This window comes from Cyprinodon tularosa, unplaced genomic scaffold (assembly GCF_016077235.1).
Source record: "Cyprinodon tularosa strain WSP-4 unplaced genomic scaffold, ASM1607723v1 ctg332, whole genome shotgun sequence".
Taxonomy (NCBI): Eukaryota; Metazoa; Chordata; class Actinopteri; order Cyprinodontiformes; family Cyprinodontidae; genus Cyprinodon; species Cyprinodon tularosa.
In genome coordinates this window covers 920,082-981,029 of record NW_024039044.1, presented here as the reverse complement: position 1 = coordinate 981,029, position 60,948 = coordinate 920,082, and the positions used below count along the sequence as shown (strand labels likewise).

Below are 60,948 nucleotides of genomic sequence, written 5' to 3'. Positions count from 1 at the left end.
GCCGTCAGACAAAAATCTAACAAGATGTTGTACATAAACTTTGAACTAAACAAACCTAGTTATTCGTAAAGAAATAGATGTTTTTGCAGCTTTGAAATATATGAAACATGATAAAAACTGTGTTCACATCTGACTAAAGCTCATTGAAGTGACAATACCAGAACAAGACATTTGGACTTATCACAATTCTTAAAGATGTCTCATCGAAAAAGCCTCTTCAGTTATGAGGACATCGGGCTGCCTCCTCCTTACATATACAAAACTAACCATTATGTTCATGTTTTGGTTGTGCTTTGAATGAGCGATGTTGGTTGCATCTTAAAGTGCACTCTGTCACATATTGCGGCACTGCATGCAGTTTGCGGCAGCTACAATCAGCAAGCTTCGGGAGAACAGGAGAGGCCAGGCGGGGCTTGAGCTGCTTGAAAACACAAAGACATGGAAGCTTGGTGAAATTTGCTTAGTGAAGTCGGGGTTAAACACAGAGCTGTAACACAACGCCACGCAAGACTCTGCATCTGCATCAACAAAGGAACAGCTTAAACAAGCTTCAAGGACTGTGCAAACCTGAAGAGCAAGAAATTCAATATTCCGCATCACTCAGGAGATTCCTGACAGTAAAATTTAAATCAGGAATTCCTTTCTGAAATTCTTGAAAGAATGAGGAACTGAATTAGGTTTCAAGACAGAAGATAATGTTTTTTTTTTTTTTTTTACTTTGCCGGTATTTTTCATGTGTATATTTATATATCTCAACCATTCTTAAATTTAAAGCCAAAGTATGGCTGCTCCAGTTACAGAAGATATGGCCTCCTGGGAGCAAGTCTATCAGAGTGAAAGATGCCAGCATAGAGACCCAACTCCAGTCGCTGAAGAATGACTTAAGTCGGGTAGAGGTAAAAAAGAAAAGCAAGAAGACATTCATTTGGCCTTAAACACACAGAACAAGGCACGGACATCAAGAAATTAAAAAAAAAAACAAAATGAAGAGTTCAGGAAAGAGCAGTGAAAAGCAAGGAGCTTAAACATCAACAAGGGGGGAGAAGTTACAAGAGCATTAAACAAGACATAGAGCAGCAGCAGCAGAAAGAAAGAAAGCAGGCAAGCTACAGCTAATGTTTCAGAATCAAGAAAAACTAAGAAACTAAACCCAACAGGATGAACCAAGTATGGCAAGACCTCAATGCCAATAATAACAATATAATAAAGCAAGACCTTATTAAGAATAATAACCAGGAAATGTTGTGGGGCTGACATTATTAAACTCTCAGATTGGACAGGACTGATATGAGTCATGGACCAGATGAAGCCATAAGTTACAGATCAGTGACCAAGTCCACTGACTGGTGCGATGAAGAACCGGTCAAAGACCCGCAGTAAAGAGCTTTCAGGCAGTTGACCTTTTGCCATAACCCCTCAGCTTCAATAAATTAACTGCAAGTGTCACTAATCCATGCAAAGAAGAGAGCTACAGTTTAATTAAGCTCAGAGGGGATCATCAGCAGAGAAGACCAACCGTCTCGACCCAAAGAGACCATCCGAGGAGAGAAACTGTTCGTAGAAATACCCACCACACTTCTTTTTTTAAAATTCCTTTTAAAAAGTGATGATTTTCTGTCTTTTTCATTACTTTTCTCCAGTTTTTACCTTTTCATAATTTAAAGCCAGTAAGGTGGAAGGCCAGAAGTCTATGGCGTTAATGTGACAGAAAGTGTCCCATCTGTAGATGGAGTGCTTATCTAGTGGGTTTTATCAGACACCTCTCTGTCAGCTTGTGTTCTCAGTGGACACCACTCTATAAACTCACTAAACAGATGCTCATTTGAACTGGGAGAACGAAGCTGCCTTCAGTTCGTTAGTCTAACACAATGGTGCCTCTATGCCAACTCTGCGTAGCGCTGGCACACAGGCACTCCATGGAGAAACTCATTCACTCCCATATCCCCCCTCCGTCTCCCCTATTTCACATAGAAGTATCTACAAAGAGACTCGAGACGCCTCCTTCTGCTTTACTCACAGGGACAAAGTGTTATGTTGAGCCCCTCAATTAAACTTCACAACAACTATTGTAAAGTTGTCACTACATCACAACCAACACAACACACATGATGTCATCATTCTATGGTTGGGCCAAGGGAACAGAAACACAAGCTCAACAATACATCTATTGCAAAAAGAAAATGTTTTCATTGGTGGTAACATGCAAAAACACCTCTGTGATGACGCAACTGTGGGATTGGTAAGAGTTTGAATGTCTTATATCTGTATATAAACCTTTAACTAAATATAGAAAAAAAAAAGAATAAACTATCTCTGAGGTTTTTTTGTTAAACAGTATTTCAGCTGGATTACAGAAAAATTAAAGAGATAAGATTAAAAGCATCACAGTTTCAGATGAGAGGCCAAAATTTGAACAGTATTGGTGCAGAAATAAATCACTATAAATCTTTATTTGACATGAATGTGTTCTGAATGTGTTTTCTGCATCTTTTATGGTGCAGTTGGCACTCAATATTTGCAATCCGGCAATGAGGGTGTTGGGATTCAAACCATGGAACGTGCAACCCAGGATGCAGACTTATGCTGGCCGAGTGGTAGAAAAAAATTTAAGAAGTCCGGCAAATACAAAAATGAAACTAGCCAACACAAAAATTAGAGTACACAAAACACATGCAAAGGAAAACTGTTGCAAATGAGAAATGCGGCAATCACAGGAAATACAGAGCAGCTAAGTGGAAACGCCCTGCAAAGCCAAAACCTGCTGGAAAACCATAAATGATGCTGACCAACATATTAAGAGGGAAGAAAGTAGAGGAATGCTGTGAATAAAAAATATCTCTCTCCACCTCCCATTCATATCCTTAAAGGTCTCATAGGTCTCATATAAGTGGGTGATCATCAAAAACACAATAAACATTGTTTATTGAGGTGCAGTGTCTCTGATTTGGAGGTGTTACCCAACCACTGTGTGGTATTAAGGAGCTTTGCTGCACTTATGGGAGTGAGCACCATGGCCCTCAGCTTGAGTTACTCCACCAGCAAAAAGGCAGAACTACAGAGGAATGCACAAAGCAACAATTGTTAGTCTCAGAGTAGTTTGATGGACAGAGAAGGAGATTTGGTTAAAGAACAACAAACGAAGTATTTCTCCCCATGAAAACAAACACAGACTTTGATATGGGGGGCTTAGTTCAAGACAATTCTTGGTGTTCTCCCTCTCTCTCTCTCTTTAAACACATGATTTGCTGTGGGCTTGGAGAACATGCTACAGTGAGGAGGAGGTCTAAGGAATGCAGGAAGGATCTGAGTGGTCCAGCCCTGCAGGGTCTGATCTGACAGCCCTTGTTTAGACTCCCACGAGTTCTGCATGCCAAGATCCTCCTTTTCTCCACATCTAGGGTTGAGTTTCAAACAGACCAGAATAAATATGCCTGCTGTCACCTTTTACAGCCCTGTCCTATGGTGTTAAAACCCACAGGATGCATGAGGAGAATTCAGTGGTTCCACAGGATTTTGGTGGGAATATTAGCCGGCAGACTTCAGGACATTTTTGATTCTCCATATCTATACTCCTCATTTGTTCAGCGGTTCGTATTTTGGAGCAGAATTCTTCATTCTACAGTCCAGGCTAAAGAATGTCAGAACATCTGCAAGAAAGTTTCTTGATATCAAATCACATATAAACTCATTAATTAAAGACTTCAATTAGCTTTTTTCACTCAGAGATGCTTTTGACAACAGATAAACATAAATATAAAGATTTCTATAAGATTGTTTTATTATGGCAATATAAAAAGAGAGAAGAAGACACATGGTCGGGTGAGCTCAGATCCCTAAATTAACTTTTAAAAACAGAACGGTTTACTGTGTGGCAAACTAAGGTTCCAACATGAAGGGAAAATAACTAATTTGAGAACATTAATGAACATCTACAGAAGCCAAGCTCTGGTTGATATATCTGACAGTCTATAAGAAAAACTATTTTGTCTGGATCGAGTCGGTCCTTCAAAGAGCCCACAGCATAACAAACAAAGGTGATTAAATAGGAACAATGATAGAGAACCTTTTCAATAAAGACAAAAACTATTAAAATGACTGAGAAACACACATGAGTAACAAACACCTGGCAAGAAATTAAGTAAACAGAACTTATATGTAGAATCCCAAATGACATTAGAAAACACAGTCAAATAGTTTGTTACTTCTTTAAATAGTCATGTTTGACCAATGTCTGACCAAATTAAGTAAATTATCCACTGTGAGATCAATAAAGTCAATCAATCATTCAATCAATCCATCCTATTCAACTGTCAGAAAGGTGTGCAAAAAGCAGATAATAACGTGTAAGAAAGTTATTTTGGAAACGCGAAAATCCAGCTATAAAGTCTTATTACACATATAGAGACAAGCATCATTCCCCTGATGAAATGAAATTCCTGTAATAAGGAAATGTCTTGTTTCTTTAGCTCCTTTGGGAGTCCTTGTCTTTTAACAATCCCTCTAAAGTCTGGTTTGAACAGTTTTTATGTCTTATGAAATATCTATGTTAAGATCATTGTTGTCACAGACTGGACTTAAGTTAATTCTACCTACTTTTATTTCCTCCTCTTTAGACTATTTTAATAATCTTTTTACTTAACTTAACAAAGCTAACCTAACTCAAGTTGTGACCTGGTTTTAACATTGAGGGCAATCTATGGCCAGACGTCTCAATACACTCTGGTCCTTTTGGGTCCCGTTGCTCCCTTTAGGACTCTGAGGTCGTCATTTCAAATATTTCTATTGGTACCAAAACCCTGCAGAGATCATACTTACCACAGGGTTGCTCCAATGCTGTGGAACGCTCCCCAAGTCTCCCTACACTCCACAGATTCATTTGACTCTTTTACAGTAAGAAAAAGCTAAATACATTATTATTCAGAAAGGTTTTGCATTAAAGAAGTGAATTATCTTATTCCCTTTGAAGCCAAGGTTTCAAAACGACCATAAAGGCTCCTTAAAATGTCTAAGAACTACATTAAGGTCACTACCCCAAGGTAGAAGAGTGAACAATGGCACAAAAGAACCACTCCGGACAGTTGGTGCTCCCACTTTTCAGAGCCTTGATGTGCCTGCTCTAAGCAGCCATCTTATCAAAGCCAAACATCAGAGTCTATTGAATAAGACAGGCTCTAACATCAGCCTCAAGACTCTTAACATCAGTTTTATGACACCATGATGGGACAGTCCCAGTGGGACTCATAGACAAACACCAAACCAGGACAGATGTCATCCACTACGTCAGAATCTGGTTCATCATGTTATTCTTTGCAGTCTCAACAAATGTTTTTTTTTTTATCATCATACATGGGGTGGGCCACACTGTCCACCACAGGCACTGTATCCAAGGGGACAAAGCACAGAGCTGTCCATTCCAATGACCTTATCCAATTGCTTTCTCTCCGTTGTTCCTTTTGGTGTGCCTATGCTGCAAACCAGTATGTCAGGTTGAGGCAGACGGTGGTCCACTCCTGACTGCTACTGCTTTCTTTCTGAAGTCCCAGTTGGAATGCATTGAAAGCAGTGAAGAAATAACAGAAGATATCCTGAAGATTACTTTAGGGCTTCTCAGCTTTCTGTCTTGCAAATGTTGATACTCTTGTCTCCTACAGCCTTGGTCAAAGGATGACCAAATATGCAAATTGAGTGCTGACGTCATCTAGCTACTCCTAGGACTACATCATAGTAACTTTCCTTGCTGAATAGTTGGCAAAAGTGGTTCAGGGCAGAAAATCCTTCAGTCGTTTAAGATAAGGGGGCTGTAGCATTTGAGACTGGGTTGGGGCAGGGGCGATGGGCTGGTCAAACCTGAAGACATACTGATTGAAATTATTCACCCAACAGGTTCAACAGGGTCTGTTTGGAATTAGGCTTTCAAAAAAATACTGCTGCAGTCTACACTTTCCTTCATCTTCTTCCAGCAGCTGTTTATCTTTTCCAACTCTGATCTTTTTTTCCCAGTTATTTCTGCACATTTTTCAGGCATTTCTTGTTAACTAAATTGAAAGCCCTTTTCTTTACCTAAAGTAAACCTTTTTTTTTCTCAAGGTTTATCCAAAGCTTGTTGAAGAAACTCAATATTTTCATATTTCCCTTCTGGTTTGCAATGTACAGGGGTTTTATACACAAGCTGTAGTTGAACCAGGTTATGATCTTAGCCCCCAAGGGAGGGAGGGGCAACCAACTGCATTGCCTATTGCATTTCACATTCAGTATGTCTAGTGATTTGTTGTCTCTTGTGTTGCAGCAGGTAACACAGTGAGTGAAGGTGGGGAGGGTGGAGCACAGAGAGGAAGGACTAAAGTCCCCCGAGTTTAGAAAAAAAGGCCTGGGGGTGTTGTATCTGTAGTTCACTGGCAACAATATGGATGATGTTACAGTTAGTAAAGAACATTACCAAATATTATGATTTACCTCACCAAGCTGAAGATATTTCCAATTTACACATAGCAAAGTAATAAATGTGTATCTCCTATAAAAAAATAAAATAAATCACAGGTTAGGTCATGTAAAATTGCAAAGAGCATGTATCGATTTAAAAAAGAACAATATCCACAGAAATTAAAGCAACACTGCATAACTTTTAACCCAAGTATTACCTTATTTTGAGATTTCTGAATTTTTTTTCAGGCCAATATACTTGGCATATTTAGATGTTCAGTGCAGGCTTCTCTTCTCAAAAACTGGGCTATGTAAGCTGAGAGGAACGGATCCTTCACTGAATTAGTCATGTGACCCAGAGCAGCAGGCTGTGCGACTGAGTTTAAACACAAGAGCTAACTAAGATTGTTGGGCAACAAAACAGATATGATCCCTTCTAGAATAAAAGTGAATAATATAAAATCAAATAAATATATTGAAATTTTTTTTTTTTAATTTATAAAAAAAACGTGGGTTTTTTAAAGTGGATTGCATGCAGTTCCTGTCAACTTTAAACGGATGACTTTTGAGTTCCCTCTCAAAGTTGGAAAGTCGGTTCAGGTGTGGAATGACGAGGCAGGTGAGTTCCAGAGAGAAAGGCGGCAAAGCAGAAGGTTCTGTAAATTGGATTATGAGGTAGGACTGAAACCATCACAGAGGTTGTTCAGGCTGGACTTGAGACAGGATGGGAGGATGGAGTGACTGATGGAGTGAAGCTCCAGGGAGGTCCAGGAAGAGGAGGATACTGAGCTTATTAAAGTTGGAGGAAAGAAGATAAATTAGAGAAGAGCTGTTTTGTTGCTGTGTTTTGAAGAAAAGTGACTCAATAGTCAAAATGTATTACAAGAGTGAAGATATCTTTTATTCTATTTGTAAATTTTTTCACTTTTTATTTACGATCACTCAATATTTCTTCTGTTATTTATTTATCCCCAATTAAATTAGAGGTGAATATTTAACCTGTCTAGCTGCTGAATCTATTTAGCAATCCAGATGGAGATGATAGTTTATCTTAAATCCAGATTCACAAAAAGTCCACCTAACTGAAAATTAATTCACTTTAGGAGCTCTCTGAAGACCTGAAATGCTTAAAGAACAACTTATTGAGGTAAAATTATAATCATTAATCATAATCATTAATCATTATAATCATTAATCATAAAATCTTTAAATCTCAGGAATTCTACATATTTTCTTATTTTTAAGTGAGGATCTACCTTTGTAAGTACGTGCTCTGAGGTGTTTCAGTTATTTTCTATCTGCTGAACCTCCTGTAGCAACTGAAGGTCAGGTTAATATAAAGTGAATATTGACTGAAGGTACTTTACCCTCTTGTAACATGTAAACATTACCTACTGTAAGGATTGTTTCCTAAGTTTTAAGTTGGAAAACAAACATATCTGGAAAAATATTACTCAACAGTATTTTAGTATTTTTTATGAGACTAGAAACTATTTGTTTTTATTAAATCCCTTGTTAGAGTACTAAATCAGGTTTAAATCAGTAACTAAGCACTTGAGTGAAAATATGTTGAAGTAATGCCACTCTTACCTGGGTACTATATTTGAAATGTCTCCTCGCCTCTGGCTCATTGTAAAATTTGCTGTTTTTCTTAACTCTTCACACAGATCAATCACAATCAGTTCAGCTGATTCCTGCTCTCCTGATTATGTTGTAAAACACACATCTCATACATTTCACACAATTTTTATGAGGAAAATCTGCTTTCACAAGGAAAATCTGTTTTCACTGTCATTCCAAATTCTAAAAGCAATTTATCCAACTTTGCACATGAATCCTCACATAGGCAAACACCTGCCGCACGGTTTTATAGTCAGCAATCAGAGCAGGACCATAAAAAAGGGCCACAGGTGGGACCTTCTGTTTTGGTTCGGTGGGGGTCAGCATTGGAATGCATGGAAGGATACAGCATTGTTTGTTTGTATTTTGCTGTTACCACATGTGCAGTAAATTTAGTGGGTTTTTACCATGTGGGAAACCATGTAAAACCGTGTGTTTTTGAGATGTAATTTTATTTCTGTGGGAAAAATTAAATATACTGTACAGTATATCCTATAAGGTAATGCTGTTTTTTTTGTGTTATATAGTTGTGTGCATAAAAAAATTATGCAAATGTAGCACTGAAGATAAGTCATGATTGGTGATTTCCTTTTATCAAAGGATAATTTGTGAAGAAAATCGCATTCTGAGAGAAACTTATTTAGTTTTTGAAGTAGTTTGGTTTTGCAGAATTGGGGGATACTGGAAGATTATGTGCATGATTTCTTTTATAATTGCGTATAGAGGTCTGAGAATATAAGGCATGTTTTTAGAGAACGTGCAAACGTTTAAAAAAAAAAACTGCTATGATGAATAGGGAAACCACTCTGATACTGCAGCTTCCATTAAAGCATATCTCCTTTAGGTTAAAAAATGTTTTTAATGAATCTTAGATTATCTGTCACCATGGGAACCGACAGGTGTTTGGTGTGAATGTTATATTGAGGCGTGCTTAAGCCTTGTTGTTCATCAGGTAAACTGAAAGCGTCCCAAAGCTTCATAGGATGTTTGAATCTGGCATCAAAAGTGAGGGAAAAACACAACTAATAGAAGAGCTTTAAAGGAGGTTTTCTTTCTTCTTTTCACAACACACAATTTCACACTCAGAGACACAAAAGAGAAGCGAAGCAGGACTTGGAAAAAGAAAACGTCAAGTTTTATTTTGGAATGTCTCATCTCGTGTCCATTCTGTTTTCTTGATTTTTGTATTTTGCATGATTTTCTGGAAAACATTTCCACCAATGTTAAAGATAGAAAAAATCAAATCAACAGTAAAACTCTTTGCAGAAAATAAAAAGGACAAGAAAATGATTTATTTTTAGGGGGAAGGGAGGGTTGACACTAAATAATAGGAGATACTACAACCGAGAAGTGGCTGCTCATTAGATCTGATGGATGGCTCTGGACCCACGTCCCGCCTCTCCAGGAGGACCGCAGCCAATCACAGTGCAGTGTCCACAAGCTCCCATGATGGGAGACTAAGGCAGCCAAACACAGTGGGACACAGTACGCATGAAGGTAAGTGAGACGTTGCACCAGAAGAACAGATCTCCATCATTAAAAAGTTATGTTACAGCCTCAGAATCAGCTGTTGGTCTCTATGCCAACGGATCCAAACCCTCATCATTTGTCTTTGAAGAGAGCTAAGAGAGGATCGTTGACCCAAACACAGCCGTCTGGAGGCTGATGAAGAGGAGGCTCAGCAGGATGACTCAGACTTACTGTAAACAGCCCTGGAAATGGAGATCTGTTCCTCAGAGCAGCATAGTTTGCTTTAAACACATACCAGGGTGCCACATCTACAGGATTCTTCAGTTTTTACCGTGGAACCCTTTAATAAGCCTGTAGCAACGGGTTATTCTTTAAAAACTGCAGCAGGCTTCAAGACAACAGATGTTTTACTCCACTGTGGTCGAGCTGAGGTGATGATGAAGGTGAGATGATAGATCTAAGCACGGTAGGAACCGACCGTGAGCAAACGGTGGGAGCAGCGGATGTTTTTTTGAGTGCCTATAAAATCTGCTTTTAACTGCTTGGGAAGCATAAATAAATCTGCACACTCCTTAAACATCTTTATGCGTCTACATTCAATTAACATGCAGTCCATCCAACTGTTGAACAGTTTCAGATTTGATAAGAAATGGGATTCTGCAGAGGGATTATGAACACCAAATATCTTACTAAACATGGAAGCAGGGGCTCGAAAAAAATAGTTTCTAAAACTAAACATTTTTACATAAGTTTTGGAATCATGTGCAGCCGCCATGTTTGCCATAGATCGTCACATTTACGATTTCAGGAAAAAAAACTTTTCTCAATCTGAAGACACCTGTTTTATTTGATGCAACCTAGAATGTGGCAGAGGTGCTTTTAAAATATTTTTTGTGCAGTTTGCATCAAGATAACTACCTGAAGCTCCAGCTTGCTTCCCCCTAACTTCCAGTTTTTTTTGTGCAAAAACAAGCTCAGCGGTTTTAACTCCTAAAGATGAGAAAATAATCCTGCTAATCTGAGTTCTTCCTGCAAAGGATTAAAAACTCTTCATTAAGCAGTTGGTTCTTTGTTTAAGGAGCATCAAGGATGCTTTCTTCTCATGCACGCCACAGAAACCAATGTTTAGAAAGATGAAAGAACTTTTCTATTATTTGGGATTGTGAAGAAGTTTCACTTCGTATTTAATAAATCAGAAAAGCTGTTTGCTTCTGTTCGACATTTCCAGTTTGAGATAATGACAAGTTCCTTTTACAAACACTTTAAAAGTGAGGATATAATTACCCGCCAGACAACACAAAGCAAACATTTTCTCTAAGATGTCACGAGTTTACATTAATTGGTAAAAATCTATTTAGTGGTCATCTGTGCTCTCTCCATTCCTCCTCTTCCTCCTCCATCCCTTCCTGAGAGGTAGCAGCCCCGTCCCAACACTCCCCACCCCCTTTAAGACCACCCAGTCCAACCGCGCCTAGTTCCCCCCCCGACCCCAACCCAGGCGTTTCCATTGGACCGTGGCCGTGGCACTCTACTCGGCCTGAGCATCATAGTTGGCTCCGCCGGCCTTCTTCAGCTCTGTGCAGAGGTAATCTTCGTCCAGTTCCCGGCGGTCACTGATCATGAACTCCTTGGCGAAGTTCTGCAGAGAAAGGAAGTCTGATTTAGATCAAGAAAAACTGAAAAGGGAAATTCCAAAGACCAAGGGGTATTTAGCGTTAGCTGAGTCTACGTGGATGTCTCTGACCTGCACAACGTCTTTGACGAGTGTCTTGTCGGTGCTAATCTTGGCGCGCTGCAACCCGCTGACGTTTTCTCCAATCCAGGTGATGAGGATGAACTTGGCCCGCTTGCTCATGGCGTCTCCAGTCGTAAATCGGACGAAACCAAACAGACGTCCATCATCTGAGAAAAATACGAGGAGTGAATTTACCTTCTTCGTGCTGATTGGTTAAAACAGAATCAATAAAAGAAAATGGCTGCTGTTTTTAGTGAAGCCATATCTGTCCTTAAGTGATTTAACTTTATCAACAATTTGAACAAATATAACTGAACAGAGTTCGTCTGTTTGGGTTATTAGGCTTTCAGAGTAAATCTGAGAGTTTAAAGTAGTGAAATAATAATAGGAAACATTTTTATTACTATTATTCTAAAGATAAGAGAAGAAATAATCTGACATTTAAAAAACAAAGATATAAAGCAGCCAAGTTGGCAGACAGTTTAGATTTGATCTGATTAGCTGTATAAACATGCCCTGCACCACTCCTTATAGGAGCAGGAAGACTTTATATTTACATCAATGGCAGTTTTGGATTAATGAGTATCAAAAAAAAAAATCATTAATTTTTAATAAATAACATTAAATGTTCTGACTGTACTGTGTTTTACTAAAAAACACAGTAACTGAACTTGTAAAATGATTTTACAAACACTTCCTATCGTTAAATTTGTGTAGTTTATGACAGTAAAATTCAAAACATGACCTCAATTGACTTTACAGTCAGTTCAATCAAATCACTTCAGGTTAGGTTGGTTTAAGGTTTTCTATCTAAGGAAATCCAGCAGATTTGACTGAGTTGCTGGCTTGCAGACTTTTTTTTTTAAACTTCAAATCTGCATACATGTCATTTGAATTTCCAAACAAAAGAAGCAACTTCAGTGTTAATAATAAAGCAGGTGCGTCTCAGGGAGGCACAATGTGTACCAACTTTAATATTCCAAAAGATAATTTGGATGGCAGTGATTATGAAGCATTGGAAGCAGCTGTGCTCTCAGCGTTAGAAACGCTCTCAGCAGCAGGAACCACAGATAGCGGAACCAGGACAAACAGAAACCCTCAGCCTGACCTGATGCTCCCCACTGGCCCGCATTTCCTCCCTCCGCCAGACGCGTCCTGTTTCATCTTCCCTCCAAATTCCTGCTGACTCCACAAAGATAGGTGTCCTTCTAATCGAAGGCATCCAAACCAAAACCTTCCTTCATTTTCTGTCCACATCTAAATCAGCCAGCTGCTGAGTACTATAAATAAACAATTTAAACCTCAAAGAAAACTTATCAATAGTGTATGCAGAGGTGTTTATGGAGCATCTTTATCCTCCCTGTGGAGCACATCTGAGCCATCAGGAGGATCCAGGCCTGAGAATCAGCAGAAAGCTGAAGAACCAGGGAGGAAATGACCCAGGTCAGGTCACCACACCTTATTTCTGTGCCCTTAGACATTCTTTGTTAGCAACTGATATGATAAATAGTTTAAAGATATATTTATATTTCTGTATTGAAAAAGGCTTTTAAAATAAAAATTACGTTGGTTCCGATTATGAGTAATAAAACCTAAAAGAATGAAGGAACTTCCTTTAGTCAGTCGCCCTGATTACGCAACTTGCTGTTGGCACATTCTGCTACCAGGAAGTGGGCTTAAAATTCCCAAAGTGCTTATGAGAAGGAAAGAGGATTTGGTAGAAAATGCAGACATGCTCTGTCCTCTTATCACTTCCTGCTTCTGCAGAAGTCAGAGGTGGATCAATGATCTTCAGCTGTCAGTAGCAGGATCATCTCAGCTCCTCCTATGCTCAGACGCATTTTCTGCAGGGCAAAAGCTTCACTGCTAAATAAGGAAGACAGCTTCACAGATCCGTGTGTCATCTCTGAACCGGAACTGAAGGCAACGCCGGCAGCTGGGCTGATGTTGCACGAAGCAGTGAGAAAGACTTGTTTCAGCACTGGAAAAGGGATTCACTGACAAATCAGGAAAAGTTGGAGAGCAGCCCGAGGCAGCGCATTTAGAGGAGCTGAGAAAAGCTTGCAGAATCAGAGCAGATGTTTCACTCCGACAAGTAGGAAGGCTCTGATAACAGCACAGAGAAGGCAACTCAGACAGAAATTAATTCACGCAGAGCAGCACACTTAATAGTTGACAGAGAACAGTCTAATAGGAGAGCTAGCCAGGTAACACAGGTATACCAATAAAATGACCAAGCCAACTTCTGCTTACCTGTGCACAGATTCTTAAATTCCTCGTAGTCGGCCCCTGTTCCTCCAGGGAGAATCGTGGAGCCCTCATATTTGAATGCAGCCCTGCAGAAGGAGGAGCGCATTATTGTTGCACATTACATCAATACTTTAAGCTATAACTGAGTTTAATTCCTGAACAACAGTCTTAGAAAACATCTGAGAGATGCATCAGTAGAGATGAGTTTAAGTCAATGACAGGTTGATGGGTTCTGATAGGTGGTGGCTCATTCTGCTGCATCACTAAGAACTCCAGTTATTTTCTGTCACATGTTAACCAACAGGGTGAAGTTTATTAAAACTGCATAATAGATTAGGCTTTAATAAGAATCGACTGCAGAGTATATTATGATCTCTATAAAAAGGTGGGGTCCACTTCATAGAAAACCGGAAATTGGCACCAGCCAAGAAAGGCGCGATCAGTGCATCTCTCCTCAGACTGCTGGGACCACCACCTCCCCCTCAGCAGCAGACACAGATCAGCCATGTTTCTGTGACATCACAATAGCATCCAGCTCTATGAATACAGGACAAAGTAAATTACTTCTGCCCCACTGGGCCTCAGAATCAGCCAAAATGTAGAGCTGCAAAATGTCTGAGGCAGGAGGAGAAGGAGAGCTGCAGGTTCTTAACGTTCCTCCTTTTAAGTTATTAAAAAAAAAAAAAAATTTAAGTGCGACACAGAACATGCCTGACTCCTTATAATCTTTATTTGCTCCTTCAGCCTCTGCAACCAAGCTGCTCGTGTTTAAACCGCAGCATTAATCTCTCCCAATTAAAATTGAAATGTCATCCTCTGATTAATCTAATTAAAAAACATAATTAAGAGCATTTTCAGAAGCCGAAGAGCGTAACAGTTGACGATGAATCCGATTCCGTCGCACTTTATATCTGGGACCAGTGTCTGTTTCTTTTTTAGTGAGAAAATAAATAAAATGATGCGATTTTTGAATGGACTTACCAGCTGGTTTCCGTGTTATCATCTCTAACATCGTTATACGCTTCTCTGCAAGCTTCCTTATCGATCTGAGTTGCCATCGTTGATGAAGATAGTAGTCGGTGGGGAAATAAGCCTTAAATCGGAGCGAACCGTGTTTGGGTCAAACGGCAGAAACAAGTGTTTAATTGAAGCGGTGGATGCTGCGCATCGGAGAGGCTGTGCGCCGAGAGGAGGACGGGAGTCTGCGGGAGCTGGTGCGGGGCCTGGCTGAGTTAACGGACCGCGGCTCCTCTGATAGAAACTGGGCTCATTTCCTGGATGGTTCCGCTTTATGGGCGGTGTTGATGTTAGTCAATCAGGCTGCGGCACACTCGGTTCCAGACAGGAGACACTGTGAGCTCTCCTCCTCCTTCTGGCCGCTGGCAGATCGCAGTAAATTACAACAAACACACAGCAGTGGCTTCCGGAAAAGACCCTTCAAAATAAAGTACACATTTGTATAGCTGTGACGCAGACATAGGCTAATATACCAATAATATTTGACCTATTATTATTGTATTGAAAATGTCTGTATTTAATTACTTTGACCTTGAAAATGTGCATGTTACTGCCAAGGCAAAAAATAAAAAATAAAAAAAAATACTATTATTACATCTTTGATTTTGTGGTTTTTCTTAGATGGTTTTCCTTTAAACTGAAAAAGTCCTTAAATTATTTTCTAATATAACCTCCCAAAGAAGATCCATTACTGGTTTACAGGGGGTTAACTAGTGTTTTTTCTATGGAATGTGCCCTATAGCTTCCTAGTTGGTCCAAGGTTCAAAATGAAGAGGCTTTATTTCATTGGGAAACTTAGGAAACAATCCACCTTGGTTTCTAGAATGTTACATTACAAAACCTTACTCAATGTTTTCTAGTATCTTTTAAAATGTTTATTCCCTTTATACTGAACCTGCACGGCAGGAAATGTGATCTTAATGTTCTTATGAGGTCACAGGACAATTTTAAGTCATAATATCTAAGGTTGACCTCTAGGGAACTAGAACAGATTATTTCCTGAAGAGTTTGCTTAGGTCATAACATCTTTCACCTCCATGTTCAGGTAACATTCTCTGATGCTTACATACTGTCCACCAGTCAGGAGCCTTTAGAGAATGCTTTTTGAAGGTTTTTTTTTTTTTTTTTTTGATTTGGTAGGTCCAATTCTGACTTAGGAAAAAAACAGACTTTGTCTAGAATAATATAAATTATGGGTTGTATGCAAAACTCCAATGCTTCCTGAACTTCAGCTCTTTTGTTTCCTGTCTTTCATCACTGGATGGACTGATTAATCCAGATGTGCGTTGCCATGGTTACTGAGACAATGCACACCTGGATTAATCAGTTCATTTGTATAAAAAGACAGGAAACAAAAGAGCTGCCTTAGGTTCAGGAAGTAGTGGGGATGTGCATAGAGCCCATTGGATTTTCAATTATGTAATAAGCCATTTAACAATTGTGCAATTTAAATAATGACATTGTAGTATAATTAATATTTGAATGATGTATTGCATAAATAAATAAATGCATTTTAAAATAACCTGTAATTATTTTCTTAAAGAAATATTTGAATCATTTAATTGGGTATTTTTTAAATTCAATTCAATTCAATTCAGTTTATTTATATAGCGCCAAATTCACAACACATGTCATCTCAAGGCACTTTACAGTTCAACCAGATCATCCAGTCAAAATTGTACATTCTATAATTTCATTATGTGATATTTAATGATGTGTTAGATATATAACAAATATTTTTCAAATAACATTTAATCATTCAATTTATGATTTAAAAATTGATTAGTAACCATTATGCACACTTATATTCAATTGTGTGTTTCATAATTTCATGATATAAATCTAATACTCAAATAATATGTTAGTTAAATACATAAAAATACATCTAATTATTTTAAATTTTGAATCTTTTAAATAGTTTGAAGGGGTATTTATTTAATAGTGCATTTCTTAATTCTATGGTATATCTAAGTTTTGAACCATTTTTCGATACGTAAATGTTCCCATGATTTATTTCAGGGGAAACTTACCATTATATAGTTCAAGATATATTTTGGCTTTCCATATAGGCCATAGGCTGAAGCTCAAAATGAGGCTAGAAATAGGATTTCGCTCCACTAACCTGGGGACTACTTTTCAATAGCAGTTTTCCAATCTTAAATATGTACTCGAGCTGGGAAAAAAAGTTCTCCATGGGATACCTGCCAGTATTTGAGAAAATGGGTGCCAAAGGTGGCAGTTTACCCAAAAAAGTGACAAATTTGGGTCTTCTACCATTTTCAAACCCTTGTAACTTTTTTATTATTAAGGCTATCAGACTCAGAATTTAGATTCCCACAGAGATTCATACTTACTCAGAGCTTATATAGCGGCAATGTCCTGCGTGCTTTAAGTAAGGAGTTATTCTAAATGAAAAAATACACTTTTTAACAATTTCACAATCTCCCAAAATATATCTTTATTGCACATGAAAACTGCAATTCTTTGAATTTTCAATTGAAAAACTCTAATAGCAAGATATCCTTTTGTGTCTGGTTAACTAATTATTATGAAAAGTGGTGTGAATTTTATCACCTAGCAGACCAGTTACAATATTGGACGCAAAATTTTAGGAAATCACTGAAACACAGCTAAAATTTGAACAATGAAAACTAGGCACAAAGACATTTCTGTTTTTAAACAATCACTTTTATTAAAATTAACATTAACCTTGTTAGATAATGTCAACTCATCACTTACACCTATGCACCAAGCAAGTGAATTATACAATTCAATTGGCACAATCTTTCTAGCTGAGGAAATATTTAGATCCTCAGATGTAGGAGGCCAATTGGCACTGATGTTAGGGGCACTCTTAACTGCTTGTTTAAGAGTTATACCTGCACTATAAATGGTTCTGGTACAGCCTCATTGTGCTGCATATGTACCACTTTCCTGAACTGTCTCTCCACCACTCGACAAAGTCTCTTGCGATCCTGATGACTCAGTTTCAGTTGATGAACCCTTGTTGAGAAGTCCTGTAGCTTGTGTAAATACCATTTCACTCAGGTTTTTCCTCGGAGGCTTGTAGAAATTTAGTTGGGAAAAGTCTTGCCTCAGTCTTTTCTTCAGAAGATCTGATCTGTGAAAAATTGACAAGGAATAATAAATATATGCTGATGTGAATAATCCATCCATCCCACTTTATCCTTCATGGGGTCGCGGGGGTTTCTGGTGCCTATCTCCAGCGTTCACTGGGCGAGAGGCGGGGTACACTAGCCTGACGTAGTCCTACTCAATTCTAGTCAGAATGAGTCTGATGCTGCTCCATAGAGCTGTGATTATGGGGCGTGTTTCGAACGAACCAGGAAAAAAAATGCCTCTGCACTCAATTGGATAGACCTACAACCAATAAGAGCAACGGAGTGCGTGACGTATCTTAAGCGAGGCATAGTTGTTGTCCACAAAAATCAAAGTGTGCAGTTGCATGCCTAGAATAAGAAGATGAGACTTGATCGCGTTTCTCTGTTCCTCTTTTAAAATTAATTTGCTGTCGATATCTTCTAGAACAGACCTAATAGCAGAATCTACTCACCTCAACTCTCCAGCGGCAGCCATTGTTGTTGTCACCCAAGCCCGCTTTGGTCACGTGGTTGATACTGTTGATCATCTGTCCATCATCGTATAAAGCCCGCCCTGACAATTTGATTGGATCGCCTGACAGTGGGCGATAATACTCGCGCTACTATGGAGCAGAGCCAGACCGAACTTCCCCGACCTCAAACTTTGTGGGCGGGACTAAGTTCGGAATGGCACCCAGGCTAGGGGTACACCCTGACAGGTCGCCAGTCTGTCGCAGTGCAGCACAGAGGCATACAGGACAAACAACCATTCACACCTAAGGACAATTTAGAGAAGCCAATTAGCCTTACAGTCATGTTTTTGGACTGTGGGAGGAAACTGGAGTACCCGGAGAGAACCCCCACATGCTCAGGGAGAACATGCAAACTCCATGCAGAAAGACCCAGGGTTGGATTTGAACACAGGACCTTCTTGCTGCACCATTGTGCAGCCCTGATGTGAATAATATCAAAATCTATTAATGAATCATAATTACCTGTCACTTCCTTGACCATGGTGTTCTCGTATCATTTTCTGGAACAGGGAGGAGAGCTTTTTCATCCTGAAGATTTCTTGTTTTTTAATCAACTGTGCCCAAATTCACAAAATTCATTCTGTGTACACAGTGGCATACTCCCAGGCTTCTGGCATCCTGTGTGAAACAATGCAAAATACAGATGAGTTAAAATGCTTACTCAATCTTAAAATTAACAATGATAGAATATCTCATTTCATACAAATTTATGGTTAAAATGTTTTATTTAAAACTGCATCCAAATGTGTATTCTACATTTTTTACTACAATATAATTTCTCTATAAACTGGGCTTCATTTGTAAGAATAATCAACTTTCAAAAATGTTTAAGCCCAGAATGTAACCCTACCATCAATATATGGTTCACTCTCAAGTATTTGTATTTCACAAATATTCTACTTGAATTATCTGAAATTTACCTTTCATCACTTGTTGTAGCCCCCAGAAATCTTGTATATTCTTTGTAGCATCTTTTCCACTTACAACCTTGAGGATGGATTCATCCGTTTGCAGTTCAGTTGCTTTAACCAAACTCCCTAGCAAAGAGAGAGTTAAAAAAGTTCAATCATAAACCAGCTGCCAACAAATAATATCAAATACTTTTTCTCTGTTTTACGAGACTGAACTGGTAGTTGGATGACAAATTTAAAATCTAACCATTATTTGACAAATGAATTAATTGCCTATCATCACTTCACGTTCATAATAATGCCTTTTATTATTTTTGAGGCCCTACACATAGCCTTCATACGCTTACTTCACAATGAAAAGAGCAGGCTTGGGCTGGCACCAATTACACATGCATTTTTTTAAATCAACATATGTATAACTTTTGCTTTTGGTTATAAGCCACAAACAAAGATGCAATCTGCAAATGATCTACTCACCAGCATTTATAGTTTCTGCTTGGACCATTTTATCTTTCTTTGTCTTGTGTCCTTCCTTCACAAAGCGGTCAGCCCTCTTGCAAATTATACAGACAGCAGGTAGTACATTGCCAGACCTCAATGATTTAGTCGTGGATCTCAACTGTTTTGACAATGGTGGCCGGCTTGTCGTGGACATGGTTGTGGAAGACTCGTGATCAGAATCAGAACCATTGTTGTCACCACCATATGCTCCCCGTTTTTCTGCTAGTTTTTCAGCACTGGCAATTCGTTTCTTATCAATGAAACGCCTATAACAAGTTGGATGAAAACCAAGTTTTTTCCCCCCAAGAAGCCAGAAAGAGTCTTCTGAACAAGCCAGGGTTGACGTGGAATCGTCATTGTTATTTCTGGCGGACTCATCGTGTACACATACAGCCTCTGCCAACGCGCGGTCGATTCCGTCAATTTCTAGCCACTTACGGGCACATACAACCAGCTTCTTCCAACGAACAACTGTGTCCGTTCTTTGTCCATCGATGATATGTGTGTGATGCATATATAATCCACATTTTTCTTGCGTTTTCTGTCTGATCCAACGGGAACGCTCTGCTCCATGGGGGCCGCCATGTTTGTTGTTGTACTCCTCTTTCCGCTTCTGAAGTGGAAGAGCGTACCTGAAGGACGCGCTCTGATTGGCTAACGGCTAGGCGGATTGATTCGAGCATAGATTAACGGTGTGATCAGGCTACCGATATAGTTACACTTTTAAGTAATTACTGTAAAAAATACTGGCGCAAAGTGATTGGAGAACTTTTGGTTATGGGCTCAAAATGCACTTAGGATTTTATTGTAGTTGTCATTTAGTAGTCCCTAAATAGGTGGAGCGAACCTGAACGATACAGGCTTCAGCCTATGGCCTAATATACCTCAGGGATGACATCACAATGATAGTGGAAACCATCTCATGATCCCCCCCATTTGGCGTCCTGGGATCCTGGGGGGTCAGTCCCGATCGCCACTTTGAGAATTGCTGCTCCAGAGAGCCTCCTGACCCCTTTCATCACTGGCCTCCTGTTCATTTGTTAATGGATTAGATTCTTAGTTTATTCTTGGGTTCATAACTATTATACACTGTGATCTACAGAACTATATGAAGGCTGCAGAATAGGCCACTTCCTCTGTTATCCTACTTGATTTGAAATCCACCTTAGTTAAAAGAGAAAACTGAAACCACAGTGTTTGAAATCCTATATTTAAAAAAATATAAATATTTAGCCTTTATTCTGAAGGACAAACGAGTCATTTCCGGTTGTTGTTTTACAAAATACCTCAACTTTACATAGAGTCATTTAATTTTATTTATTTTGATTTATCCATATTCAAATTCAGAAAATATTGCACACTCTGCAATGTTTTTAATCAGACCACCTCAGGTCAAACAAAGATCTCCTCTGTTCACATCATTAATAATTACTCCGTGGTTTGATACCAGGGTAGAAAGCAGAGCTTCAGGGCCTCGTCCAGTTTAAAGGCAACTGATGATGGCTGCCTCTCTCCTGTCCACCAGTTTCACCAGCTGGTCGGAAAATAAGCAGAGATGACCACCAACTAAAGGGATGTCACCAACTACACCAGTCTGCCACCTGCTGGTGCAGCCTGAGCACACAGAGCCATTACCTCCATCCTTGTATATCAGTCCATTAAACATCATTACTAATTTTTCATTAATGCATATTTTTCATTAATGCACCTTGCTACAGAGCTGTCCTCAAACTCCCTATACCCCCATCTGTACACCCATGACTCATCCGGGTATTTCTGCAGGTGACTGGATCCCTGAGCTGAAAAGCCTAAAAAGGAATAGTGAGCGTACAGTTTCTCTATGTGAAGGTAAAAACTTAACTTTTATCATTGCATCATTGCATGAATGTTTTTAGATAAAAACATTCATGCAACGCTTCATTAAAAAAAGCATTTTTATTTTAGTCTATTATTTATTTAAGCGTGTGTCTGGAAAAATAGATGAATTAAAAAGGATGAAAAAAAAATCCTGATAAATATTTTATTATAGTTTAAATATCCTTAACTAACACAACCTCACACTGGTGGGATTTATTTCCAACAGAAAAACCGGTTGTTCTGTTTTCTGTGATTGTTGCCTTCAGTCATTTTTCAACACTTTGGGAAAGTTTTCCTGTCTTGAACGCCCACATCATATGAAACAGCTGATTTCAAAATATGTGACGTCAGTGACAACATCCGGTTAAGATAGTTGATTTCAAAATAAACCACCAAGAATAAGACTAAAGAAACAAAACAATTATTTACATGATAAATATTTCATCTTGTTTTATAGCAACATGTAGAAATAACTTTGGTCTTACTTGTTTAATTAACTTTTTTTATTTTTTTTTATTGTGTTTCTGCAGGCGGGAATTGTCAAGAGTACTGGATGCATCACCATGGCAACAGCCTCCTATGGCAACCTGCTAGATACCAGTTTCTCTCTTCCGACAGAACCACAGCCTCATCCTCCTGAAATTGCAGTCTATTTTACTCCGTCTGATGTTGAAACACATCGTATTGTTTTATATATATTTATCGGTCTCCGCCAGTCACGTGACATTTGTTGCTAAGACGCCATTTTTGGTGGAAAAGGCGTAGTGTAAACAACCGCAGCATAGCTAAACGAAGGACTAAAGGATTGAGTTTGTTTCTCTGACTATATGGAAAAAAGTAAGCAGAATGCGAAATTACCGTACAGGTGTCGTGCCAAGGTAGTTATCCCTGCGAAAATTTGTATCCCCTCGTCGGGAGCGCGCACGGAGTAGGAAGAATAACCCGACTTAACTCCGCCTAAATTCCAACGTGCAGAACTTGAAATTTGAAAGGTTTTACGTGTATGAAAGTTGAGCTTTACTGTTTTATTCTTTACTTCACGTGTTATAGCAGAATATCGCCAGTGATATTGATTTAAAACTGATTATAAAACACAAACGTTTGCTTGAAAGCTGGTCGCTGACAGCAGTGTCTACTCCTCCATCTGAAAGCAAACAGATCCTTGTTCTTTTCCACACGTTCATTAAAAAAAATCTCTCATTGTTTCACAGTATCCAAATGTTCTCATCCCATTAAAAACTGTTGTAAACCATATACTTGTAATAAAAATAAAATAGAAAATGGAGTGCACGTGTAATCATTAAAGACTATATGCAGATGGAAAATAATTTTTTCCTGGTTGAAATTTAGTACTTAAATCTATATTTGTGTTTATAGTAACGTACAATTTATCTATGTTGTACTATTCTTAATAAACAGTTTGTCTTCTAACATCAGCCGTTTTATTTCATCCCATTTTGCCAGAATTGGCAATATGGGATAAAATAAAACCTGCTGTAATCTGTTCCCCCTGTCTCAATCAGACAAAAAAGGCCCCAGCTTTTTTATTTTTGGCTTATAAGCATCTTTTATGATGACAATTTATTCCTGAAACTTTGGATGTGATGGACCTTTATTTCTTAAAGTTATAAGGGGGGAACAAATTATAGCAGGCCACCTGCTGTAATCTGTTCCCCCCTGTCTAAATCAGGCAAAAAAGGTCCCAGCTTTTTCATTTTTGGCTTATAAGCTTACAAACCTCTTTCTGTGGTTCTGTGGATTTTTGTCTCAGCTAGAACTTCGGTTCTTTTCACATCATGACACAGGAACCTTTTACAGACAGCAGAGTGTGGAGACCTATAGAAAATTACACAGATAAAGCTCATTTGACAGATAAACTGAAGACACCACTATGTCTCTATGTTCATCGAGCTTCAAAAAGAAAGAAAGAAAGAAAGAAAGAAACAAACAAACAAACAAACATTATTTTGAAAATCCTTACCGGAAGTCGCACTGTTTAGCCTGCAGCTAACGGAGAACTCGTTTGAAACTTGGCTAATGTGCAAGAGTAGAGGAAGGAGAGTCCTGGACTGAACCTCCAGAGTGTCCCCTAAAGAATAAAATGTGTTGCTTCATCTTTTGTTACCACCGCAGGTAAGAAGAGATGTCCTCAGTCTCTGCCGTCCTGTGTGTCTGCTGTCCTCTGTCTCTGCCGTCCTGTGTCTCTGCCGTCCTGTGTCTCTGCCGTCCTGTGTCTCTGCCGTCCTGTGTCTCTGCCGTCCTCAGTCTCTGCCGTTCTCTGTCTCTGCGGTCCTGTGTCTCTGCCGTACCTTGTCTCTGCCATCCCTTGTCTCTGCCGTGCTTAGTCTCTGCCGTCCACAATCTCTGCGGTCCTGTGTCTCTGCCGTCCTCAGTCACTGCCGTCCTGTGTGTCTGCCGTCCTCAGTCTCTGCCGTCCTGTGTGTCTGCTGTCCTCTGTCTCTGCCGTCCTGTGTCTCTGCCGTCCTGTGTCTCTGCCGTCCTCAGTCTCTGCCGTTCTCTGTCTCTGCGGTCCTGTGTCTCTGCCGTACCTTGTCTCTGCCATCCCTTGTCTCTGCCGTGCTTAGTCTCTGCCGTCCACAATCTCTGCGGTCCTGTGTCTCTGCCGTCCTCAGTCACTGCCGTCCCTTGTCTCAGCTGTCCTCAGTCTCGGCCGTTCTCTGTCTCTGCGGTCCTGTGTCTCTGCCGTACCTTGTTACTGCCATCCCTTGTCTCTGCCGTCCTCTGTCTCTGCCTTCCTGTGTCTCTGCCGTCCTCAGTCTCTGCCGTCCTCAGTCTCTGCCGTCCTCTGTCTCTGCTGTCCTGTGTCTCTGCTGTCCTGTGTCTCTGCCTTTCTGTGTCTCTGCTATCCTCAGTCTCTTCCGTCCTCAGTCTCTGCCGTTCTCTGTCTCTGCCTTCCTGTGCCTCTGCTTTCCTCAGTGTCTGCTTTCCTCAGTCTCTGCTGTCCTCTCACTCTGCTTTCCTCTGTCTCTGCTTTCCTCTGTCTCTGCTTTCCTCAGTCTCTTCCGTCCTCAGTCTCTGCTGTCCTCTCACTCTGCTTTCCTCTGTCTCTGCTTTCCTCAGTCTCTGCTGTCCTCTCACTCTGCTTTCCTCTGTCTCTGCTTTCCTCTGTCTCTGCTTTCCTCTGTCTCTGCTTTCCTCAGTCTCTTCCGTCCTCAGTCTCTGCCGTTCTCTGTCTCTGCCTTCCTGTGTCTCTGCTTTCCTCAGTCTCTGCTGTCCTGTGTCTCTGCTGTCCTGTGTCTCTGCCTTTCTGTGTCTCTGCTATCCTCAGTCTCTTCCGTCCTCAGTCTCTGCCGTTCTCTGTCTCTGCCGTTCTCTGTCTCTGCTTTCCTCAGTCTCTGCTTTCCTCAGTCTCTGCTTTCCTCAGTCTCTGCTTTCCTCAGTCTCTGCTTTCCTCAGTCTCTGCTGTCCTCTCACTCTGCTTTCCTCTGTCTCTGCTTTCCTCAGTCTCTGCCGTCCTCTGTCCCTGCTGTCCTCTGGGAACACCAGAATCACTGACAGTAGTTCTGATCCTTGTGGTGGGTCCAGTTCTAATAATGAACATGTAAGCGTGAAAATGATCAGTTGACTGAACAGTTGACATGATTCTGGTGTTATGAGGAAATCTGTCACCCGTCATAAACTGTGACCCAAGGGGACGCTTGCATGCATTTCTCAATGGTATACATTGAGACTTTAGTTTTAAGGTATGAATCCTGTGAAGTTAGGTTTAGTAGGTTGCAGGCTGATGCTTGAGTCATAATATATGACATGTCACATGCATTATTTGATGCACTGGACTTCTCCCACTGGATGTCAGTGGGTTTTGGGATTCCGCCATCAGACTCTGGGACCTGGAATTTCAAATCAAATAAAAAATATATATATAATCTGAAAAGAGAACTTTTGATCACTCAGTTGGGTTCTGGTTCTCCTCAGGTAAGACGATTCTGACATCTCCGGTTTGGGAGCAGAATAATAACAGAGGAGTAAACCAACTCATGTTGTGAATCAAACTGTAAAGTAATTATTTTAGGTTGCAACTCCAGCTGTGATCCGAAATCCTGAATGGGCTTTGCTTCCCAGTCCTGCTCAGGCTGCATTTTTCTATTCATCTTTCTTTGAATATGCAGCAGTCTGTGAATGAGCTAACGGTTTCCTGTCCCCAGTGACTGTCAGAAGCAGAAACATTTGAACCAATCAGAGCTCTTTGGACCTCACCTGAAGAACCTCTTACTGATGTTGGACCTGTAGACTCAGCGTATCTCCGTCTGCTTGCCTAACAGCAGGTACATTTTTGTTTTTCAGATGAATCCTGTCTGACGGAACCTTATGGACAGACTGGGCTACATGCGTCGACCCTGCAGGGTCAGCGAATCCCCCAAGGTCAGTGATTGAAATCTGGACGTTCTGGGAGGAGAATATTTAGTTGTGTCTATATCAGATCTCTGATCAGTCCATTGTTGCTGGCAGATCTTCCGCTCCACGGACCAGGCTGTTGAGGTGCTGCAGGGCTTCAACGACCAGCGGCAACAAAACCGCTTCTGTGACGTAGTGCTGGTTGCCGACGGCCAGCGCTTCTCTGCACACCGGGCCCTTCTGGCCATCTCCAGCCCGTACTTCCATGCCATGTTCACCCTGGGTATGAAGGAGGAGCACCAGCAGGAGGTTAGTGGTCACGCTCCTCCATCATTCCATCCATTTCATTTACCAGCAGACCCCAGCATGACGCATTCACCTCCATGCTTCAGTCTTGTGTTTTATACCCTAGAATTTGAAACTTTGGATAGTTTCTATGTAGTGCGAAGGAATCCAGATGGATGCAGATAGAGATGAAGCTTCCAGAGGTTAATCTTTTTTTTTTTCCATTTGTCAAAGCAAACGCGGTAAACTGGACTGATCTAGGAAGTAAAAGGGGAGCATTGACAGATCTGAGAGAGACCGGTCCTCTTCTGTCCACAGGTGGAGTTGGTTGGGATGTCCTACGAGGGTCTGAAGGCTGTGGTGGACTTCCTGTACAGCGGGGAACTTCTGTTGGATGGAGGAAACATCGACTGCGTGCTTGAGGCTGCTCACCTGCTCCAGGTGAGGCCAGTTCAACAGATTACAGCAGACAGGTAGACCACATGAGAGGAACCACCACCAGCTGGATCTAGCTTCCATCAGAAGCTCATCAGTCAGGGTTGGTGTGGTGAGACCTGCCTCTGTATCCCTCTGGAAGTCTCCATGTGGATTTATTATCACAACCAATCAGAGCGTCAGTTAAATAAGCCAAACATCACCAAATGCAACAGCTTTTATCTACAGGCTCCAACCTGCTAAATCTGATCAGCCTTACGTTTGCTTTGGAACTGCAGCTTGCAGATTTACTGATGGAACCATTTATGGTGGTGGTTATAGATCGAGGATGCAGACTTCCTGCTGTGTCTGCAGGTACAAAGGGTGGTTCCCAAATAATGGAAAAAATTAATCGATCCATCCACTACCAAGATGCATTGATATTTATCCATCTGATGAGGTTTTGGTACCAAAAACTGAAGCTGTAAAAACTACTAAAGCCCAAAGAAAACCCCTGAAATAAGCTCTGTTGTTGGATTAGCCTCTTTAAAAGCCCACACTAAAGGAAAGGACGGTTCCTTAGTACTTTAAGTCCAGATATTGAGCCTTTTTTTTGTTATTAAAGTCCAGTTAGGAGGTCAATAACAGGAGATGATTATTCACTACCTGCTTTGTTTTTGATCTCCAGCTGTGGCGCACGGTGGACTTCTGCTGCCAGTACCTGGAGCGGGAGGTGAGCGAGGAAAACTACCTGTACCTGCAGGAGCTGGCGCAGCTCTACAGTCTGGAGCGCCTCGACAGCTTCATCGACCACTTCATCCTCGCTCGATTCGCCACTCTCTCTTTCACTCCTGACTTTCTTCAAAACGTTCCCCTGCACAAGCTCTCCTCCTACCTCTCCAGCAGCCAGGTAAGACCGCTGCAGTCATCCTCTTATCCTCATCCATGCAGCAGTTTATTAGGAAGCCCGCTCTGGTTCTCCATCAGGTCCAGCATGACAGCGAGCAGGCTCTTCTGCAGGCGGCTCTGCAGTGGCTCGGACAGAGCCCGGAGCAAGCTCTCCACGCCAAAGAGCTCCTGTCCCATATTAGGTTCCCGCTGATCCCGATGGAAGACCTGGTGAGCCTGGTGCTGCCGGCGGTGCGGGCCCTGCTGCCTGAGGGGGCCGGCTGTGAGCAACTGGTGGAGGAGGCGTTGGGGTACCACGCCCGGCCAAGCGCTCAGCCACTGCTCCAAACATCAAGAACCACACTGAGGGGAGGGGTGGAACAGCTCCTGCTGATTGGAGGAGAGGTACTGATGGATGCCAACGAGCACGGTTGGATTAAAAAAGTTACAAGTTTCTTACTGTCAGTGGATCTGTTCTACATAGTGATGTTAGGCTATGTCTGCTCGACACAGCTTTGGCCTTTTTGAAGTAGAATCGTGCTGAGAAGTGTTTCGAGTGCACCCCAGGCACGTGAACGTCGCACGCAAAGCATCTTTACGTCAGACTTGTGTTAAGCTTCACAGTAAATTTGAATAATCTCGTTGTGTTAATACTACTGGAGCATTTAGATGCATCAGAATCATGGCTCAAACAGCGGGTTTTCCCATTTACAGTTTTATTCAAAGACAGAAAGAAATTTTAAATTTATGTCTACTTTAGAATTGATTCAGAATAGTTTGTCACATACATAAATCTAAAATAGACGGAGACACGCACATTACAGACACACATCTATACCCACCTCAGTCATCCACTGAATAATATATAACAGATATTTCTTCACACAGCAAATCTAAACAGTTATTTATGCTTCTCTATTAATGTGATCATCTTCATCTGTCAGAACCAGAACAGGAACGTGAAGAACCTGTGGGAACTACTGGGGAGCAGAGTTGGTTTGAATCATTTAAAATATCAGAACAATTTAAAAGGATTATATGTTTTTATATAGTTGTAGGTGCAGCCCACCCAAATAACAGGTCGCATTGGCTGAGAAGTTTCCACTGTAATAGAGCCTGGAAACCAGGATGGATTAGAGCTTGGAGCCATAGTCATAGGAGCACACAGTGATATAACTGTTAGGCATCAGAAAAGCTGTTTATCATATTGCAGTTTTACTGGTCAGATATTAGTTCTTTTTATTATTCATTTATTTAGTCATTATCAATATTATTATTATTATGGAAATAAACCAGTTCAAGTGTGAAATATGCAGGGATATCCGCTCAATTGTAGTTCTGAAAATTATCCAGCAGATGCCGCCATTCTAAACAGTTTTAAATGTATCGAGCATGGTATCGAATTCTAGAGGATTGTGTCAAATTTGGTTTAGTGATTCACTGGGCTTGGATCCCTGCATAGGATGAGCCTTAAATTAAAGTGTGACTCACTCCAAAAAACAACTTATTTGCAGATAAACAATATAAATGGTGCCTGTGGGGTGTAAATTAAATGTTTAAAATGTTTTTATTGCTTGTTTATTTCTGTAATTTTGACTTAAAACAGTGACAGTGTTGCCCTCTCAGGATAAATGCTGGTCTTTGCGTTTGATTTATTTATATTATATTTATATTAATTCAATGGTACATTATGGTACAAGCTTTCTTAAAGGAATAGTACACCCAAAACATTATTAGCCTTCATTTTCTACTTACCCCCATGCTGAACAACACTCTGGAGTACTTTTTTGATATCTCAAATGCATCTGGAGATCTGGGAGGCTTCTTGCTGTCTGCTGACATTCAAATAATGGAGGTCTATGGTACCCGAGGCAGAAAGGTCCATAAAAGTCCACAAAAACGTGTCAATATTCCTCCATACTGCTCGTCCAATGTATTCCAAGTGTCCTGAGTGGGTAGCATCCAGAATTTACTCGAAACGAAGTCATTTAGAATGTTTTTAGAGCATAAACAGTAGTGTATAGGATTTCCTGAAAGCGCGCGCTGGCGCGTTTACGACGCTACGGAAGCCGGCAGACCAAACCAGATGAAAGTGCGCATTCAGCGTCTGCTCTGACGATAATGCAAGCGTAGAAGAAGAAATGTGCTGTTTACCTGTGCAAAGAAAGAAACAACGAAAGAAAAAATGTCTGAGGACTTCAGTGCTGAGGAAGAGCATGAGTTTTTTGCCGAGCTGAATGCGCTGGTTTGGTCTGCCGGCTTCCGTAGAATCGTGAACGCGCTTTCAGGAAATCCTATACACTACTGTTTATGCTCTAAAAACATTCTAAATGACTTCGTTTCGAGTAAATTCTGGATGCTACCCACTCAGGACACTTGGAATACATTGGACGAGCAGTATGGAGGAATATTGACACGTTTTTTGTGGACTTTTATGGACCTTTCTGTCTCGGGCACAATAGACCTCCATTATTTGAATGTCAGCAGACAGCAAGAAGCCTCCCAGATCTCCAGATGCATTTGAGATATCAAAAAAGTACTCCAGAGTGTTGTTCAGCATGGGGGTGAGTAGGAAATGAAGGCTAATCATGTTTTGGGTGTACTATTCCTTTAAGTGTAAACAGCACTGATGAACATCCTGCGGTAGATGAGGGAGGCTCTACAGGGACAGTCACTTAAACCTTCAACTCTGCTGACATATTGAATAATTCAACAACATTCATTTAAATTATGAGAATTATTAACAAAAATTATTTAAAATAGATTGAATTATGCAATGACATCACATTTCATCTTGGATTTTATAATTGAGAATAGAAGTTTATAATAATTGAATAATTTGGAATGAGGTCAAATTAGTTTTCAAACTGATTTAGAGCAAATGGATTTAAAGCAATTTACACTGTGATTCCAAACTTAAATAAAACTTATTTTGGTTAAAAAGATTTTTTAAAGAACACTTTTCGTTTAGATAATTGATTTCGTTTTTTTAAGTTATGCACTTTTTCTTGAGGGATTATTTCAGCCAGGAGGCGTTGTAGGCGGTGTTTAGGTCGATATGAATTACCTCTGTTAGGACAGAGGAGATAATGGCTAGCAGATGTGAGGGAATTTGTTTAAAAAGACTTCTCAGTCATATTTGAGTAACTAAATCTAATAAGCTGATCAGAAAACACAAAAACATTAACATCATGTTAGGTCTTAAATCTTTATTTAAATAAAGTTTGTCATAAGGTTATAAATGACACTTGTAAAAGCTTAGCATCTGCTTCAAGACTGCTATACCAGCGTTATTTGCTTAGGTCAGTTTTTAAAACTCAGTAAAATCAGATATATTTAAATAATCTAATCCAAATTGTGTTGCTCTCATCGCTGCTGGACCCTTTAACCTTTGATTATATCTGTTGAGAGGGAGGTGAGGGGTTTCTGGTGGTCTGGAGAAGCTTAGCTTCTCAGCTTGTCTCAGAGTGGCCAGCCCGTCTGGGAAGGTTTGCTGACTCTTGTCAGCGGATAAAGGAGTGCTTTGTATGGAGAACACTGGGTTTTCCAGGGAGCATCTGCAGAGGATGCAGCGGTGTCTTGGAAACTCCCTCCTTATTAGTGTTCTGAAAGGATCTCATCTTTCAGTCTGAAAATACACTTCCTAATAATAATAATTGAACTAACATTGGAGAAATTCCCTCTCTGCATTTAACCCATCCGCTTGGGGAGCAGGGTGCTGCCATTGGGTGGCACCCGGGGGGGCAGTGTGGGGTGAAGTGTTTTGCTCAGGAACCCAGAGTGGAAGCAGTGGGATTCGACGCGGTACTTGCAATCTTCGCAGAGTATAAGCACACTGATCTAACCCTCTAGGGCCAACACTTCCCTAAAAACTGGGTTAAGAGCACACACCTGGTGTTAATCCTTCACAACTTGGGCGTATTCTTGCAACTCTTGTTCAATGGGTATTCACCCCCGAAGACTGTTTCTTGGCAGTACAGCATCCTTGTCCAACCCATGCTCAATAGTTAAGCCGTGCACATGTTCATCTCATAGCTATCACAGAGGCCTTTAAGCCCATGATTGAGATTAGGTAAACTCCTGACTATTTGATATAATATATCTGGGTGGAAACGTTTGGTCAGTCAGTGAGGACCAAGGTTGGGTTTGTAGACCTATGGTGTTGGTTCTCTATGAAGAGGTCCCTGTTTCTCTGGTTGTTAAGGTGTTTGAGCGCGGACAGGAGCTGAGTGCCAACGTCTGCTGGCTGGACAGCGAGACAGGAAGCTGGGAGCTGGAGACGGAGCTTCCAGCCCGGCGCAGCCACCACTGCCTGGCCGTCCTAGGAGGCTTCATCTTCGCTGCAGGCGGAAGCTCCTCCAGGGACAACGGAGGAGATGCTGCTTGTAACCTGCTGTACAGATACGACCCACGACTCAACCTGTGGACCATGGTGAGGGGACAACCAACCTCCTTGTGGTAGATGGTCTTCTTTTTGCGTTCTGCTCCATTACAGTGTGACATTTCCCAGGGAGCTCCGATGAACCAGCCGCGGGTGGACTTTTACCTGGGAGCTGTGGGAGAGTCCCTGATCGCCGTGGGAGGCAGAAATGGCAGCGGAGCGCTTTCGTCTGTGGAGATTTATCATCCTGCTAAGGACTGCTGGTCCTACGTAGCACAACTCCCCAGGTAGGACAACCTATCTGTTGCGTCTTCTGCTTTTTAAGCAAAATATCAGGATCTCCTCTGGCATTTTACAGTCAGTTAGAGGTTTTCACAAAATCCAATAACAAAACACTTGAGGAGAAATGACCAACTACCTCCAGAGGTCCTCTGATCAGTAACCCGATCTGGCCTCAGAGGAGAACAATCAGTTTCATGGAGACCATGAAGGTTCTTCGTGGAAGAGAGAAATAATTAGAGGACCATGGTAACTCTGGAGGAGCTGCAGAGATCCACAGCTTAAGAGACGGAATCTGTCCACATGACAATTGGTGGACTGTAAGGCTGGGTGCCTGGACGAATCCTTCGACCATTGACGATAGACTAAAAATAGGTTTAAAAGGAGCAAAAACTTTTTTCTTTTTTTTAGCTACAGGTTGAGAAGCAGCCCATGAAAAATAAAACAAACAAACAAAAGAAAAAAACCTAATGCTGTTTAACAGTACACACAAACTCTTTCCAGCTGCAGCTTTTTTCCTCCAGTGTCACCGTGCAGCAGCGATTTATCTACTTCAACTTGAGACAGAAAGAAGAAGGAACTGATCCAAACCAATATTTTTTTTTATACCGTTGAAGCAGAACCAGAGAAATGTTTTTTACAGGCCACTCCATGTGTCACAGATACAAAATTAAACACAGAAAAGAAGAAAATGCTCCAAGTAAAGCTGTGCACTTTCCATTAAAGAAATGCTTTTAATCTCGCCCCCAGTTTTCAGTCTTTTCGATTTTTGCTTTTCTGCTTTCACACCCAAGAGCATCACAAGCTCTTTCAGGTTGAAGGTGATAACTGAATGGCTTCAATCCTCCTCATAACTCCGGGGAGGAAGTTATGTGCCATCTTCTCTGTCCCGTTCGTGCGCTGTCGTGCGCCGCACAGAGCGCCTGTTTGTGTATTACAGAGGGAATCCTGCAGGACAGCCTTTGACTGCTCAGCGTCTCTCACACTGGCTGTGTGAGGGTATTTCACAGGCTTTTACTTCTTCTGGATTGGAGCCTCCAGAAAAGCTCAGAGCTCAACTACTCGAGGGGGGGCACCATGGAGAGCTCTAGAAAAAAATTCCCTCTCAGATAGTCTCAGAAAGCCCCATTTTATCTTCATTTAAAAAAAGTGCACCCCAGAAAGCGGGGAGGACACCCCCTTACACTCCCCAACCCCTCTTGCTGCTCCCTCATACCTAAAAATCCTAGAAAAAGCCCTGCTCTGTATAAAAGAGCAACAGTTAAACTAGAGATACAGCAGACCTGTAGAAGGAGATCTGATCATTGAAGACCTGCAGCCGAAGGTTGTTCTACAAAGTAATGATTTAGGAGCCCAGACATGCCGCACTGTTCAGATTTTAATCCATAGAAACCAAGAATCCCAGTTCCGGTCCACTGCATTAGTAGAACAGAAATAACTAACGTCTTTTTTTTTTACTCTCTAATCTGAACCCCAAAATATTCACATTTCAAGCGAATTAAAACGCTTTTAAAACATTTTTAAGCAGGAAGTTTTAAAAACAATATAATTTACATTTTCTTAAAAAAAAAAAAAAAAAAAAAAATCAGTTTACTTTTGATATTATACTGGTGGAGGGGTGACATGGGCGTTGGGTGCAGGAGTTTGCCCTGCAATTAGAGGGTTGTTGGTTCAAGCCCTGGCTCCAGCTTTCGGTGCCGTTGTGTCCTTGGGCAAGACACTTCATGTGCATTGTCCACTGATGGTGGTCAGAGGGCCCGGTGACGCCAGTAACGGCATTCTGGTTTCTATTAGTGAGCCCCAGGGCAGCTGTGGCTACAATGTAGCTCACCACCATCAGTGTGTGTGTGTGTGTGTGTGTGTGTGTGTGTGTGTGTGTGTGTGTGTGTGTGTGTGTGTGTGTGTGTGTGTGTGTGTGTGTGTGTGTGTGTGTGTGTGTGTGTGTGTGTGTGTGTGTGTGAGTGTGTTAACGGGTGAATGACTGAATGTTGTTTAAGGTGCTTTGGTCAAGTCTTCTGACTGTCCTCACTGTCACCCTAATCTTTACCTCCCTCCATGAGATTCAGGACTGGACCTCATTGGACTGCTCCAGAACATTCCTGATGCAGCCAGTCAGAAAAAAAGGGTTGCAGGTTACACTGGCGATCGTGAGAAGCACCAGCAGGGGTCACTGTCCAGTTTGTAGTTTCTTTGTCTGATCTACTGTGAATTCTGTAAAGTTCTTCTAGGTCTATTCTGAATTTTTTTTTTCTGTTCCTCTTGGTTCAGGTAACACTTTCAGTGTCCTGACACATATAGTAAATTCTGGTTAAAACTGATCTCTGGGCTTCGTTCTACAGAAGCTGAATCCTACTCCATTTTTTTGGTGTTTCAGGTTCACTTACGGTCATGCTGGCACTGTCCACCAAGGCGTGGTCTACATCTCAGGTGGTCACGACTACCAGATAGGACCATACCGCAAGGACTTCCTGAGCTACGACCCATCCCGGGACGGGGAGGTGTGGCGAGAGCGGCAGCCCATGTCTCTGGCTCGGGGCTGGCACTGCATGGCCTCCTTGGACCACCTCATCTACGCCATTGGTGGTAGCGACGATCATGCCGACACCACCGAGCGCTTTGACGTCCTACAGGTGGAGTCCTACGACCCACTGTCCGGCCAGTGGTCCCGGGTGGCACCACTGCTGCTGCCCAACAGCGAGGCGGGGCTGGCGGTCTGGGCTGGGAAGATTTACATTCTGGGAGGCTACAGCTGGGAGAGCATGGCTTTCTCTAGAGTCACCCAGGTGTACGACCCCGACACAGGGTCCTGGTCCAGAGGGCCTGACCTGCCCAAAAGAATCGCTGGAGCGTCGGCGTGCGTGTGTATCGTCAGGCCCTCGGCTCAGCCGGCTGCACCAGAGAAGAAGAAAACGGGCCGAGGGGTAAGATGGAGATCCCAGCCAACGTAGGGTTCTGGTTCTTCTATTGGGTTAGAACCACCCAGCTTCAAACATGGACAGAGGAGGAGCTTCAAGAACAACATTTAACCATATGACTTTTCTTCTGGTAAATCTGAAGAGTAAGAGCTAATGGATATCCTCACTGATAGGGACTGACTGCAGATGAGAAGAACCACAGCAAAAAGTCCCAGGAGCTCTGTAGATTTGATCTAGTTTAGATTAATCTGTGGATCAAACTGCAGGTGCGTTTAGGTATGGAGACAATATCTGCAGAGAAGAAACTCTGGGTTGTTAGGAGCCAAACACCTTCAGCATCAGAGAAGAAAACTATTCTACAAATCTCAACAAAAAGAGGTCAATGTGGGGCTAAACAGCTAAAGTTTGGACTTATTTGGATCTTCCAGCAGGACAGGGGTTCTAAAAAGACCCAAGCAGGTCTTAAGTGACGAAGAAAAACATTTTCCTGAATGCTTCTGAAGTTCCAACATCGATCAAATGTTGACCTTTTAGGATGAAACTCAGGGTCAATTTTAACACCATTATTTTTTTATTTATTTGAAAGAAAGCAAATAGCAGAACTTTAATGAATCTGAAAAAATTTGTAGATTCAAACATGATGTAAGATTCTTGTAAAAAAAAAAAAATGACAATAGAAGCCAGAACACAGCATGACATTCGTGTCTGTGATGATTGACGGGTCAGCAGAACACTGTCAGACTAAATCGACACAGAAAACTCTCAGCAATAAATGCAGCATGAAGAGGAATAGATGAGTGAATCATAAAAACATCAGGAGGATGTGTCTCTGAGGCTATTAAAATGAATAAATCAGAGTCAACTGGACCGTCTGTTACATCACAATTGTTTACCGTAATAAACAATCCAAACCCACACGGTGTGTTTTCCTTTCAAACAAAGGCTCATAGTAGTTTGTTGAGGTCGGAGCATCATTTGGGCCAGTTTCACGCTGTCACTCCTCCAGCTGCATCACTGAAACGGGTAGTATGGGTGGGACTTGATTCTGGGGAACACAACAGCAGTCACAATGTGGACCTGAGCATCACCAGCAGCAGAATCTGGATTGTGACTTACTCCTCGAGTAAGCAGGCCTTCCAGCCTCGGTCCAGGCCTCTCAGGGTGTTCATGTCATCCTCAGTAAGGCTAAAGTCAAAGATCTGGAGCAGGTTGAGAGTCAGTCCAATCAAACCTGGAACTGTTTTAGTGATGTGTTGTTCTATGCAAATGTTTGGGTTCTACCTTTGTGTTTTCCAGGATGTGATGAGGTTTGTCACTTTTAGGGATGACGGGGATATCCTGCTGCACGTGATACCTCAGCAGAACCTGTCAAAACATTCATTAGAGCAGGAACACAAACACACACGCTGTGGTGCACACTGACTGACCTGTGCAGAGCTGCGCTGGTGCTTCTTTGCTATTTCTGCAACCACAGGGTCTTCCAGCAGCTTTTGGGGATCAGCTTCATCTCTTTTCCTGCAACAGACAAAACAAACAGAGGCTGGTAGCTGGAAGAGTAGGGGACAGGCAGCCTTGTGGTTAGGGCATAGAGCTTTGAATCCTGAGTTTGTGAGTTCAAAAACCAAACCCACAGACATAGGCGGATCTACTGGGGTGGCATAGGGTGGCAAATGCCACCCTAAATGACAGCCTTGCCACCCCTGCTGCCACCCCAGTTGGCGGTAGGGGTGGCGAGGCTTATAAATTATGGATAATTTGAGACTTGCGACTGCTAATTTCTAATGTCGGACTGCAGTGAATGTAGCACGAGATGACGCGAGAGCGACTGAGACTGATTGTTTTGAAAACCGAATGGGGCAAAGCGAGGGAGCCAGGGGTCATGGGGAGAGGAGAAACAGGATGAAACAGGTAAAAACTGTTTAACTATCTATCGAGAAATGAAACAGCAGTGTGGAGGACCAAGTCTGCCATATTTAAAAATAAATACAGAAATAAATAAATGCTCAATAAATAAATAAGCATACAATTAATTGCCGCCAAAAATACAAACAACAAATAAATGTAAGTAGAAATTAAATTATACAGCTAGTCATAAAGGTATATAACTATTTTAATTGGCTTCTTTATTTCTTTGCCTTTTTAATATTTACCTTATTTATTTTTTGTCATTTATTATCTTCAACTTAATTTTTTAATTACTTATATTTTTAAGTATTTATTTAAGTGCATGTTATAATATTTTTGTCTGTTTTATTCTTCCTTTGTATTTTTTTACCCTAATTATTTCTTCGCCGCTATTTCTTTCTGCCTGCCCTTTTTACATTTCTGCCTGCCATTATAATATAATTTCTAATTACATTTATTTGTTTATTGTATTTTTGGTGGCAATTAATTGTATGCTTATTTATTTATTGAGCATTTATTTATTTCTGTTTTTATTTTTAAATATGGCAGAGTTGGTCCTCCATATACAGCTCTATCTACAGCATATTTACATGCATGAAATGTCCCTTTCATGTTGCCTTAACTGCTGTATGTCAAGTTACTGAGGAACAAATGTGGTAAATGTGTGTTCAGAGTAAACATTACATAGATGTCTGGTACCTTGTTCGGGTGCCTTGACCCATTTATTTCTACTGTGTAGTTCTGCTCACTTTAGTACAGCTCAGTCCATAGATCTCTGATGGGAAACTTTTTCTTTCTATAGTTTCTTCTTGTGCAAATGCTGCAAAGCTGCCTCTCTGACAGTCAATCTCACACATCTGCCACTCAGCACCTTTGTCTTACCTTAATACCTTTCCTGTGATAATGCCCCTCTAGAAGTAGTGTTATCGTTCTTCTATCTCCTATTAAGTGAGATCACATTGTACGATGTATTATTAATATGAACTGTTTCACATGAAACACTAGTACTGTACATACTATTCTCATCAAACTGTGATAACTGTGATTAAATTCAGTGTAAACAAATGCCATATGTTGCCACCCCTAAAAAATTCCTGCCCCCCTCTTGCCACCCCATAAATATTTTTCTAGATCCGCCCCTGCCCACAGACTGCCACTCTGGGTCCCTGAGCAAGACGCTTAACCCCTGATTGCTCCCCGGGCGCCCCACTATGGCAGCCCACTGCTCCCCCACAGGATGGGATAAATGCAGAGGTAAATTTCTCCAGTGTGAGATCAATAAAGTTCAGTTATTCTTATTAAGAGGGGAATTACTGTACCCTGCTTAACCTAAGAAAATTCATCCTTTAAAAACTGAACTATCATCTCACAACAACTCAACCTTTATTTCACAACATTTTTTAAGGATAATCTTTTTTTTTTAAGTTGTAAGGACTGCAGTTAACGGCTGCTTACCTGTGCAGCTGTCTTTATCGTACAGATAATGACCATTTTCCACATGTTCTTGATTATCCTCCTGCAGAAGTTTCAATTTTTAGGAGTATTTCAAACGGTTCGAGCTGTGGTGCTCTCTAATGCTTAAAGGAATTAAATTAAAGTCAGAACATTTGTGTTGGCGGTGGTAGGAGTGAAAAGCTTTCCTGTGGCCTTGTTGTCATGAGTGTTACAGATATTTTTCCTCCCTTCCCATCCTCCTCACTGTGTTGGAAAATTAACTAAATTCTGGTCCAATGTTTTCTATCTGGTTTGAAATGCATAAACCTTTATAAAATAATTCTTTAACCTTAAACTTGGACATGTTAAGGCCAGCAGCAGGTTTCCTTTGGGCACTTCCTGACCGAAGAAGTTTATAATTCATCTGCCATGTTCAAAAGGATGTTTTATGGTTTGCCCTCTTTAGAAGAGCACATACACAGGCCTTTAAATAAACAGTGTTTCCAGTGTGAGGGTCAATAAATCATACATAGAAATTGATAATTTCTTCATTTGGATTTTAAAATCCCTCATTAGAGGCTGAAGATCTGAAATTCTTCAAAGTGAAATGATGCTGTTGTAATAAACTTTCATTTTGAGGGATACTAGGTTTCAATAATTGTTGAGGTGACCATAAAGGAACCAAAGTACAAACACACACAATTTCAAGTTTATCTTGGGGTACAAGGACAATAAAGTTGTTTTTATTCTAAAAAGGTAAGTGGATGCTGAACTTCTTAAAGAAGACAAAAAGAGTGTTCTCACAGCTACCAGATATTTTTTTTAAAACTAGCAGAGATATAAAGCTGCTGTTGGCTGTGAAGTCACTCAGTGCTGCAATAACTACTCTTTTGAAAGATTCAATCTAAACAATTTTGTATTTGCAGCTGAGGAAGCAGATCTATTGGGAAGATAGGTGGAAATAGTTTGGTTTGTACTGTAAGGAAGTGGATCTTACATTTCTGGGGGCCTTTCTGGTGAACCGAAAGGGCTGTAGGCCGTCAGTGTGATGTTTTTGGATTTGCAGTACTCAATGAGGTCTTTCTGAACCATGTAAGGATGAAGCTCCACCTGTCAGAGGAAAGACATCAATAGATGCAGATTTTTTGGTTTTCAGATTTTCATCAAAATATTTAATTCATATAGGTTAGCTGTTAAGTTTTCCTCCTTAACCAGGTTCATAAAAGTGATAAACCTCACATGATGTCGAGAAATAACTATGATTGGTTCAGATTTAAATGGAATGTAAATTAAAATTAAAGATCCTGTCGCTAAAAATGTGTTCGGTAAATTTATTGCCCCTTTTCCATTGAAAATGTCACAATCACACCATTCTAATCCTCTCCGTTTGCCTGAGGTAGGTAAAATTCCACATTTCATGAGAAAGTTTTTGCTTTAGGATTGTACAGAAAAAAATAATGACTTCAAAAGTTATAGAAGCAGTTAGTTTTACATGTTAAATATTGGATATTCGGTAGACCGTTATTTGCATTAGATCAGCGGCTCCCTGCCTGCTCTCACCTCTGTAACATGTGGTTCAATTAGAGGCCATGAATAAATGTTTTAACCAAAAAGAAATACCTATTAGTGTATGTGACCCAGTGATACAAAACTAATCTCAGATTGTTGTACTAAACAGATGAGACACATTCCTTTTTATCTGATCTTTGGGTGAAGGTCCCCATGTGTAGAAGGTAAATAGGGGATTATTAAAAACAGCACCCCCACCTGAGTGTATTGCATGTACTTTTTGTTTTATTTTTCTGCCTTCAGTCATGGTCTATGGTTTGTAACTAAATTATCTTTCAGTTTGATCATTTAGTTAAACTTCTGGACCTCTTGTTTTTCCTTGTTCCGCAAACAATCAGCCTGTTCTTGTCACACATCAGCTCCTCTTGTGCCATCTCCTGAGCAGGCATAACAAAGGCCAATCTGGTCAAAATAAAATAACCAAAAAAGCTGTAATGGAACTGCTTGCAAAGGAAGGTGAGTTAAGTTGAGCTGGCCTAAATTTCTCCACTGTAAATAAAATCAATCAATCAATAACTTCAAGCATTAAGTGTCTTAAAATTGTGCTATAAAGATGCAATTCTTTATTATGACCCAAAGGACTGCTTTAAACATATTTTATGCACTAAAATCTTTTCCTTGCAATGTTTAACGCCCTATCAAAATTTGTACATTTCCAGACAAACTCCAAATGCAACCTCATTCACTAAGGAGAGCCTGTGGAGAATAGAGATCTTTTCTAATGAAATCATGTCTTATTCTTTTGAATCTCCCCCAGCAAGTTGCAACATGTTGACCAATGACAATATATCCAAGGGAAAAATGTGATATAAAACGGATAAGTTCCCAGTGGGGAAGTCAAGGTGATACGATACAGCTACACGCTCTATCAAAATAAAAAGGAAAGGCTTGTATCAAGCCCCATGAGCTTTGATAGGAAAAACAAGCATCTGTTACAATAAATATGGTGTTCTCCGTGAGTAATGGTTATTACTCGAGAGAAGGAGGTGAAAATCACAGTAGACCCACTTCTATTTAGATTAGATTACAGTACTGTGTGTTTCCTACCAAAACTGCAGGAGGAGAACCTTTCAAGATCATTATGCACAACAAATAACCAACATAGAGTAATCCCCTTTTCCTACAGTATCACACACTTGGCTTATTAGCATCTTTTACCTGATTAAATTTCAAAAATAAATGCAAAAAAATCTGTTTATGGTCAGTTTTCCCTGAGTACACCCCATGAAGATTTCAATTTTCTATATAAACAATACCTTCACCACATGCTTTCAATCCAAAAAGCTTCTAGCAGCATTAATCTAGTGGTGTCCCACACAGATCCCTTCTGTGAGTCCGGTCTGGAACATTTATAGAGGATTAAAGACAGAACCTTGTATTAGTCTGCTTTACTCAGTCCAACCTGAATCATCTTTTCCAAGACCAACACCCTAACAACCACCTGCATGAACAAGCAGCTGGTGGAAGTAGAATCAGGATGAGGTCTAGTTCACTGGTAGTGGTTCTGGTTCTGAATGGTTTGAGTCATAAATTATACAAAACACAATGATTAAATGTTGAAATAAAGATTATTCTAACTAGGGCTGGACAATTAATTGCATGTGTAATAAGTTGGCAGTTTTAAAATGTCTAACTTGCAGAGGCATTCGGTTGTTAGCCACATTACCTTTAACATAATGAAGACACGGCTCTTCCCATACATGTGATTTAGAGGTTAACACTGAATCCCTGCAATAATGGACTCTGGACAAGACAGCACTCAAAGCTATGAAAGCAAAAAAATTCTGGAGCTAAAGATAAAAAGCTTTATCTCTTGTCTGATATTACTTTGACCTGTTATTATGAAGGTTTTAACAGAAATAAGACTGTTACTTGTAATCTAAATTCTTACATTTTATATTCCGCTTTATATTATATATTTTAAGGTGCTGCTTGTTCAAAAAGAAATTGAAGATAAAAGCACAGCAACTAGAAAAGTGGGTGAAGGTTTGTTTGCTTCGCTGCAGGTTCAAGGTATGAGTTGTTGGCCCTATTTGATCTCACTGGAATATATCAAGTTTGGCAGAGAATTTCTAGTATCAATTACTGTGTTTATTTTGTGCAATTTGTAAGCATACAATAAATCAGTTTTCATATTCCTAAGATTAACTGTTGTTTATTAGCAGAAATGCAGTTTGACCATAATAAAACATGAAATGTATCACATCTGTTCTCCGCATTGGCTCCATGTTAACCAATTGCATAAATGCTGAGTCACTAGCAGCTAGTTGGTGCTTTAACTCAGTTATTATTAGTAAGTATGTGTTTACTTTTTATGCTATTTTTTATAAAATGCTCTGATTTGGATGGTAATTGACTGTAAGGACCTTCAGCTAAAGTCTATATTAAGTTTTATAACTGTTTGTCTTTGCATTGTGTTTTAGGAGCACACAGGCACATACAAACATTCATAAAGAAATAAGGAAGCCAACCTGATCCACTACACCTTGGCTTAAAACATGTCTATTAGTAGCTTATATTTGCTGTTTGTGCTTTTGCAAAGGGAAATTTAAAAAATTGCAATGTTGCATTTTTTACAACAAAAAACCTACAGCCCTAGATCAGAATAATGTAATACTTAGTCATATATATCAATGCTTCCCAGCATGACAGGAAAGGGAGTTCAAATGAAGCACAGTGGTGGCAGCATCATGCTGGGTCTGCTTTGCTGCTGCTGCTGTATACTCTAACTGTTTATTATGTAGATGGAGGACTCCCTCCAAATTGCTAGCTAAAATCTGGACCTAATGAAAATTCCTACCAGGGCAATGATCCAAAACATCTAAGATCCATTTCTGAAACAGCAAAAGTAGTAATAAAGACATTAACTTAATTAGGTGTAAATCTCATTGAGAATACCTTTTTTTTTTTCAAGAGGAACCTGGAGAACAGAGCATCTCTATAGCTACGAATGGAAAGTTAGCAAATGCACAAAGATTTAAACTCAGCACCTGGTTAACAGCAGGAGGAACCTTGCAGAGAGCCAGAAGTCTCTCCAGCTGAAGGATGCTGAAGTTGGACACACCAATGCTCTTCACCTTTCCTGAGGCCTGCAGAGCCTCCAAACCCTGAAAACAAACAACATATGCAGTATATAAATCTCTTGTGTGGTTTTACAGAGTTGATGAATGTATACCTGTTGCAAAGTCCTCAGTTTAATTTGCGTTATAAAGGGAATTTTATTGACAGCATTAATGCAGGACAGCTACTTGATCTTACCCTCCACACGTCAACATAATCTATGTCCAACGTCAGAAGCTTTCCATCCTTCCTTGGAAGAATCTCATCCCCCATCCTCTGTGAATTAATAATTTAACAATTTTAATTAGTTATTTGCATTGTGGCTGCAAGACATCCTTCCATCTGAGCTGTGAATTTAGTTTAGTTTTGTAGCTTTTATTTTACTATAACTACAAGAAAATAACTATTCTTTTTAGTATCATTATTATTACTTTTATTGCTGTTTTTAATCCTTAGCTAAACCTATTTCTGACCAGCTTCCCTATCCACAGAATGATGCTTTCACCAACATTATTTTGTCAAGGGGGATGTACAGGGTAATCAACAGTATTAGTTTCCCTCGACAAATAGGACCTTGTCTACCAAATATGTTTCTACAACCAAAATTCAGACATGATATCACGCATAAAGCTGATCTACAAACTAGACGTGCAGCATTTCACGTTTTTGCCTCCATGAATATGCAGAACATGTGCTGATCATCAGAATGGGCAAAATAGTGGGAGGAAGATAAACATTACGTTAGGACTTAATATGTAATTATCAAACCTGAGACAGATTACAGGTGCAGTTCTTGTATCTACATAACTTGAAGTAGGGAAGACATATCATCTATAAAGTAATGCTATTTTTAGGGAAAACACTTTGACATGGCATCTGGATTGATCATTCCAGGATTTGCTAGTTAGTTGTATCTGCTGGACATATTCTGGTCTACTGTCTATTGACGTCAAATGTATTTTAAAGGTGGGGGCTGGCTCAGGGGGTGATACATTAACTTGAACTTGTCTTTTGAAATTTTTCAAAAAAGGAAATCCTCATTTATTGATCAAACTTCAGCACTGGTGAATGTCAAGGTTCTCAAATTCCAGGGTGGATTTCAAATGTGATTTAATCAGTGGTCAAATTCATAAAGCTGTGCTAATACAGCTGCGGTGCTGAAAACTCACGATCCCCAGCAGCTACTTTCACCTCTTTCTTGATCTGCATGAGGCATGGTGATCAGTAGTAAAGGAAAATAAAAGGTGTGTTTTCTTAAACAGCTGAACTTTTTTTTTTTTTAAGAACTTCTGCTGGCAAACCAACCATCTTTTTCCCTTTAATTGTGTTAGGTAAACACTTATATATCAATAAAATAAAAAGGTAAAGAAATTCTCCATTAATTAAAGAGTTGATCTCATGCGCGTCTGGAGAGATGAACGTTACTTAGTGACATTATGAAACATCAACCTTGACTTGTTCTGACACTTGGAATGGTCCAGATCCCAAAAGCTACTCTGCCATGTTTGAGTCTCCAATCATCTTATAGATGATTGTCCTGATAATTTTTTTTATTTGAGACCAAAAGAGAAGATTCTTTCTCCGGTCCTCCAGCATCATACCTGCCGTCTGTGCAGAATGCTGCTGCCTTTGTGTTGTGAAAAATAAATCCTGTCTGTTCTCCCAAATTCTTTATGATGACAGTCAAATTCCAATAGGGCAGTCCACATCACTTTTGAATTACTGGTAGATGTCAGATGGGCTCCCTGCCTGTCTATATCACCCACAATTTTCTTGGCAATGCTGATATTGTTTAGTGTGGCGGCCAAAGAGAAGTTGGAATTGGTTCCAGAGATGGTTTAATACTTAGATAAAGACCAAGATATGGCAACAGGCTGAAATTAAGCTCTAATGGTGAACATATCACTTAAGGGCTGGTTATACTCCTGCAGCAGTCTGTCGCAGTGAGCTTATCGCAGATATTTTTTATTTATGCCCATATTTGAAGCATGGTCTGTGCTATGCTATTCCACACCACAACACAAGAGGGAAAAGCTGTGGGTCTAGATACACCGAGGTAGTGGGGGCAAGTTTGTGCGACCATGGAGGGAAATGAGGACAAAAAAGAGCGGGGATCCAGGTGGAAAAAGGGTCCAAGCGTTCAGGCACACCTCGCTCTTCTAGCTGGTCCAACTTCACGAGATGTTTTTCCGCAATGGCAATCATACAAACAAAACAAGCCAGTAAGGTACCAAACAGGAAATAGAGATAGTGTAAAGCGGATGTAGATTTGACCAATCAGAGGCCTCCTGTCTGCGGCACTGTCTTCGGACACCTACAATTTTGGAAAGGATGCAGTAGAGTGTCTGCGGAAGGGACAGGGGCACATTTACGTTCACTGCGACACACTTGAAGATAACCTGGTTTCTGAGTATAAATCAGCCTTTAGTGTTCAGATGATAATTATTTCCATGCATCTCTTTGAAAAAATAATGGGCTTGTATATTTTGTTGGAGTGCTGCTGAGAAACAGAAAAAGAACCTGGAAAATCAAAAATGTAACCACAGCTGTTTAGCACAGGTCATCCAAATCAAGTACACCTTGGCCTCTTACTGCATCTGATTCGAACCTTTAAGCCGATGGGAAAGTGTATGAGGTAGAGATCCAGGTAGTCCAGCTGCAGATCCTGTAGGGACTTATTGAGGCAGACAGGGATGTCCTCTGGGGCAAAGTAGGTACACCACAGCTAAAAAGAAAAGAAAAAATGAAGACAAACTGACATTCAAAGTAAACAAAAGTTTCCAGAGGATTTCAGCTGCTGTCTCACCTTACTAACGATGAACATGTCCTCCCGGCGAATGATGCCCTGCTGCATCTTGGACTTCAGAGCTTTGCCGATCTCCACCTCGTTATCGTAGCTGAATGCGGTGTCAATGTGGCGGTATCCGGCTGCGATGGCGGTCTCCACAGCGCCCTGGGTGGATGGCTCCTTAGAGGACTGACACAAGGAAAGGGTTCAGTCAGACCAGTCAGAGCTGGTGAGATAGCTTTGAGATCTGGCCCTGTTACCTGGCTTCATAACAGGGACATATAATGGGTATTCAACATGAGCCTCATTTTCTCGAGCAGCGTTGATCATGCAAAGAGAGGCATTGGAAATATTGGCATTGACCAGATAAAAAACAGCATATTCAACCTTCACAGACCCTAGAAGACTCTGCCTTTCACCAGATCAACACTTCTCTTCTCTTTCACATTTTGGTGATAAAAGCTGGTTATCTAAATACAGGAGCTGGTTTACAGATCAAGTGACCTCTAACCTTTCCTCTGAAATACCTTGAAAAGTTCTTTCTGATTTTTCCAAAGCAAATCCTTCACAATGGCTTCTGCAAGATTTCAAGATTTATTGATGACTCATGCTGCCGCAGCTGCTTCGGGTCCAGTTTGCATGAAATAGTTGCATAATCTGGCTCCTTTACATCCTAAACATGCTGAAGCAAAGCAGGAAGCTGAAGAACTAGTTTTGCCAGGATATCATGCAGTAAAAGCAACACCAAGGCATGTAATGGAAGATAGAGACTGTACCTCAATAAGGCTTGTTCAAACATTAGTTTGCATATTTGAACTGCTTTTTGTTGTTGAAGTAAATCTTCCACCCTGTTTTAATAATAAAAATGATCTTTGTGTTGGAGATATTGAACTACAGAAATGTGCTCTAGCCTTCCATGGCTTTAAATAAGCTTTTTAGAGATGCAACAACCAGCCGTGCAGTGGTTCTGATAGTCGGGGCAAGACTGGAAAGGTTGAGGGGTCAGAGAGTCTAAGCCTAGCCTAACCTAAGTTCCTTAATGCAGAAGTTTCTCTGTAAATGGGTTTCTAACTCAGACTGGACCAATAAAAAGAACAGAGATCATTCTTACTCAGCAGGATTTGGCTCGTTTCTTATTTAGAGTTGGTGTTTTTTTTTTTACTTCCTATCTTGAAAGGAAGGAGTAAAGCTCAGACTGTGAAACTCAACAGCACTAAATGTCTACCAGCTATGGCAGCATCATCTGCCACTGGTGTTGTTGTTGTGATAACAAATAACATCTACTTTGAATGTCCTCAACGAACCAACAAATAGACATAATTTAGATCCATAACAATATTGATTCAAAACTAAATTGGACATGTCCAAACTAGAATGGATAAAACGGGCCATGATGAGTACCCCGTGTGTTTATATTCTGTTTTTAATGTTTTAAACTTTGGTAAAAAGATTATATTTAGGCTTTTTTATTAATATAAACAATTAGTTACAGATCATCTTCTGTTCTCAGCATCAATAAATGTAATAGAATCTCAGATTAAATGCATTTAAGTGCATTTGTGTTTTAATTATTTCCTTTTGTCTCTTGTAAAGTGGACTTAATCTAAAACCCAAATTTGCATGAAGGTTTAGAATAAATCTGTCGAGGCAACTCACAGCAATTCATGCTGCTTAGAAACAATAAAGGTTTAGATGTTTAGATTTCAAATTAGCAGACCAATCTTCCTCCAACCGACCAATCACAGTTTCTGGTAACAGTTTTTAAACTTCAGGAAGCATATCAGTGTAGTTAATAACCCTCAATGTTCAAAGCAAAGCTAACCTTTCTACTCTGAGCTGCAGATATTTGAGTGTGTACCTTCCATGTTCCCAGACCCAGCAGCGGCATACGCCTGCCGTCATTCAGCTGAACATGTCTGACCACCTGTGTGTCCTCCATGGAGAGCTTTCAGTTCCAGCAGCACGAAAACTGTCACTGCAGTTGCTTTCCTCTTCCTCTTTTTTGTCTTCCTTTTTGCTGAATCAACCTGCTTCCTTTTCTTGGCTGATTTGACTTTGTTTCTCTTCCCCTGTGACTCAGTTTTTGCCCATTCACTCTTTTATTTCCTCCTTATCTAGTGGAAAGTTAATTATTGGGCAACGTTCAAAGTACTGCACCACCAACAAGTTCTTATAAGTAAAACTACGTGGGTACTGGCAGGTTTCAAAGGTCAATTTTCTCATATTTTACGCAGTGCACAGACACACATACACACACACACACGCAGTCTTTGTTTGCATGACTTTCAAGGACACTTCATTGACATACATTTAAATCATATGGCCTAACCAAGACCCTTACCCTAACCCAAACTATTACCAACATATACCTAACCTTAACCCCAACCCAAAGAAGAACACTTTACCATTTGGGTACCTATTGAATGTCCCCATTTGGACCACTTTGGACATTTAGGTCCCTACAACAGGGGATATTTGACAAACACTGCCCCCAGTTGTAGCTCAAACAAACACACACACACACACAAAAAGGCATGTTTGTATTTCTCCCCATATTAGAACTTTTTATCCGCTGCTATTTTTACCTGTACATATCAATAAGGAGCGATGGGTCCTCATAAGATATTTTATTTCTAAAAAATGGGCCTCATACTGTAACAAATGCCAGAGCACACACACACGCACAGCATGCTGTAATGTCTTCGGATGACCAGAAGACTGAGATAAAGCTTCGATGGTCAGTGCAGCTCTGGATTTTATTTATTAAATCCAAGGAATTAATCTTTTTCTAAAAAAAAATATTCACTGATATAAAAAGCCGGTCTGAACTAAACCTAATCAGAATTGTATTAAAGCTACAGTGTGTAACTTTTAGCGACATCTAGCGGTCACACTGCAGACTGCAGCAACATGAACATCTCCCCCACACCGCTTCTCCCCCCCAACAGTACGGCGAGCGTTACGGGACAAAATGTCTTCCACGACGTCCCATCACCTACCTTCTCAAGTGATGAGGTTTGTTTACATAGATAATTTTACAGATAGTATTTCATTAGTCTGTGTAGGGTATAGATTTCATGTAGACTTAAGATAATAAATATACCCGTTATTTTTTCTACATTGTTGTGACGTTTTGGCGATCTCGCAATCGCTAGTTTGTTGGCTCTGCGCTGCCGTAGCGCAAAGATGTCTGCCTCCATGGCTGCGAGACCCGCTCCTATGTAATTATAAATAACGAATTCTAAGGCAACGCAAATATTAAGGTTAAGAGGCTGAGCTCGTAGATGATGATAAATAACATAGTTATGTATAATATATTACATTTCTGACTGTATATCCCTGTAATTATTACACACTGTAGCTTTAATATTTCCTGTATTTTACTGGGACTGCTTGTGCATTTATGCTTCTGGTTACTTAAAATAAAAATTCCTCCTGCAAGGATTTTTTTTCCCGTTGCACTGGTGTGCATTTGTGTTGAACAATATTTACTTTAATTCAATTAAAACGACCCAAGGGCCAAAATATCTTCTAAAGTCACCCAATTGGAAACTAGATTTTTCCTATGTCACGATTTGACTTTGATGGTGTGCATGTGTCATTTTTGTGTTTTTTTTCCCCTTTTTTGTTGATTTTTATAGAAGACCAAGAGAGTCACTGAAAAACAAAAACAAACATTTAACATTTTAATTATGCAATAAGAAATCCATTTGAAATCCAATTGGTCTTCTTGGTAATTTATGTAAACTAAGTGTTGCAGTCTAACCAATGAGGGAGCTGGTTACATATGAGGAGCAACTGTGATTGGTTTAACTGGTTTTCAGTGTGCTCTATGGATAAAAAGGTAAAGTAAAAAGAACATGCAAATGGAAAAGGATTTTTAGATGCAAGGTGAAAAAGGAAATGGAATAAGAAATTAACTTTTTAAATGTGTGTTTTGGTATTTATAATCAGATATATGATTTGTGGTTTTTAAATCTTTAATCAGAAACAGGTTTTTAAAATACATTTATTAAATGCAATTTACAATTACTCTTTAATAATTACATTTAAAATGACCAATTAAAAAACACCTACCAAAATGGACTCAATATTCTCACAGCAACAAAGCAACATTATTTTGCAGCCAAATGATTAGGTGAGATTAGTGCAAGCTTGATAGATTGATCAGTGTGCTGTAGCAGTGATGCAGTCACTGGACTGTCATGGTGAAGAGAGAGCTGAGTCAGGGGGCAAATTTCTTGATTTAGCGATCGATCTAAGTTCTCTTCCTCACCTATGGTCATAAGATCTGGATAATGGCAGAAAAAAAAAAGCTCGGGAATACAAGTGGCTAAAATGAGATATCAATTCAGAGGGTGGCTGGCCGCACCCTTGGAGATCGGGTGTGGAGGTCAGTTACCCGTGAGGAGCTCGGAGTAGAGTCGTTGCTCCTCGACGTCGAAAGGAGCCAGTTGAGTTGACTCGGGCATCTGTTCCAGATGCCTCCTTGTCGCCTCCTTCGAGAGGTGTTCCAGGCCTGTCCTATTGAGAGGAAGCCTCTAGGAAGGCCCAGGACACGCTGGAGACACTATGTCCCTTAGCTGGAGTGGTGCCACCTCAGGGTCACCCCGGAGCAGCTGGAGGAGGTGTGTGTGGATCGGGAAGTCTGGGCATTTCTTGACCCAAGATAAAGTGGAAGAAAATGGATGGATGGATGGATGGATGGATGGATGGATGGATGGATGGATGGATGGATGGATGGATGGATGGATGGATGGATGGATGGATGGATGGATGGATGGATGGATGGATGGCGTTCATCTGCTCCAGTTGAGAAAGCCAATGACATTAACAAGCTAGTGGAAATCAATACAGCAAAGTAGAAACACCATTTCCCAAGTATTGGGCATTGTTATCTTGTAAAAGGTCCCCATCCCTAACCAAAACTAGATGATCAGCAGGACTTACAAGGAAATCAGTTAAACATCAAAAAGCCAGAGTTTTATTTTATCCGAATGTAATTTTTATTGCATGTGATCCCGGCAGTTTGACAGTAGTGATTCACAAGTGACAATTGTGAGGGTGTTCCAGGATGTCCCTTACCTTTCGACCACTGACTGCTTGAAAAAGAAGGTAAGTCAAAATTTGCTTGTATAGCACATTAAAGCGGCAAGGCGATTCAAAGTGCTTTGTATCATAAAAGCATCAATACAAATATGCTGTAAAACCACTTCAATCTTTTTAAAACATCCACCAAATGCACAAAAAATAATCAAAACATCAGAATCGTCACAGAAAATCATAAAAATCTTCAGCCAGATGCACATGATGATAGTGAGAGGGTCAATGTGTGATGAGATATTATGATTAGAGCAGCTTTTCACCTGGATTTGTTTGCAGAGTACTAATCAAGTGCAGCTCTAAATAAGTCTTGATTTCACGGAATTTATTGTTTCAGCTGTTTTGCAGTTTTCTGGGACTTTGTTTCAGATTAAATGTGCATGAAAACTGAAAGCTGCTTCTCCATGTTTGGTTCTGGGGAAACAAAGTAGACTGGAACCACAAGATCTAATGGATGATATTGATGAAAATTATTTATAGTGTATTTTATATACAGATATCAAATTGCCACAAACAAAAGTTAAAGTAAAAAATATCAAACATAAAAGCTGAAAAGCTGGCCCTGTCAGGTCATCAATGCTGAGAATAGTCTGTATTACATTGACATCAATATCTGCTGGATTTACCTCCACCACTTCCTCATAATAACAACTTAACACAAAAAATGCAAGCTAATAGGACCATAAAGAATTAATATTAAATAACTGCTTGCAGGAACATTAAGGTAGAAAAAGAAAGGTCTTAGCACAAATTAGAGACGCCGTGTTGTTTGTCCTTAAGTGGCTTTTAAAGTACAGTTTTGTTTTTCTAGAAATAGCATAAATCTATGATACACAATTTAAGTTTAGTTATTCTGTTTTTCATGTTGTTTTAATAGCATAAGGAATAGATTTCCACTGCATTAGCTTTGCATTAGACTTCGCAGAGACCTTTTTCCCCATGTATAGGTAGGAAAAAATATCTAGAATAATATAATATTCTACTTTGATTTCTGGCAGTCTACATTTTCCTTACATACTATCCTCTATTATTATACCAATCCCTCATTCGTGGCCATGGTGACAGCAGAAAATGTTTTGTGTTATCACCTGTCTTTTAAACGTGCCAAAAATAGATGCAAAAGCTGCCCCTGCAATCAGTTATAACTTCTATTCATTGTTTTATGGATTGTAAATATCGACATTTGCATATCGTTCTCCAGTTATTTTGTTCAGTTTAATCAAAATATGATTAAAATTTTCATTAAGGCAGGTGAAAACTGTTTGCTTTTGCTTCTCCACTCATTTTGGACACACAATACAAATTGCACCTAATTGAAAAATCAACTTTGCACATGCTAACATGTTTGTATGTTGTTATAACCAGAGATGGGAAGTAACAAAGTACAAATACTTCATTACTGTACTCAAGTAGATTTTTCTGATATTTTTACTTTACTTTACAACCTATTTTTATGGCGACTTTTTACTTCTACTCCTTACATTTTTACACAAATATCTGTACTTTCTACTCCTTACAATTTAAAAAATTGGCTCGTTACTTTAGTTTTGAATCATTTCAATGGAGTTACAGTTATTATTTTTCACGTCATGAATACCAAATTCAATCTAATTGGATGGGAATCTACGTTGCATTTGACGCACCACTACAAGATGAATCGACAGATTCTGCGGTATTCATTCGCGTCAAATCATTGCAGCTTGGTGGCGGTGGCGTTAGCATAGTAGTATGGACGACGAGATGATTGAAAATGAACACAACGGAGATCTAGTCCTATTGGCAGACATCCATTTAAAATGTAGGCAACAGCATGAAAAAAGTGGTTTCTACTTTTACTTTTATACTTAAATTTACGTACATTTACAAGCCTGTACTTTGTTATTTTACTTGAGTAAAGAAGTTTAATCAGTACTTCCACTTTTACCAGAGTATTTTTTTAACACAAGTATCTTATTCAAGCAAGGGTGTAGGTTTGATTTAAACTTTGGTAGGGACACTATTGGTCTGATGTCATTGGTCCTATGCCAAAATATGCATACTTGTTTTTTTTATGCTTGACGTGAAAATCAGGGTGTAAAGCAGCATTTCTTGCTACATTTGTAAAAATTTTATAAGCGCTACACACACTAGATGCTGTTTATCAATGTTTGAAGCATCATCGGCTCTGATGAATGACAAATTAGGACTTTTTTCCACTTTGAAAAGGTTTGCATTTGAAATGACCAGTGACAATGACAGAAAGTAAATCTGTGCCTATTTAACTAAATATAGTCTAAATATGTCAGTTATATATGGATTTATCCTGCTGTTTCTTTTGAAGATATACAATTGTGCAGAGGTAAAACCCACTCTTATCTTTTAAATATTCTCTCTGTATCATGAAACAAAGCAAAATAATAGATTCAAAGGACACCAAATAAACGTATTGTATTTACATGAGCACTGGAACTGACACTGAGCATTTAGAATATTATTTTCACTCTACAAGTCATGCTGTAGTTACTCTATTTAACCCATATCATGTATTTTATCTTGGGCTGAAACAATTCATCGGAATAATCAATTATTAAAATTTCAACAAATTTAGTAATCGATTTATCATTAACTGGAGTATAGAGACTCTAAAACATGTCTTTAGCTCACAGAGCGACCCACTTAGAGCAGGGATTATAAAAAAAATTGTAAAAAAAACACACAAAAAACATATATAAACAAAAATGTTTTCGTCTGTCAATATTCTCCATCCCCTCTACTGCTGCATCAAAGCTGTATTGTCAATTATAAACATGTTATTCACATCTAATTGTTGGTAGCGGCCAGTAGGTCGGTCCAAAATGTTGGTAGGGACATGTCCCTATGGTCCCTATGCAAACCTACGCCCATGTATTGAAGTACGGAAAGTGAGTACTTTTGCCATCTCTGGTTATAACACATGCAAACCTTTTAATTTTAGGCCCAAAGTCCCTATACAAAGGAGGGATTGAGCGAACCTCAGGTTATATCGTGAACCATTTGGAAACTCAGAGGGGAAGACAAGAACTTTTTACATCAGATTTGAACATTTGTCACTGTTTTCTAGTGATATGGCACCTCAGAACACTTTTTACATTCACACATTAATATGTAAAGCCTTTCTTGTAAAAATAACTTCATCATGATATTAAAATGAGCTAAAGTAACTCTCCAGACATGCATGGTTTTAAACCTGAAGCAGCTGGGATGAAAGGAGTTATTTTCATACTGATACACTAAACAATATTCTTTAAAGTAATTATCTATTTCTGCTCATTGTCAGGAATATGTATTGTTATTCTCAAAATGGGAATGGTAATATTTTTTAAGAACAAAGTATTTACCTTTGGTTTTCTATTGCTCACATTTATGATTCCACTATGTATGTATAAATAATAGTCAAAGGGAGTAAGGACAGGCTGGAAGAGGGAATAATGGCAGTATGTAGAAGTCTGCTTTTTTTGGGAAGATAAATAAAAGCAGAAGGTCTGACTACTCTATGAACTTAGTCCAACAGAAAGACAGCCTGGGCAACGAAACTGTCTCTGTGTTGGTTAGATTTTTTCCATTAGCGCTCTGTAGCGCCGCCTTATAAGTAAGAGTCTGAACAGTCTAGATGCTCTTTTTCTGGTCTTAGACCATAACGGGTCCTAGATGGCGGGACGTTCCGCTCTGATGACTCTCTTTGCAGGCCTGTTTCTTAGTTGCTTCACAGCATTTGATGCAGGGCCAACAGGTTCTGCAACAGCTTTGTCCCCCCACTGCCATCAGACTGTTAAACTGTTTAACTCTAATCTGGACTCTGCCTATCACCTGCAACATTATTTTGCACCACCAACGTGGCTGAACACTTTATTGTCCTTTTAAATAGAACACAACTCAATGTTCTACTGCATCTTGCACCATATTTATTTCGCACTGCACTGAACCTTTCCATATTAATAGCCTTTTCCATTATTCTTTAAACTGGATTTCTTTTCTCCTATACCATTTACATGATGATCACTGCTGCACTTTATAATGATAATGTTAATTTCACTGGTGTAAGCTGTAAGCAACATAATTTTGTTTTGTATACACTTGGTGTATACAAAATTACAATAAAGTTTGTCTAAGTCTAATAGAACCATCACATTAATTTCATGTAAAGATTTAATGTGAGATTAATCCAGTTTCATCCCTGCTGGATTTTAGATCAGACATTTTGTTATGCTTTTACCGCAGGGATCAGCATTCCAGGCATAACTTCGTCTCTTCAGCAGTGTTCTTGAATGGGGAATGAAAATGATGACTCTAGCTTCCAGAGAAGCTAGAGGTGATAATGCTGCTTTAAATAAGCACAAATCAGTCAGCTCAGAGTTTTATTGGTGAAATATAAACAGCAGCATTAAATTTGTGTTTATGATACAAACAACATAGTTATACTGGTAAACAATGAACATAGGATGGGTATTTAGAAAGGTTCTGATAAACAACAGGAGCAGAACTGAAGCCTAGATTAATATTTCACATTAGGACTCTTACACAAAGTATATAAATATACAAAAATAGTAGAGGGTAAAATATGCTTCTGGTATGAAATATAAATATCAGATCACAATGTCACTGAACATCCCACCATCAGTTTGGACATGTCCAATCTAAACATGGTGAGGACAATGTCCACAACAGTGAGGATAGAGTCCCACCAGTTCAGCTCAGCTGGATCACTGGTCCAGGTCATTACCATCACAGCTGGGGGGTCTGTAATAATGCTGGCAGAACTCTCTGATCCGGGCGCAGGCCTCCAACATCAGCTCCTCCGGCACCGTCACCACGATCCGGAAGAAGTTGGGATACTCAAACGCCTGTTGGTCAACGTGAATAAATTCTGTTTATTGTCTTATTGGTAGTTATTTTTAGTCATTTTTCTGCACAGTCCCTTACCGAGGCGGGAAGACAAAACACGGACTGCTCCGTCACCAGACGCTCAGTAAAGTCCACATCATTTTTAAAGTCTGGATAGTGGTCCATCTCAATGCCGACCTGAAAGGCACCCCTTCTCTGTTAATAAAGTTTAACATCTAACTATATTCTACCTAATCTGAACCGATTCTATTCTGTCGGGAATATCTATACTTTACTCCATTACTTATTTTTCTTCCTACCTCTGACTTCTATTCATTACATTTTTACAGAAGTATCTGTACTTTCTATTCCTTACATTTTTAAAACACACGTTACTCTTTACTCTTGGCTTCGGTTTAATGTTTATAAATATTTATTTCACATCATGTGCGCCATCCAATGCAGATCATTGGCGCCATCCACATCTAGTGAAAACTAGTGTAATTGGATGAGTCACATAACGCAAACAATCATTGGTTAGCTAAAGGAAATCATCAGAAGCAAGCAGGTGTTCTTCAAACTGTAAACGTGAATTGTCTATGCTATGCTACAATGTTGGATTCAGAAAAAGATGTTGAAATGTCTGAAAGCTCGGACACAGGGGAGAGCGTATCGGGAGATGGAGACCAACAAGACCACCCTCATCCTATCTCTCCATCTATCTATCTCAAAGAATTTTTCAAAATAGTCAAAAAATTTAGCTTTCAATTCATACAGTGGCCTCTGGCAGTTTTTTTTTAAAGGTTACTTTATACTTTTATACTTTAAGTAGTTTTTGGAGCACATACTTTTTCACTTTTACTTTAGTAAAGAGGTCAAGTTGATACTTCAACTTTTACCAGAGTGTTTTTAAACTGCAGTATCTATACTTCTACTTGAGTAACAAATGTGTGTACAGGTGCTGGTCATAAAATTAGAATATCATGAAAAATAGATTGATTTCAGTAATTCCATTTAAAAAGTGAAACTTGTATATTATATTCATACATTACATACAAACTCATATATTTCAGATGTTTATTTTGTTTAATTTTGATGATTACAAATGACAACAAATGAAAATCTCAAATTCATCATATCAGAAAATTAGAATATTGTGAAAAGGTTCAAAATTGATGGCCCCTGGTGCCACACTCTAATCAGCTAATTAACTCAAACCACCTGCAAAAGCCTTTAAATGGTCTTTCAGTCTAGTTCTATAGGCTACACAATCATGGGGAAGACTGCTGACTTGACAGTTGTCCAAAAGACGACCATCGACACCTTGCACAAGGAGGGCAAGACACAAAAGGTCATCGCTAAAGAGGCTGGCTGTTCACAGAGCTCAGTGTCCAAGCACATTAATAGAGAGGCGAAGGGAAGGAAAAGATGTGGTCGAAAAAAGTGTACAAGCAAGAGAGATAACCGCACCCTGGAGAGGATTGTGAAACAAAACCCATTCAAAAATGTGGGGGAGATTCACAAAGAGTGGACTGCAGCTGGAGTGAGTGCTTCAAGAACCACCACACACAGACGTATGAAAGACATGGGTTTCTGCTGTCGCATTCCTTGTGTCAAGCCACTCTTGAACCACAGACAGCGTCAGAAGCGTCTTGCCTGGGCTAAAGAGAAACAGGACTGGACTGCTGGTGAGTGGTCCAAAGTCATGTTCTCTGATGAAAGTAAATTTTGCATTTCCTTTGGAAATCAAGGTCCCAGAGTCTGGAGGAAAAGAAGAGAGGCACTTCATCCACGTTGCTTGAAGTCCAGTGTAAAGTTTCCACAGTCAGTGATGGTTTGGGGTGCCATGTCATCTGCTGGTGTTGGTCCATTGTGTTTTCTGAGGTCCAGGGTCAACGCAGCCACATACCAGGAAGTTTTAGAGCACTTCATGCTTCCTGCAGCTGACCAACTTTTTGGAGATGCAGATTTCATTTTCCAACAGGACTTGGCACCTGCACACAGTGCCAAAGCTACCAGTACCTGGTTGAAGGACCATGGTATCCCTGTTCTTAATTGGCCAGCAAACTCTCCTGACCTTAACCCCATAGAAAATCTATGGGGTATTGTGAAGAAGAAGATGCAATACACCAGACCCAACAATTCAGAAGAGCTAAAAGCCACTATTAGAGCAACCTGGGCTATCATAACACCTGAGCAGTGCCACAGACTGATCGACTCCATGCCACGCCGCATTGCTGCAGTAATACAGGCCAAAGGAGGCCCAACTAAATACTGAGTGCTGTACATGCTCATACTTTTCATGTTCATACTTTTCAGTTGGCCAACATTTCTATAAATCCTTTGTTTTTATTGGTCTTCAGTAATATTCTAATTTTCTGATATGATGAATTTGAGATTTTCATTTGTTGTCATTTGTAATCATCAAAATTAAACAAAATAAACATCTGAAATATATGAGTTTGTATGTAATGTATGAATATAATATACAAGTTTCACTTTTTAAATGGAATTACTGAAATCAATCTACTTTTTCATGATATTCTAATTTTATGACCAGCACCTGTATTTTTGACAACACTGACCGCAACAGAACAAGATTTTACTTCAACGTCAACTATTTTCAGGGTTTTCAGAATTTATTAGGGTATTAATAAATGAACTCCTGATTCAGTCTGTTTTGATACCAACCATGAGGTACATGGCTCCTGAGGGCATGACGGGGTTCAGACCCGGAACGCTGCACAGCTCCTTGAAACAAATCTCTGAGTTCGACTGAAAGAACAAAGAGCAGAACCAGAATCAGTCAAACTAGCAACAATTTGGAACATAAATGTTAAATTTCCTTAAAGAACATGCAATGGGGTCAAAAAGAGAAGACAACATAATGAGCATAATTGATTTCTGATCAAAAGCAATGAAGAGCTGTACTCCTGAACTAAGCATTGCCTGCAGAAACATTCAGAGGACCGTGGCTTCATTTTTGACAGAGTTGGGTCAGACGCGAATGAGGCGCTCTGATGATGAACTATGTTTATTTGTAGTTTAATGTGTGTTTATTAGTGCTGTCAAAATTATCGCGTTATTATCGCGTTAACGCGAGGCCATTTTAACGGCGATAATTTTTTTAACGTGAGATTAACGCTATGTGGTTTTATGGTAAAATTTTCCAAGTACATCCCGCTGCAGCCTGCGAGAAGGCGGGGCTATTTTCCCCCAGTCTATGCATTTCTCATAGGCTTCCAGAGCAGAGCTCCTCAAGGGAAAAAGACGCTCATACACTGGGTGACGCTAGTGCCTTTTCTTTAAGCCCCACCACCAACAAACAAGTTGAGTGTCTGGTAACTAGTAGCAACCTGAAATACGCTGAGAAAACAGATTACTGAGGTGAAATGGAATCTGCTACGGCGCTCTTGCTGTCTGTGTACGCCACAGGTCAGTATCGTGTGTGTGTGTGGGTGGGTGTGTCTGTGTGTGGGTGGGTGGGTGTGTGTGTGTTCTCATTTTTGTTAAGAGTCTGAAAAGTAACTTTCATAGACTACCTCCATCTAGTGATGTCGGTCTATTGATTTTGATGTATTGATTGAAAATTGTTCATTATTATCTTGGTTAATTAACATCTAATGTTAACTGTACTACATTTTATAGCAGTAGGGTAAAATGCTTGTCTTTGTTCAAAAGACTGTATTAACTGTAAAGACTGTCTTTTACATCAGCCTGTTTTCAGGGCCTTTTTTTTGGCTACATATTTGTTATTTTTTGCTACATGCCTCCCCATCTTCTTGCCATATGTTTCTATGGCATAAATCAGTATCTGTGACCTGTTTTCATTTAAAAAAAAGAACATTGGCACAAACCTAGCCTGTATGTATTTTTTGTATGTCATCGAGAGTATTTAAATGATTTTCAATCAGAAAAAAAATTTGCGATTAAAATGCGATTAATCGCGAGTTAACTCAGGCATTGATGCGATTAATCGCGATTAAAAAAATTTAATCGATTGACAGCACTAGTGTTTATCAATATAACATTCCAGAGAGGCAAGTTTCTCTAATCCTGTTCAGTTTGGTGGAGGGGATGTGATGTTGTGGGCCTGTTTCTGTTCTGACAACTTTGTTGGCATCACAAAATCCCCACAACAGCAGGACATCTGGAAACCTGTCTGAAGGGGTCCTCTCTAAGTCCCTCATCAGGAGGAAGATCCACATCTGGCCACAGACACAGATTTGACCTAAATCCTGTAGACACCCAGTGGACTGAGCTGCAGAGGAGGAGCCACTGTTCACACTGTGGACTGATGTCACTGGGAACACCTTTCCTTACCTTCAGGAAGCTGATGGTGTCGCTGTAAAAGCTCTGAGGTGTATTATTCAGGATGCTCTCCAGCGCCCCCTGGACGATGGTGCAGGCTCCAAGAATTCGTTGAGTCAGTTTGACGAGACCTTGCCTGATCTGAGGTAGCAGCACAACAGGACAGGATCAGACACTCTCTTCATCAATAATCTATTTTTAATTTCAGTAGTAATCAATCATCTCTATAAATATTAAATAGATAACTAATTAGGTCTGAAAATAAATAAAGAAATCTAAAATAGATCTAATCGAATAGATCTAAAAAAGCTGCTCTGGCTGCAGGGTTCTGGAAGTCTAGATCCCAGCTGTTCAATAGTTAATCCATCGACAGACGGATAGTACTTTAATTAACCTTCAAGCCAAACTAAATGAGCTACATATAAACAGATACCAGAGAATTTAATCGGATAAACTCGTTCTGTCTTTGTATAAATTAAAAGATTCTGCACCTCAGATCCAAAGATGTTATTCCTGTCATGGATAAGGATCCATCCCAACCTCCATCCAGGCACCAGCCAGCGCTTTGCCAGGCCTCCACAGGACAGAATGGGAACGTTGCTGCTGAGAGATGCCAGAGAGGAAGAGTTGCATCCTGGGAAAACCTGAAATTAAGAGACGAAAAGAGAATAAAATGAAGAGAAGGCATAAAATGTGAGCTCTGCTACAAAGGATCACCTACATCTGGATCTACAACCCAGGTGGCGGTCAGGTTTTATTTAGAGAGATCAGAGTAGAGGGGCTGAATAGAACCCTCCACAGTGCTCCAGTTAGTCTCGGTCTGTCAACTAAACCTCTGGGAAATCAGAAGTCAGAGCCTGAGACATGCTAGGGTTAAAGGCTGCATTCAATTACTAAAAACTGTGTGAGAGAAGCTTCCAGAACTTTTAGAACCCACAAACCAATCATGAGGTTTGTGTGGCTCCGAGACTGGGTTCTTATTCTGATGATGAGGGGAAAGTAAGGA

The 60,948-nt window shown here is 40.0% G+C and overlaps 5 protein-coding genes and 1 long non-coding RNA gene across 6 annotated transcripts in view; 1 reads left to right on the top strand and 5 right to left on the bottom strand.

Moving 5' to 3' along the window:
- Nucleotides 1-9,153: 9,153 nt before the first annotated feature.
- On the bottom strand, nucleotides 9,154-14,874 carry cotl1 (coactosin-like F-actin binding protein 1). The gene is made up of 4 exons (XM_038293935.1): nucleotides 14,477-14,874; nucleotides 13,499-13,581; nucleotides 11,255-11,412; nucleotides 9,154-11,149 (listed from the first exon to the last, which is right to left on the bottom strand). Exons 1-4 carry the CDS (start codon nucleotides 14,551-14,553, stop codon nucleotides 11,039-11,041), a joined length of 429 nt encoding a protein of 142 aa, XP_038149863.1. The 5' UTR covers nucleotides 14,554-14,874; the 3' UTR covers nucleotides 9,154-11,038.
- Nucleotides 14,875-18,688: 3,814 nt separating this feature from the next.
- LOC119789145 lies at nucleotides 18,689-20,216 on the bottom strand. The gene is made up of 3 exons (XM_038293934.1): nucleotides 19,535-20,216; nucleotides 19,067-19,183; nucleotides 18,689-18,764 (listed from the first exon to the last, which is right to left on the bottom strand). Exons 1-3 carry the CDS (start codon nucleotides 20,070-20,072, stop codon nucleotides 18,697-18,699), a joined length of 723 nt encoding a protein of 240 aa, XP_038149862.1. The 5' UTR covers nucleotides 20,073-20,216; the 3' UTR covers nucleotides 18,689-18,696.
- Nucleotides 20,217-21,907: 1,691 nt separating this feature from the next.
- LOC119789147 lies at nucleotides 21,908-23,611 on the bottom strand. Its single transcript, XR_005281546.1, has 3 exons — nucleotides 23,397-23,611; nucleotides 23,154-23,251; nucleotides 21,908-22,051 (listed from the first exon to the last, which is right to left on the bottom strand). It is a non-coding gene; the product is annotated as an uncharacterized LOC119789147 (long non-coding RNA).
- On the top strand, nucleotides 23,387-35,848 carry klhl36 (kelch-like family member 36). The gene is made up of 9 exons (XM_038293930.1): nucleotides 23,387-23,548; nucleotides 25,721-25,798; nucleotides 25,886-26,080; nucleotides 26,375-26,497; nucleotides 27,159-27,380; nucleotides 27,458-27,763; nucleotides 31,563-31,790; nucleotides 31,869-32,026; nucleotides 34,393-35,848. The coding sequence occupies exons 2-9, from the start codon at nucleotides 25,745-25,747 to the stop codon at nucleotides 34,964-34,966; spliced, it is 1,860 nt and encodes a 619-aa protein (XP_038149858.1). The 5' UTR covers nucleotides 23,387-23,548; nucleotides 25,721-25,744; the 3' UTR covers nucleotides 34,967-35,848.
- zgc:56622 (uncharacterized protein LOC326033 homolog) lies at nucleotides 35,486-47,845 on the bottom strand. Its single transcript, XM_038293933.1, has 10 exons — nucleotides 47,548-47,845; nucleotides 45,708-45,878; nucleotides 45,510-45,626; nucleotides 43,100-43,177; nucleotides 42,832-42,948; nucleotides 39,270-39,382; nucleotides 36,361-36,448; nucleotides 36,215-36,298; nucleotides 36,050-36,132; nucleotides 35,486-35,978 (listed from the first exon to the last, which is right to left on the bottom strand). The coding sequence occupies exons 1-10, from the start codon at nucleotides 47,626-47,628 to the stop codon at nucleotides 35,945-35,947; spliced, it is 966 nt and encodes a 321-aa protein (XP_038149861.1). The 5' UTR covers nucleotides 47,629-47,845; the 3' UTR covers nucleotides 35,486-35,944.
- A 7,307-nt stretch (nucleotides 47,846-55,152) lies between these two features.
- tat (tyrosine aminotransferase) overlaps nucleotides 55,153-60,948 on the bottom strand; it is a 10,809-nt gene continuing 5,013 nt past the window's right edge. The window contains exons 8-12 of the mRNA XM_038294007.1: nucleotides 60,434-60,586; nucleotides 59,955-60,083; nucleotides 58,323-58,406; nucleotides 55,731-55,829; nucleotides 55,153-55,651 (exon numbers count right to left, since the gene is read on the bottom strand). Coding sequence (XP_038149935.1) covers nucleotides 55,511-55,651; nucleotides 55,731-55,829; nucleotides 58,323-58,406; nucleotides 59,955-60,083; nucleotides 60,434-60,586 — 606 coding nt within the window. The 3' untranslated portion in view covers nucleotides 55,153-55,510. The remainder of the gene's footprint in view (nucleotides 55,652-55,730; nucleotides 55,830-58,322; nucleotides 58,407-59,954; nucleotides 60,084-60,433; nucleotides 60,587-60,948) is intronic.

Bases quoted from the DNA above. Each gene is read 5' to 3' on its own strand.
- cotl1 (XM_038293935.1), bottom strand. From the start codon at position 14,553: ATGGCAACTCAGATCGATAAGGAAGCTTGCAGAGAAGCGTATAACGAT. The intron at 11,413-13,498 runs GTAAGCAGAAGT...TATTTTTCTCAG, and splicing joins ATTTAAGAATCTGTGCACAG to ATGATGGACGTCTGTTTGGT. The intron at 11,150-11,254 runs GTCAGAGACATC...CTTTCTCTGCAG, and splicing joins TCGTCAAAGACGTTGTGCAG to AACTTCGCCAAGGAGTTCAT.
- LOC119789145 (XM_038293934.1), bottom strand. From the start codon at position 20,072: ATGCATCACACACATATCATCGATGGACAAAGAACGGACACAGTTGTT. The intron at 19,184-19,534 runs GTGAGTAGATCA...TCTCTTTGCTAG, and splicing joins AGCAGAAACTATAAATGCTG to GGAGTTTGGTTAAAGCAACT. The intron at 18,765-19,066 runs GTAAATTTCAGA...TGTTTCACACAG, and splicing joins GCTACAACAAGTGATGAAAG to GATGCCAGAAGCCTGGGAGT.
- klhl36 (XM_038293930.1), top strand. From the start codon at position 25,745: ATGGACAGACTGGGCTACATGCGTCGACCCTGCAGGGTCAGCGAATCC. The intron at 25,799-25,885 runs GTCAGTGATTGA...TGTTGCTGGCAG, and splicing joins GGGTCAGCGAATCCCCCAAG to ATCTTCCGCTCCACGGACCA. The intron at 27,381-27,457 runs GTAAGACCGCTG...GTTCTCCATCAG, and splicing joins CCTACCTCTCCAGCAGCCAG to GTCCAGCATGACAGCGAGCA.
- zgc:56622 (XM_038293933.1), bottom strand. From the start codon at position 47,628: ATGGAGGACACACAGGTGGTCAGACATGTTCAGCTGAATGACGGCAGG. The intron at 36,299-36,360 runs GTCAGTCAGTGT...ATGTTTTGACAG, and splicing joins ACCAGCGCAGCTCTGCACAG to GTTCTGCTGAGGTATCACGT. The intron at 36,133-36,214 runs GTAGAACCCAAA...AACCTGCTCCAG, and splicing joins ACATCCTGGAAAACACAAAG to ATCTTTGACTTTAGCCTTAC.